The sequence below is a fragment of the Orbicella franksi genome, chromosome 12 (genome assembly GCF_964199315.1).
Source record: "Orbicella franksi chromosome 12, jaOrbFran1.1, whole genome shotgun sequence".
Classification (NCBI taxonomy): domain Eukaryota; kingdom Metazoa; phylum Cnidaria; class Anthozoa; order Scleractinia; family Merulinidae; genus Orbicella; species Orbicella franksi.
Genome location: NC_138156.1, coordinates 15572348 through 15633295, shown reverse-complemented (window position 1 = coordinate 15633295; position 60948 = coordinate 15572348). Strand labels below are relative to the sequence as shown.

General features: G+C 40.9%; 4 protein-coding genes across 4 annotated transcripts; 3 read left to right on the top strand and 1 right to left on the bottom strand.

The window, feature by feature from the left end:
- Positions 1-18442: 18442 nt before the first annotated feature.
- On the top strand, positions 18443-19630 carry LOC145464321 (GDP-fucose protein O-fucosyltransferase 4-like). The gene has a single exon (XM_081448167.1). It carries the CDS (start codon positions 18443-18445, stop codon positions 19628-19630), a length of 1188 nt encoding a protein of 395 aa, XP_081304293.1.
- An 8094-nt stretch (positions 19631-27724) lies between these two features.
- LOC145462251 (uncharacterized) lies at positions 27725-31548 on the top strand. The gene is made up of 5 exons (XM_081445754.1): positions 27725-28009; positions 28164-29039; positions 29184-29556; positions 29981-30827; positions 30987-31548. The coding sequence occupies exons 1-5, from the start codon at positions 27725-27727 to the stop codon at positions 31546-31548; spliced, it is 2943 nt and encodes a 980-aa protein (XP_081301880.1).
- A 14204-nt stretch (positions 31549-45752) lies between these two features.
- On the top strand, positions 45753-46229 carry LOC145464269 (GDP-fucose protein O-fucosyltransferase 4-like). The gene has a single exon (XM_081448100.1). The coding sequence runs from the start codon at positions 45753-45755 to the stop codon at positions 46227-46229; it is 477 nt and encodes a 158-aa protein (XP_081304226.1).
- A 10730-nt stretch (positions 46230-56959) lies between these two features.
- Positions 56960-60195, bottom strand: LOC145462250 (uncharacterized). Its single transcript, XM_081445753.1, has 2 exons — positions 60167-60195; positions 56960-60113 (listed from the first exon to the last, which is right to left on the bottom strand). The coding sequence occupies exons 1-2, from the start codon at positions 60193-60195 to the stop codon at positions 56960-56962; spliced, it is 3183 nt and encodes a 1060-aa protein (XP_081301879.1).
- Between the last annotated feature and the right edge of the window lie 753 nt (positions 60196-60948).

The window sequence follows — 60948 nt, the reverse complement described above, 5'->3', positions numbered from 1 at the left end:
CGGGGCGGGTACAGGGGAGCCTGTAGACTTTGTTTTTGATGTGCCTATCCGCCCTTGGTGATAAGCCTGTAACAAATCAGTCAATGAGGTAATTAGACCCGTCACGAAGCTACATTTTCGGTACTTGCAAACAGTCCTAATCGAGCTAATCAAATAGCCGGATTGGGCATCATAATATAGAGTGCAAGTAAGCAACATGTTCATGGAATATTTCAAACACTTTGTCCCTCCAGAGCCAATACTTAGAGAGCTTAAAACATATTTTGCAATACTGAAATGAGCCTAAGGAAATTATAAGCACATGATAGAGGTGTCAAACTCTGCGAAGCAACAAGCAGATAAACGACGGAAAGTCCGGAAACCGTGCCTTTGACCTCTAAAAACATAGGCACACAAGGCATGCAAGAGTTATTTTTTTGTGAACTATAAGTCTCGGAGATAGGAGCATTCATGGAACTGTTTACAGTAATGATTTGGTTGATTTGACAAGTTTTTTTGGTTACGATGTACAGCAAGAAAGAAACTGGGAGTTTATGATGTACATACGATGTTACATCGGTAATGGTAAGATAACTAAATAGTAAGCCCTAAAATGTTTGACTGAACAAACTACAGTAATCTGACACGTCTCCAGATTAATGTAGATACCATCTTATTTTCTAACAGGCAATTTTATTCGTTATTTGATACAACCCACACTGTGATTTACGGTGGCCCACAACTGTCACATCAAAAACAAATTGCTCACATCAAAAACAAATTGCTCACATCAAAAAAAAATTGCTCACATCAAAAAAAAATTGCTCACATCAAAAAAAAATTGTTCACATCAAAAGCAAATTCCTCACATCAAATTCAAATTGCTCACATCAAAAGCAAATTGTTCACATCAAATTCAAATTGCTCACATCAAATTCCAACCGAACACTAAATTCCACTACAGATAGGTCAGCGGTTGAGCATGCTTGATTGTGTGCAAGTGCAATTCAATATGGCGGGTAACGAAAGTGAGCAAGAACTTCACGCTAGCAGGCTCTTTATACCTGTGGAATTTGTAAAGAAACTGTTACTTGATTACAATTACTGCTCCTTTTGCGGCAAAGGAGGAGCTTGTGCTAAGATATTATTTCAGTCAAGGATACGAATATGATGTTATCATTGTGTTCCTGTCTAAGTTTCATGGTGAGTGATACAAATCACTCGGTGTGCAACGCAGGGGTGCCGATTTTTATGAAACAGAAGTTAGAACGAGAATACAGCTGGAGCTTGATGGCCCTGGTTGTTTATCTAGTTATATAGGCGTTTGGCCATTTCATTTGTATTAAACTACCTTAATATCAAACAGAATAAACCGCTAGATACCAGATACTGAAAGTGAATAAGGACAAGTATATTCAAACTGAAAGACAATTTAATGATGAACAACTAAGAGAGTAAGAAAAATCCTGGTACATTTGCTTTAGATGAACAGATAAAGAGTCTGTTGACAATTCACAAGGCTAAAAATATATCAGTGACAAAGTATCAAATGGCCTTGTTGTCATACTCTGATGGGAAAAGGGGGATCCTCCTTGATAACATTATAGCAATATTTATATTACAAAAGAAAGAAAACAAAAACCCTTTCAATTAAATTTTGCCTGGTAAATAGCTGTCAAATAGCTACAAAACTCAAAACAACGGGACTCGAACAAAAAATGGCGGTCAAGTGAAAAATCGAGTGAAAACTGGGGATAGTCTTTTTAACGTAGCCGCTGACCAGTGAGTAATGATTTTGTTTTTGTTTTTGATTTTGATGTGAGCGATAGTAATTTGTTTTTGATGTGAGCAATTTGAATTTGATGTGAGCAATTTGCTTTTGATGTGAGGAATTTGCTTTTGATGTGAACAATTTGAATTTGATGTGAGCAATTTGTTTTTGATGTCAGGAATTTGAATTTGATGTGAGCAATTTGTTTTTGATGTGAGCAATTTGTTTTTGATGTGACAGTTGTGGGCCACCGTAGTGATTGGTCTGACACGCGCACATGCATAACTCCCTCACTCACCGATCTCGTAGCCCTTCCCCCGGGGAGGGGGGGACTTCCTTATATGGGCTATATAGGTCTGTGCAGCCCCGAAGGGTATGGTTTTTCAGCCATTTTGGTCATAAATAGGGTATCGATTTTAGCTCATTTTGGTCATTTTGGTCATAAATAGGGTACAGTTTTTGCACTCTAGCCTTGATATGGGTATGCTTTAAGAAGAAGCCACTTTTTCATCATTATCGAAAAGAAAATCAACAAAAGCCCTTCACAAATTTATATGTTTACGGTAATTTAACATTGGTTTGAACTAGGGAGCTAACTATAATGCAGGTCTGAAACAGGGTTTTGATTTGAGGGTCAGGTCGTAAATAGGGTTTCGAATTTTTGGTCAGGTCATAAATAGGGTAAGGAATATCGCAGATTTTGGTCATAAATAGGGTAAAGGTTTTGGGAAGCAGGTCGTACACCCCCAACCAATTTTTCTGGGAGTACCCCTCGAGAGCCCTTCCAGCCCCCGAGAGGAATTTTTGCTCAAAAATACTCAACTTAAGAGAACTTTTCGCATTTTATACGAGTTGTAAGTTTACCCTTTTTACACAACACAACGCAACAACACTACTTCACCGAAAATTGAAAGAAAGAGAAAAAACCTCTCTGACACGTTGAAAGTCTGATTTAATTAAATTGCACTTTAACTTGGTGCCACACAGTCTTCAAAGAACATTTGAACAGTTTTCATACTTTTTACCTTTAAAAATATCGGACTGAAAAGAATGTCATAAAATGCCCATCAAATAAAACTATTAAACTGCTACTGCAGAGACTTAAAAACACTCTAGAAATGAAAGCTTCTTTTTTGTTTAATATCCTGGGAACAATAGCCGATAACTTGGAAGCTCTAATTGAATTTACTCCCATATTAAAAACAAAAGTGTCAAGTTACCATTTGTAACTAAAAATAGCAAACATCTCGTGGGAACAAATGGTGATGATTCGTCAGCTCTAATTGAATTTACTACCTTGTGAAAAACAAGAGTGTCAAATTACCCATTGTAACTACAAAATAAAAATATCTCGTTATATTTGTATGCAATAAGAACAAAACAATCGTTACCTGCACTTACTATTGTAAACGTTAGAACTGCTTCAAATCTAAATAGTCTCGTCTCCTCTAAAACATGTCCTAAGAACTAGAACCGACGATTCGTGACCTCTAATTGAATTAACTCCTTGTGAAAAACAAAGTATCAAGTTACCCTTTGCAATTAAAAATAAAAATGTCTCGTGCCATTTGCCTACTACTCATGAACTGCGTCAAAACTCAAGACTCATTTCGTTCATAACTAGCCACCATTACACTGAAAATTATGCACTCTAAAACAACCCGATGTACGTATGTAACTGTCACACTCCCCTCCAAACCCGACTAAAAATCACAAACCGGCAACATACACGTCACTCTTTATTTTTCAATTACCAAAGTCCTTGTGTTTATACATACCTTGTGTTTCTCACGTACCATTTACCTTTACAACAAGAAAATTGATTGGCTGTTCATAGTAGATCCAATCTGATTGGTGTGACATACATACATCTCTCACTCACTCACTCACTCACTCACTCACTTACTCACTCACCTATTGACCCGTCCATAACATACCCGACGCGCCGACTAAGAGGTATTTTTTTTACAAAAAAATAACTCAAAAATTGCTATAGCACAGCTAAACGGCTCCACTCCACTAGCTTCTACTTGAAACTCCTCCTCGTAACAGAGCATTAAGTACCCTTCAGAATCACTTGTGAAATAATGAGAGGTTGAGAGACCGAAACTTAAAAGAGAACGGCAAATGCACTATTGTAACGAGCTGTTGGAGTCATATAATTTTACAAAGATCTGTCAAATATTCATCTAAAAGATGTCAACAATCAGCGATTTAACCAATCATATCATGATACCAGGCGGCATCAATAGAATGTCTACAGGCTCCCTCGCTTCATTCGGGCTCACCGGGAGCCTGTTGCAGGCTAAGAAAACCCCTACTTACAAGTCCTGCGTAACACTGTAGCACTAAACTCATACCTAGGCCTTTTTGTGCTCTGCAAAAAAATTTTTTTTGCTTTACATAACTCTTTACGTAACTCTTTGCCCAAACATTTTGAACACAGTCTGAATATTCGCTTGAATCTCTAAATTTCATTGCTTCCCCAAAACCAAACAAACACATAAGGAAGTCAAAAGATTTTTCTGCAACTTGGCCAAATTTATTTTCGAATACTTTCACGACAGTCAGAGAATTTTAGTGTATTTAGCAAAATTTTTTCTCAAATTGCTTTTCTCAACATGATCGTACCGTTGAACCGATACCAGTGACGTCATCCAGCGCATGCTCAAGCTGTCCTCCATCTCCCACACGTGTTTTTTGACACCACAAATCTCTACAAAATCCTTCCTGTGCTTCTCGTGCTTCACCGCATGACCACATGTTCAAATTAATTCTTCACACTAAAGCGAAATCTTGAGTTTTTGCCGACAACATTTGCAGTCATTTTATCAGTCAAAGGTTTACCAATCGTTCTGAAAGTTGAATTCGACTTCAAAGTAATACTGTACATTACCATTTTTGTTTTCTAAAGTCCAGGAAGCTGCTTTAAATCCGCCATCTGTATTCAAAACTCTCTTGAAAGCGCACCAATCACCATGTTTTTACGGCGGTTGAAGGAAGGAAAAATTCTTCACCAGAAAGGTTTGAGGACTCTGTACACCTTAATCTTCCATTCTGAGGTCACCTAAACATTGATTTATCTTTTTCCTTTCCAATTTAAGTTCCAGAGAAGTAATTTCTCCATTTTAGTAATTTAAACAAGACCCTGGAAGTTTGCAGATCTGGCCCAAAACCCGTCATGATTTCCTGCACTCTTTGAGTGCACGATTTTAAGACAAAAAACTGTCTTTTTAGGACCCCTAAAGTCCTCTAAATATATGCTCAGAAAGTCCATTCTGATTGGTTTATTTGTCCTTAACAACAATAGAACAGTAGGAGAACCAAAAGTCTTCAGGGAGGGTAGGAAAGGCAGTTGTCCTCGTGTACTTTTTTACGGCTGGTTACGGCCGACACAGGAAATTGGGGGTTGGTTTTCGAACAGCCGAAAACGGCTGGCTCAGGAGTCGATGGGTTAAGCCACTGATCTTTTTCTTAAGCTTATAATAAGCAAGGGACATTGATTTAAATGTGTGTGTTGTTTTTTTTCCATCATGGTTTTCATAACAACACAAGTCACATTCTTCATCTTTTTGTTACTTTCTTGATAAGATTGTGCACTAATCTCTTGCATTGTTGAAATGGACAACATATTGCCTTCTTAGTTCAGCACATTGTTCAACCTAAAACAAGCTGTGTGAGTTATATAGCTAAACAAGGTAGAACAAATTTCAGTCGCTTCAGATTGTGGTTTAATTAGTAAATTGAATGTGCTGGCGAGGAGTCGTCGCTTGGTGGCAAGCTCCTTGGTGGTGAGACTCCCTGGTAGCGAGGTAGCGAGGTGACCTGTAATCATGGTGACAAATATCCAGTCAACTCTCGCCTTGCGGGTACCCCACTATATGGACAGAAGCTAAATCCCCAGCCAAAACTACCTGTATACTACAAAGAAGTGACCAGAAATGTGTGGAAACAACTCCTGCTACATTGTATTACGCCCAGCATAGTGAGTGGACCTTTTGGGCGATACGTCAGCCATGTTGAATTCTGTTTTTCCAAATAGTTATTATGGTATGCTCAGGGGGCAAATTAGTATTTCAATTTGAGTTCGGCAATTGAATGAAATCGATAATTGGACAATTGCACTCAATCGCACATTTGATTTCTGAATTCTTGTTTTTTGTAAAACTGGCGTCGAAAATCAATAACAAGTTTTTCGAGGCTCAAGCTACTTCGGTTTGACACGTGTTTTTGAGACCACATAACATGATCTCTGAACGAATTTATTCACCTAACTCAATCAAATGCAATCCAATGGACTACATTCAATCTAGTTTCAGGGCTCGAAAAAAGTGCCATCCCATTGTCCCGGACAAGTAGCTTTTCCTGTTGGACAAGTAACTTTTCGTTATCACTTGCGCGATGGGCAAAGGATCAGGCAAGTTTTCTGCTAACTAAATCATTAAAAGAGCAAACCAAGGCTTGCCCGGGACAAGCAAAATTAGAGAGCTACTAGCCCCAAGGGCAAGCTGGAATTCAATCTTTTTTTCTGAGCCCTGAGTTTGGTCACCAAACTCAGTCAAACAGGATTTAACAAACTGAGTTTGATTGGGTTGATTTGTTCAATTGAGTTCAATATTGATATGGAAACTGAACTCACACAAAGTTTGGTGTTCAATTACATTCCATTGCCAAACAAAATCAAACTCAGTCCACAGATTGAGTTCAACTGTGTTCCATTAAGTTTCTGAATGTCAAATTGACTATGACTCTCTCTAAAAATGTGACCTTTTAGAAATAAAACAAAATCTATGCATAGCTAAAAGTGGATTAAGAGTGAAATGTTCAATCAATGAAGACAATTCTGATAAAGTAGTATGCCTACGAGCCTTTAAATTGTTTCAGGATTAGTCACATGACCATGGGCGTGGCCTGATGATGTCATCATTGGTTTTACTGATCATGAAAAAGTTAAAACACCTGAGAGAAGTCTGAACTAGTTAAATGTGACCAGGTTATGTGACAATAAATTTTCCTTAGCAATGGCTCAAAATGATCAGTTCATGGGCCCTCAACAAAAAGTTGCTCTTCAATGTAAACTGCTTTGGGACTTTTTTGGAAGTTTGTTTGACATCTAAAGACAATCCAGAAGTCATTTGCATATTTCAGAAATCACCAGACACTGATTCACCTCTATGTTAAGAACATGAAGAATCTAAATCATTTGGCAGTGACTTGGTGCTGTGCAGGAAAGAATCAGAAGTGTAAAAGTTTATTGGCAGACTGGTAAATGGGAATTTTATTACCAATTTTGAAGAAATTTAGAGAAGGCAACATACTCACTGATTTACTACACTATTTCAGAAAGAACGTCAAAGGTCTTGCAAGTGTTTTCATTGAAAAGGATAAACTGGATAAAATACCAACATACATGTATAGACCAAAGCCAACCAAACACCAGCATGTATGATCCACTTAGAGATAGAGTGTAGAATCCGGGTCAAAATTGACAGCTGATCCGTAATCTGTAGAAGTTTTGAATATGAGCAATTCTGCTCAATTGACTGATCATTTTTATTACAATGATTGCTATTATTGTTAATTTACATCCATATCCCCAATACAAAGGGAATTACACATTAACCCTCCCCCCCCCCCACCGCCCTTTGAATTTTCTTATTTTGAACACAAAAATTCATGACTTGTACATAGTACCTCCTCCACTGTGAATTTGCTGTAATTTCATCTTACTAGCCCAAATCTCTGAGGAGCTAGCCCTAGATTATTTTCTTTAATAAGGATAATTAAATCAAGTTAATATGCAAAACAATGTTAATTAATAATACAGAGCTTAGAGGAACTAATTCTCTTTGATTTTCCTTTTCAATTAAACCTTAAACAATAGAAGATTTAGAAACACTCAATTTGTGGTTCCAGAAAATATCCATACCCCCCACGGAGGGTTTTTTTCCAGTTTGACCCCCACCCTCCAGGATTTTCCATTCCACAGGGATTCACGGTACTCTCCCAATCCCCTGGAATTTCCATGATTTTTCTACCTGGGTCCCCCTACCCCTTGGAAATTCCACATAAATAAAAAGACTTAAGTCATTTATTTTAATCTCCTAGGTACTGTAATCAAATTTAGCCGCAGCTATTCATGGTTATATTGTAGATGAAGACGCAAGGCGGCATATTTTTTCACAAATAATTGTTACCCTTGATTTGGTCACTCGAGGTTCGTTAATTTATCATACATTATGTATGGGGATATTTACTTGGTCAGGATCAAAGCTGCTGGGTAATGAAAGATTAAAGATATGAGATTTAATTTTCCAAAAAATGACCGTGGAAAATTCTAGACGTAAATTCAAGTTATGTTAAAAGTGAGTTTGAACTAACAACTGACTTAGAAGTGCTTCACTCCCAAATGGCATAGCAGCTGACTTTTTTTCCATTCAAAGAAGTTTTCATACGAGAATCTAAGAAAGTACTGGAAATTTTTAAAGGCTCTTTTTAAGTACCCCAGTCAAAGTTTTAATTTATGCATAGTCAAGACAACATATCTAATTATATTAACACATGCAGTTATAGCGGGGAAGTAAAGCCGTCACGCAACATGTATTTCAAAACACCTGTTTGCCAAATATCTCTTAAATTTTTCTTTCAGGAAAGGAATCTGTCAATAAAATCATACGCTTCGTCTTTGTAGTATGTAAATGATAGTAAATTTATTTTATGCGTTGGTGTTTTTAATTTGTCACACATTTCATGTACATGAAACACATTGTTCAGTCATACTAAAAATAACCAAATGAAATCTTGGCTACCGCTCTAGCACTCCTTGCTATCCACAGTTACATATGCTTCAAGACAATTAGACAAAATTTGTCTAATGGCATTAAATCGACTTTGCAGACTTAAAGTGCACTGAACCCAAAAATTTGTTTTTCGTCAAAACGAATCTACTCGTTATTTGAAATACTTCTGCGAAAAAAATTTTGGATTCTGTTTAATCCTCGATTTTCTGTGCCCCGACGAAATGTCCGAAATAACTCCAAAACACCGCCATTTTGTTTCGCGACCGAGTTTGAGCAGAATGGGACCAGCGGCTCTTGTGACTTCTACCCAGGAAGGTTGAATATCTCATGTCCTCTCATTTCCCTCTTCAGGATGGTGCAATACACATTCGAAAAGTGCGCAGAAACGCCTTCCAGAAGTGCTATCGGCGGTTGCAGCAATATTACAGATTTAAAGAAAGATATACTGTACAATTTACTGGCGATGATCGGTCGATGGTACAATAAAAACGTAAACGATGGTTGATTTTGTCGAACCGAAACAAGCGAACTGAGTCTGTGAGAACCACTGAAGAACTGTCACTGGAATTTGTTCCGCAGACTTTCAAACGCTATTTTCAACATTTTCTGCTTAAAGCCAACCAGCAATTTGTAGAAATACTACCGACAACCTATATCTTCCAATCCCGCAGTATTTATAACATAGCCGGCAAAGTTGTGTGGTCAATCAAGAAGCGTTATGACCGATATACTGATATGTAAATAGGTCGCGACTGTACGCCGCCAACCAACACTTATTTCTCTTTCGATTTAGATAAAAGTCGAAGATTAATCCTTTAGAATAACATGATCACAAAACTGTTAGACTCACAGAGTTTTTCGAAGGTTTGGAAATCAGCAATGCGACAAACATTCTGTGCAATAGTGTCGAAAATATGACCGCATAACATTTTCTGCGGACCGCCAGGGAACACATACTTTTCGCTTATCCGACGAATTTCACTGCAAACTTTGAGAAAAATTTACATTGGTTATTTAGAGTCACGACTTAAAACGTGTGACAATGTGAAATTGGTAATTGTCAGGAGTACCCAACGACACTTTAACCGGAAATTTAATATGTGACTTCCCAAGCACTGATTCTGTGCTCCCACGTCAATTACCATTAATAAGCAACTTTCCTGGGAAAAAAATATCCGCTCTTCACTGCTAGCAAGATCGACTTTATTTCATAAACTCCCAGCCAGACATAATGAAAATTTTGAATACCGAGCTAGAAAAATGGCAATTAGCCAAGTAAAGCAGCAGTAAAGGGTAACATTTTAAATGCCAGCAAGGCAATTATAGGCGAAAAAATGTTCTGGCCAGCGTTTTGACCTAGATTAAAAACAAACGCATTGTTTAGGACCTTTATTCAACAGCCTATTGTCTGTTGACTATTATTAGAGACAAATTAGGAATATGTGGTTATTTTTGCCGCTATGAGCAAAATCTACACTTTGATTATCTTATCCCTTGAAAAACAATACAACTTACCATTTATGTTTAAGCGGATCGGACAAGGTGTCTCCCAGCACGTTGTTTTCCGATACTTCAGATGCCTTCCAGGTTCAGCATACGTGTGACAGTTTGGCACTTTACGTTCTGACATACATACATACATACATACTTATAAAACGATTATAAAACGATTCACACTTATGTTTAAAATAAGATCCCTCTAATCCTTCGAGACATTCAGATCAAACTTGCTTTCACCAAAGAAATGATTGTTGCAAAATTACTTTTATATAATGCTGTAAGGGAAATGAACAAAAAATAATATTGAAGTCCTTTACTACTACATATCGGCCTTACTTCTATATTGCTAGCCCAATAATGATTGTAATTTCAACAACAGCAACACACTTTATATGTTTACCCCGATTTATTAGTTTACAATTACTTCTAATGATTTTTTTTGAAAAATAAAGGGTTATGCCAGCTCCTTAAAACAACCAAAGGGAGCTGGTTTAGTGCTGATTAGTAACACCATGTCTACCTCAAAAGCACTGAAAAACGTGTTTTCCTTTTTCTTTGGACAACTGTCTTCTCTGAGCTTCCCACTCTGGAATTGCGAGATAAAAGTTTATAAACCACATTAGAATCTTTATCATAAAATGAGTAAAAAAAATCTTGATAATACATACCTTGAATGTTGGTGATCCATCTCACTCCATGTCACTGATCCATGCCTTACCCAAGACTGCAAAGCACTGTCAACACAACTTTCACAAAATTAATTTAACTTGAAAGCTAAACAACCAAAGACTCTCACATTCCTAGAGGTAGTTTACCGTAAAAATTTCATAAATACCCATCGAAGGGATGTTTAAAGCCGTTCACCGTAAAAGTTTCACACAGTTAAGTGCAAAGTTTTACAGCAAAGACCCCAGCATTGTTAGGATGTTATAGGCCGTTCACCGTAAAAGTTTCACACGGTTAAGTGCAAAGTTTCGCAGCAAAGACCCCGGCATTGTTGGGATGTTACAGGCCGTTCACCGTAAAAGTTTCACACAGTTAAGTGCAAAGTTTAATTTCGCAGCAAAGACCCCGGCATTGTTGGGATGTTACAGGCCATTCACCGTAAAAGTTTCACACAGTTAAGTGCAAAGTTTCGCAGCAAAGACCCCGGCATTGTTGGGATGTTACAGGCCGTTCACCGTAAAAGTTTCACACAGTCAAGTGCAAACATTCAAAGCAAAGACCCCGGCATTGTTGGGATGTTACAGGCCGTTCACCGTAAAAGTTTCACACAGTCAAGTGCAAAGTTTCGCAGCAAAGACCCCGACATTGTTGGGATGTTACAGGCCGTTCACCGTAAAAGTTTCACACAGTTAAGTGCAAACATTCGCAGCAAAGACCCCGGCATTGTTGGGATGTTACAGGCCGTTCACCGTAAAAGTTTCACACAGTTAAGTGCAAAGTTTCGCAGCAAAGACCCCGGCACTGTTGGGATGTGACAGGCCGTTCACCGTAAAAGTTTCACACAGTAAAGTGCAAAGTTTCGCAGCAAAGACCCCGGCATTGTTGGGATGTTACAGGCCGTTCACCGTAAAAGTTTCACACAGTTAAGTGCAAACATTCGCAGCAAAGACCCCGGCATTGTTGGGATGTTACAGGCCGTTCACCGTAAAAGTTTCACACAGTTAAGTGCAAAGTTTCGCAGCAAAGACCCCGGCATTGTTGGGATGTTATAGGCCGTTCACCGTAAAAGTTTCACACAGTTAAGTGCAAAGTTTCGCAGCAAAGACCCCGGCATTGTTGGGATGTTACAGGTCGTTCACCGTAAAAGTTTCACACAGTTAAGTGCAAACATTCGCAGCAAAGACCCCGGCATTGTTGGGATGTTACAGGCCGTTCACCGTAAAAGTTTCACACAGTTAAGTGCAAAGTTTCGCAGCAAAGACCCCGGCATTGTTGGGATGTTACAGGCCGTTCACCGTAAAAGTTTCACACAGTTAAGTGCAAAGTTTCGCAGCAAAGACCCCGGCACTGTTGGGATGTGACAGGCCGTTCACCGTAAAAGTTTCACACAGTTAAGTGCAAACATTCGCAGCAAAGACCCCGGCACTGTTGGGATGTTACAGGCCGTTCACCGTAAAAGTTTCACACAGTTAAGTGCAAAGTTTCGCAGCAAAGACCCCGGCATTGTTGGGATGTTACAGGCCGTTCACCGTAAAAGTTTCACACAGTTAAGTGCAAACATTCGCAGCAAAGACCCCGGCATTGTTGGGATGTTACAGGCCGTTCACCGTAAAAGTATTGCTATTAACAGTATCAACCCTCGTTAACTCGTTAACAAAATGTATCAATCAGATCAATGTAATGTCATAAATATACACTGGACGATCAGCATAAAAGATTCACAAACTTAATCTCGTGATTTCATCAACAAATTTGCTCATCTTTTCTTGGGTACCTGTCCATGACATCGGGTAACGTTTGAAGCATCTTTAGCTGTGCTTCTTATAGTTCACGCAATTAATTTTACACCTGAAAAATGATATGTTTTAGAAAATGTAACATACTGCACAATCCCTCTTATACCGGCGTCCTCCCCACGTCCACACACACACACACACACGCATCCAAATACGCATACAGCCACGGACACATAATAATATACAAAATTGGTGATACTATCGGGCCCCTCAATGTAAGATCTAGATCAAGAACTATGTTCACAAAAATAGCTCATTCATGAGAGAATTCAATGAAATGTCTTAGATTTTAACTGATGTTACATTGCTGAAAATTACATTCCCTGGGGCAAGTCAAAGAAGCAAGGATTTAACTGTTTAAGAAAAATAATTGTGGAATAATTTTTTACCGCTCATTTCGTCATCAAACTATAACCAGAAGCGTGAATTCAGTGAATGGTGTGAACTGGTGCCACGCCCCTCCCCTATTTTTTCATGTGCCATGTTTCGCGCTTTGCCTTAGCTACATGAACTGAACCGCGCGATAATGTTCCACCACAAAATCACTGTCTGTGCCATCATAAAAAGAAGGACAATAAGGTGAAATGTCTCCATTTCCGGTAACAACGTAGCCATGTAAAATAACTTGTTCTCTAACAGAAACTGAATGTGCGAAAAACACGGGCGTTAACAAATGGGAACGCATAAATTAAATTACACATTATTGTCCTGGCGCTATCGATACCGAAAGAACGAAATCTGGAATGATATGATTGCCTTCTGGTCTTTTCTCACCTTTGACATGGCAAGCCTTTGTATTCCCTTTTTAAATCCCAAAGTACAGTACAATTAGCATTGAACTAGATCAATCAGGTGTGTTGGTCAACAGCTCTTTCAGGGGAAATTTTCGGCGATATCAAAAGGCAGCAATAGGTAATCAGCCTTCAGTTATATAAAGAACACGATCGCACTTCAGTAAAGAAACCGATGGAAACAATACTTTCTTAAACCGGGAAAAAATAATCATTTCAATATCTCGTCAGTTTGTCCAAGACGCGACAAATGTGTTTCAATAGCTCATGTTTTAACGTTCGACGCGTTAAAAAGCGCTCATCATCGACTGCAGCACCGGGATCGGATTTTACTGGTCGTTAAAATTACAGAATTGAAATTACACTTGGAAGTAGGATCACTGTGGATGAATGCACTGACAATTTCGAAAACCCTTCCAAGTTCTGAGACATATTAGGCCTTTGCTTGCTTTCACTGTCTTCACTGAAGCTGCACTTTCCGTTGGGTTTGAAATACACTGATAGAGTGGCGAAAACAGTTTGAAAACCTGCGCCGGCTTTTCCCGCACACATTGCTTAAACATTATCACTGAATATTAAATATATAGGCTGATTCAGCTAGTTCAACTCCAAAGTAGTTCTTACCTGAACCTTTGAATTTATGAGTGGAGTCCTCAGAGTTCTCTGGCTGCCAAACCCTCAAACAACTGGTCGGCAAAATCTGATCGCGCTTGAAACCGACCGTTGGACACAAAATTATACGGGAACAATGTTTTAGTTACAAAATATTACGAGGTTACCGCAGTCTCACCGGGCCTCAGGCAAAAATGTGAAAAGACTGCACGAACCAACAAACGTCATCACCAGATAACCAGTTGTCTCAAGGTAGAACATGAAAGCAGAACAGACGATGATTTTCCGCGACCGGATCAACGGTGGTGAAACATGCAACTGAACGTGGGAAAAAGGAGCGTCAAGGGAAAAGAAAACGATCTAATTTCACACTATAAATGACAGCAGAACAGACTTCTATTGTTTGCTGGTAAATAAAACTTTAATAAACAACTAACATTATATTGTAAGCATGTTTTTAAACAAAAGGTCAAGCAGTCAAAGAGTGTCAAGTGACATACTTCAGTCAGTGGTCGCATCCGGAATGTAATTTCCAGCCAGAACTGATTAGTAAAACCACAATGTAAGCTATTTGAACACCAAAAAAAATTTTCCAGCTAGCTAGCTCTCGATAAGCTAAATTCTCAGCAAGATTCTGTTTAATGTTAAAATTCCCAGCCAGCTCAACTTTAGTCTGCAGAGCGGATATTTTGCGGAGCGGATCCGACGGGTACTCCTGAATTGTATGGAAATGTTTCCTTCCGCCTTGCTTCCCGCAGCTTCAAAATTACAGGTCCAAACAACTCTATGATTTTCAATCGATCGAAGCCAGTGTTTTGGAGGTCATCGAAAACTGCAACGCTTACGTCACTCTTATAAACAGGAAGCATTCCCGAAAGTAGAACACGAACTCGATTTAATAGAACAACCATACTTTGACAAAATACATTCTCGCTAAGGGCAAATGTAAACGGGGTATAAGCACGCGTGGGAATTTTGTGTTCAGGTGACGAAATTACCATCCAAAGCAGTCCTGTAGTTTTCTTTCCTGCTTTTCGTTTGCCTGCTCCTCCACTTCATATCTAGCTGTCCATTCGTAGTATACAAGCAGCTCGTCCGCAAAGAAGTCTTCCCCGTCGTCGTTTGAAATATCGCAAATTGTTCTCAAAGCTCTAAGCACTGAGTTCACAGTAGTCGAACGTGCTCGATCGAAGTTTATTTCGGAGTCTTCCGAATCGAAACATACCTCTGACTCTAGTGACGAAAAAGAAATGATTCTGAAACAAAAATTGGATATTTTAGTCACAAAATATATTGGAAAGATTAGTTTTGTTTTCCATTTTCTCGAGCAAATACAGAGAGCTGACAGAGGCGCCATTGTGTTTGGTTCCTTGGTAGATGTCATCAGCAACCGCCGCCCCAGACTCCCTAAAACACGGTCGCACAACACTTCAAGCGCGACTTTGAAAAGGCATAGAAAATTGAGGATTCAACAAAATTCAAAAATTTTTTCGGCCAAATGCTTCAAATAACAAGAGGATTCGTTTTAGCGAAAAAGAAATTGGGGGTTACATGTAGGTGCACTTTAAAGCAAACTATTAACTACATGGATAACGATGAAAATATGTGATAACCTTGATACAGGAAGTTTTGTCTCGCACCTCCGCCGTGCTGTCGGGAGATGCGGACGGGAAAAAAAGTACATTTGTGACTGACCACTAGTAATGCAGCCTACAAATCTGTCAGGCACTCCATTTGGAAACGAGAGACTGGTGCGAGTTTTTCTCACGCAACAAGATCGTCGATCGACAATTTTATATCGGAAAGAAACACAGACTTTTATATTTTATTTATCTATCGACTAATTCATCAACTTTAAGGCCTCTTCGATGTGGAGCTCGCTGCACAACCCATCCGCTCACTTTTGTGCGTGATCGCTAACACCTGCCTTCTCCTTCCTCCGCGTTTGGTTCGTGCTTGATGATTTACGAACTGGAAAAGTTGTCAGATCAGCGATTTCAAACGAAGCTTTTGTCGTCTCCCCCCTCTGGAAATTCAGGGTTGAACCCACCCCCCCCCCCCCCCCATGCCTTCAGAATTCCAGTCCAAGAAATACCCTTCTCCTTCGGAATTCCCAGATGCCGCCCGTGGTATGGTATGGATATTTTCTGGAATCACCCATTCCATGTACTATAAAAAGATTTCGCTAAAGGATACATGTCTTTCGGAAAATCACAAAGCCACTTAAACAATGAAAAACTCATGTGTGAGTCGCCGTAACTGTAAATCCTTGGTTCTCAAACAGTCTTTTTTAAACGTATAAGTAGGATGCATGCATGACATTTTATCGGTGTGACATACCGGTAATAGTGAATATTAATATGTTGGGAAAAATTGTGTCTTTTGTATGTACACTGTATTATGGACCGAAATCGAAATGTCAGTATACATGTACAAAAAAAAAATTAAAGTTGTACAAGAGGTGGATAAATGCATTGGGTTTAAGGTCCGGTAATACTGGCAGCATTTTTCTTTAACTTGTCTCGCAACATTGTTGCATTGCAAGTTGAAACCCTCTGTTGCGCGTATTACCACGTTTGTGACCAACTTGTCTCGCAGCAAAATACAGTGTTGCAGGTTGAGGCAACATGTTGCGCAAAGTAGACTCGAGTTCTACTTTCTGCAACAAATTTTTGTTTTGCTGCTCGTATTACCACTGAAGCTACAACTTGTCTCGAGACAAATTTGAATTCAACGCTTCTAATTGGCTGTCACGAAGCGCGGGAAATTAAAAAAAAAACATGGCGGACGGTGAAGACGAGCCTGAATTCGAAGTAGACCAGTAACTCTCGGAAAGTCGTAAATTCGCCCTGTACAAAGACCTCGAGAGCTATCATGGTCTTTGGGACACCTCGTTTGTTCCTTCAAAACAAGCAGCAAAAAAGACAAAAGGCTTGGAAGAACTGTCGCAAAAAGACAACTTTCCGCCTAGCTTCATACTGAGAGAACTTCGCTGGCAGTGAAAATTAAGAATAAAATGACGGCCAGAAGTCGAAATGGAAGTTCGTCGAAACGCTAAATTATATGAAAGAAGGAGCCATCTTTATTTACACACGATTGACCAATTATACGTGTAGAATTCCGCAGACTTGCAACAGTGTACTTTGCTGCGAGACAAGTTGGTCACAAACGTGGTAATACGTGCAACAGAGGGTTTCAACTTGCAATGCAACAATGTTGCGAGACAAGTTGAAGAAAAATGTTGCTCGTCTTACCGGACCTTAAACCAATTTTGAGTGCCGGTTTGCAGGTACATTTACATTTATATGGTGGTTTACGATGAAGAAATTATTGCGTGGTTGCTGGTAATCATAAATTTAGCTCACGGTTTTTGGTTTTCTTGGCGGTCATTCATACTAAGTTTATAAGAAGCTCAGAAGAGTGAGCGGTAACTTTTTCTTGCTTGAAGCGTCTCCCTCAACAAAAGATTGCCTTTTAGGGCTAGAAACAAGTAATTCCACTGAAATAAAACTGTCAATAGATTTTTGTTCAAACTTTGTCCACTGAATATTTATCATATGCGAATTTTAGTTCTAAAATAAAAAGGGGGTGCCCATGTTCGTTAAGGAGCGGTGACGCATTGAAAATGTCCCATTTTGGCATTGTTTAATGCTTATTACAAGAACGCATTCCAAGTTATTGTAAAATCTTTGTGAGCCCAGACTCATGAAAACACGCCTCAAACTACAGTCAATACTTGTGTCGGACCCTAATAAACTTTTTAAGTTTGATTTTGACAGACAGCTGAATCCTTGTTAAAATGTTGGAACCAAATTGCTTGCCACGGCTATGAAACTGCAAAATGGAAAAGACTACAGTACAGCTGCTATTTTCCTTATTTCTTCAATTTTCAGCAATAGAAATCAGATCAGTCTTTTCTCACGCAAAGCTAATGATTAGTTGATTAAAACGACTGGGAAAAAAATTGGGGTGCCCGAGCTCGTTAGTGAACTATAGCCATTTTTCAACCGTCAACTCAATATCAAGGCAAATCCGCCATGTTTTCAACGTGCGCGTGCTCGAGCGCGCGCCAGTGACACCATAAATTATGCGTAGTAACGATGCGCAATGCAAATGTGGGGAATCACCTTAAGAGCGTGTGGTCTTTGTAAGGAGAAATACAATTATTGAACTAACATATCATAAAGAACTTGTTTCATACCGTTTTAAAAGATTGGTTGTCATTATAGTAGTTCTACTGGTAGAACGGTTTTGGTTTTTAGGACAAATTGGTCTGCACTTCTGAAAGAACACAATATGGCTGTTTGCCAATTGCGGAACATGTAAGATGTAGACACTCAGGATACCCACAATGAATAATTTATTACCTGGCATTTTTAGACCTTCGAAATGTGAACGATGCATATGGCATTGTCATGGCAAGTTTGTTTTGGACCCCTTCTAACCATTGTCCACATGACTTACAAAAACATATTATTTTTAACAGGTGTTTGACAAGACTTAAAGATACAGTGTACCCATTGCAAAATGGCAGGAAGAGAATTTGCTTTAAAGTTTCTGTTGTTACCCTGCATTACACTTCTGATAGTGTTATTGTGGCAACATGAAATAAATATCTTTTTTCCAGAAAATGCCTTGATTAAGCAACCGGCCACGAGAAGTGCACATCAACGAAATACGGAATTGTCGGTAACATCAAGTGGTGGTGTTGGTAACATCAACAAATCAGAGAGCAACACAAAGACTTGGCTTGTTGTTTACTGGTCGACGTTTTTTGGAAACCGGCTTAATCTACACAAGAAGTGGCTGAAGGGTGAATGCCCAGTACCTTGTGAGTTAACAAGTGACATATCTCGAGCAGAAGAAGCAGATGGCTTTGTTGTCCATGCTAGGGATCCAAGGCCGTTACCTCCTATACAATCTGTACCATGGATTCTACAAATAAGAGAAAACCCGGTGTATACACCACTATTAAAGGATACTGGATATATGTCCCAATTCAACTTACTGAAAAGTTACCGCTTGGATTCTGACTTCCCTGATCCTTCTGTTCTGTTGCCAAATTTAACACCGCCAATTGCTTTTAAGAATAAAACTGGACTTATTATGGCAGCTTTGTCAAATTGTGAGCCTGTGCGAACAGAATACATGCGACAGCTTATGAAATTTGTGCAGGTTGATTCTTATGGAGCTTGTCTTAAAAACAAACAAGGTTTGGTTGGCCGGTATGGTAAGGATAAAGGCACAGATTTCAGAGATGCCAAATCCATTCTGGCCAGACGATACAAGTTTACTTTGGTATTTTTTAACCAAGACTGCGATTATTTTGTCGATGCTCAACTTCACCATGCTTGGGAAGCTGGCTCAGTTCCCATAGTGATGGCTACAGACAAGCTTGATGAGTTCCTGCCTGGTCCATACCTTAATCACTCAGTCATAAAAGTCCGTGATTTCAAGAGCCCACAACTTCTTGCTGATTACATAAAGTATCTTAGCAATAATGAGACTGAGTATAATAAATATCTGGAATGGAAATGGAAAGGTTATGGCGATATCACTGGAACTGCCATTGGAAACTACTGGATGCCAAAGTATCCATTGTATTGTGAAGTCTGTGTTGCACTTTCAGAAGGGCGACAACATAAGGATGGTCTTAAAGCAATACCATGCAATCCAAGGCGTTTTGAAGACTGGGGAATAACAAAGGGAGGCTAGCTTTTCATGTCCATTACAAAGTACTGTCCTTTTTAGTATATATTAATAATTGATATCTGAAAGGGAACTAATAAGGTAGAGTTTGACCCTTCTGCCCAGTGTGCCATCCTCCACAGCCGATCAATCTCTTCTTCTTGAGAGTAAAAATGACTGAAGCATTCCATAATTTTTATCTTTTATCCAGATTGATCATTCTGTTGTCACCTATTCTAGACAGCAAATCTGTTTATGCCGGTCGAGGCTTATGTACGTGTAGAACAAAGTACCCTACTTTGGTACCATTTCAAAAGTTTTAAAACACCTTACATAGCGTAGAAATGTAATAGAAGGAAAGTAAGTTTAACGAGAAGCCTACTGCAAGCTGGGTCTACAGACTTGACCGGACTAGTTGCTACATGATTCTAAATTGAAATGGCTTGCCAGGGATTTTAACGAATAGATTGGATGGAGGTTGTCCAGTGTGATCATAATAATTCAGAATGACTGACCGTTATCTCTTCTAAATTTAATCTTCATTTTGATGTCCAGATTGTTCAGGGGTCATGGTTTTAATTACAATTCTCAGACCACATACAGATCAAAACATAAACTGCCTTTTATGGTCTATCAAAACCATACAGATTGTTTGTTTTTTTTTCGAACTGAAGCAGTTTGTCAATATTTGACAACCCTCCGGAAAGGATGATATGATTTCGCAGGGATCAATTCTGATCTGGCATAGGACCACTGTTTTTTCAAGTGGAATGCTTCAACCATAGTTACTCAGCACTTCACCACTGCTTGGCAAAAAAAACAGAACATTTCACAAATAAGTCGAAGCAGAGGGCATAAGGTTATATTCGTTGAGTAAAGCAATGATTTTTGTTTATCTTTAACTTTCCAGTTTCTTGTTACATACCAGGATCTAAAGTAAGGGTGTTTTGGCATTGAAGGTGTTCAGGAAGGAGAGATGTTACTGATGGTTTATAACTGGGTAAATATCCCAAAACTCTGAAGTGCTTGTTCTTCCTGGTACTTCTGGAGAGGGGAGGGTGGCGCTGTGGGTAACATTGTTGTTTAGGTGCTAAGTGTTTTTGCTATTGTTGTTGCCCGCATAGGGCAGCCTCCTATTTCTGTGTTGATATCTCGACTTGAGGTTATCTGTTTGTTAGCAGTTCCCAGGCCCCACTGCGTAGAAAGTCTGCGAATCTTTGATCGTTCGTACCTTGTACATTCGTCGCGTTCGTTGAGTACTTTGTACATTTGTCATCTCTTATGCGAAAGGAAGCTTTTTACTAAAACGGTAAGTTGCTCAGTAGCTTGTCATGTCAGGTGTAAATTTAAGTATTTGGGGAAGTATTGCTGAGGGTAGCGAACGTTTTGGTGATGAATCGAGGGGAAGACGATATTCTTTCTTGAGTCTCACCGCGCTGGGTCCATGAGTATTGCCCAGCGAGGTATACAGACTGAATTATAATTTGCCCAACGAGGCGAATACAACAAGTGAATTGCCCAACGAGGTGAACAAACTGAATTCTAATTTGCCAAACGAGACGAATAAAATAAGTGAATTGCCCTGCGAGGCGAACAAACTGAATTCTAATTTGCCCAACGAGGCGAATGAGACAAGCAGATTACCTACCGAGGCAAACAAACGGAATAATAACACTTAACATTTGCACCTGACATGACAAGCTACTGAGTAACTTACCGTTTTTGTAAAAACAAAATATCTCTCACGTTTCGTTAGCAGTTTATAATATTCTTTATTATATGGCTTTAGCTTGTGGTCGATATAACGCGCGCTCTGATCGGCTAAGAACGAGATCTGAGCGGTCATTATGCAGCCGTAATGCCCACGGGCCGATTACGGATTATGCAAATTACGAAGAGCCCGGCTCTGAGAATTCAAGCGCATTCAAACGATGAAAGCCGATTGAAAACAGTAAGAGAAAGTAAATTTAATCCGAGTAGCTAAAAGTTTTGAGATTTTTCCTTAAAAAAATTTATATAGAAGTCGTTTTTGAGTTACCAGCCGGAACCTTGGCGGGCGCTGGTGAAAAACAATCAAAGTTTACCGAGTCTGGTAAAGCTAAAATTGCCAAGTGAAAAACACCATCGGCAGATCTGTCATGCATCCTGAGCAGAACACCACGAAGAAACTTATAAGTTATCATCTTAGTCACAACAATCACTGAAACATTGAACTCCGCCACAGTTCTCATCAAATAGATTACCTCGCTTTAACACAAGCAAGTGTAAATCAGCTTCCAGGATCATCAAATATAAACAATCGGGTGGTTTCTGTCGGTAGCAGTGTTTCTGATAACTGCAGATAGTTTTAGACGTTCACAAGGCTTGAAAAGTTCATCCATAAATCCCAGAATGAAGAAGGCGAAGATATGTTGTCCAAAGCGAATGCAGAGCGGATCGAGTTATTCTGAGCAGTACATTCTGAAGCATTAGTATTTTCTTTCACCGAAAGACCGTTGGTTTGGACTATTTTGAAATACTTTCTGTCTTTTCCGTATGCGTTGACGTTTCGCCACAAAAGTCGGAAAAACTCCCCCACCACATTGTGGCACCACGATACTAAAATACCTTTTTGAGGCTGTGACAATCATTTTCCCGTAAAGAAATTTGTGTTTTTCACGGAATACGTAAAGTTCACTGATTGTGTAGTTTTGCCCTGGGTTTGAGACAATGAATGGATCGGTAAACGCGCGCATCCCCGGATGTAAATTGACGACTTCCGCTCGAATAATTTTTTTCTTTTCTTTAATTCATGAGCCATATAATAAACAACTTAATAACCTCGACCGTTCGGTCGTTACGGGAAAATCTCAAACCTCGGCCTACCGTATTGACCTCGCTATCGCTCGGTCAATACGGCAAGGCCTCAGTTTGAGATTTTCCCGTAACGACCTCACTCTCGGTTATTAAGTAGTTAATAATTTTTTGTTATTGAAGATTATTTCGTCAGCATTTATTGCAAGTAGTAGACATCTACAGTGTTATATTTTGTCAATATACAGTTTGTTACTGTTCATGTTACATGATTGTTTGAACTAAAATGTCCATCACGTTTCGATACCAGTTAATCAGAAGGTGAAGAAGAATTATGTTATTGACAATTTTTTTTTATCAGAATTTATTGTAAGTAGTACAAATCTACAAAGAGTAGAAAAAAAAAAATCAAATGTACCAGTAAAAATAAATCGTTCGAGTTAAACATTAGCCTTGTCCGTTTGTCCCACCATCTTTCTACATGGAGCAGCACTTCACTTCCACTATGGAACCACTAGTTTTACTCTTTCTGTCCTAGGTTTGTAAGGCCTTGTCATTGTTCAAATAGGAATTTTGGGTTTTTAGATTTGAGGACCTTGCTTTATATTTAACACACATGACCATAATTGTTATTAATTGTATCCTATAGATAGCTACTTAATGTTTTAGCCGTATGGTTGTTATAAGCAGCTGATACCATATTTGTAAGTTTCAATTAATTGTATCCTTTCCTTTTGTTGGTGTAAATAAATGTTGTTGTTTTTGTAGAACTTGACAGTTCTAAGCAATTTCATTATTTAAGTTGCTATAATTTTTTTGTATAAGTGTGTTACTTTCTAGGAAGTACACATGTATTTTAACTTTCAAAGTTACCCAAGAGTGCACAAGTTCAAAGAATGAAAGAAAAAATTCCTTACGTTAACAGGAGAGCACATTGTCATTACATTTTGGCAGTTTTTCCTCGACACGACAGAAGAATTTGAATTTGTGTCATACTTTTTCTATTTGATATTGTAGCCTTGTGCATACATAACCCAAGGTATAATCCATCAAATATTTCCGTTCGCGCGCGATTCATCTAAACGTGTCACGTGACCAAATATTCCCCAGCTAAAACTGGGAATATCCGAGGATATTCCCCAATTTTCAAAACTGCGCGTGTTACGAAAAATATTTGAAGGATAATAATCACAGTAGCCTCCATTTGGCGCAGAAATATGCTCAGATATATGTCCTTGGACATTATCTGTACCTCAAAGCTCACAGATCTCGAGCTTCGCTCTCGGAAAACTGTTCGCTTCTCGGACAGATAATGTCCGCGGACAAATATCCGTGCATATTTTTACACAAATGGAGGCTATTGTTTATACAACACCCAAATGATAACCTCGTGCACTTGTGTAGTAATTTTGAACGAAATAACACCAGTGTTTTCAATATAAATAAATATTGTTGGTTTTCACGTTACAAGTTGTGCTGGTGAAAGTTTGTGAGAATGCAATAAAGCTGTGGAAACCCATGACTGTAGCTTGTGTGCTCGTTTGATTTTTCGTTCTTCCAAAGTTCTACACGAGTTTCTACACAACTCTATAGGAAAACGCGTTATCTTTTTCTCAAATTAAATTGTGCACAGGCCGTTATCCAATCTTTGGAATGTTTGTTGATAAAACTTGTAATATGTAGTTGTAAATGATGTCAATGTATTTTTCATTTTCTTTATTATGTAATCTCTTTTTAGCTTATGTGTAAGTAATGTGTGGAGACCAGCCTTATTTAACTGTAATATTCTTAAATTAAGTTAAAAAGAGAAAAAAACATAAACGATAGACTGCAGAATCATTTAATTTTTTTCCACGATTTCTTTGAGAAGTTTCTACGCTACTACTCATGTTCAAAGAAAGTTAAAGAAAAGCGAGATTAGGTAGTTACAAAGCCATGCTTTTTAAATCGTAGCAACGAAGAACAGATTTCAGTGATGTATCTTGAGTCTCTTCTTTTCCGTTATTACTCCGAACAGCTGTTTCATACTACCTCATCCTAACATCCACAGATAACCTTGTTCCACTGGTTCGCTTGATAACACCAGCCTACCATCAGGGTATGGCTATGGGGGCAAAACTGGACACAATTATGCCAGTCTTGAATGTGTAAAAAAAGAGCTGATGACCATTGAGGAACAAGCCACTACCCTAACAGAATTCAATATCAGGTTATCGACGCCGTTATTGACGCCTTTTTGAGACACGACAAGATCTCGAGGAGTTGACACACGCCCTTCAATGTATTTTCCATATTTATGAGACGTTACTTCGACTTCTCCATAACCGACGACTGTTCACTATACACCAACGGGTGATACCCACAGCTACCTTGATTATGGGTCCGCCCATCTTTCTCTTTGCAAGAATGCCCAACCCTGGCATTCCATTCCTCCGATAAAATTTTCCAATATGCCGAAGACTACGATCTCAAATTGTTGGAAATGGAGACGATATCCGGACCATGGGACTAGCACCAGCCAGACGCGTGCGAAAGACATCAGCCATGAAAAAACTCCCGCTGGAGAATTCGTCATGAGTGGAAATAATGGAACGACTTGAGAAAGTGCTCCTGGTTTTCATTGACACCCAAAGAACCAGGAAGTTAAGACCATTTTACAATTTCAATCGGTGTTGTAGCCGATGACGCCGTCAAAAAGAACGTCTTAGAGACCCTTTGATATCACTTAGCTAGAGTGATGCAACCTACTCAACAATCGTTCCGGAGGCCACAAACGTGTTGCACCTCGTCAGCATCGGCTATCTACCATGCGTTTCACACCAGAATCACTCTTGAATTGATAACTCTTATCACTGTTGAATTGATAGCGAATTATCTTTTTTTTCTGGCTAAGTTAAGCGATACTGTTGAGAGAACGACCATTGTTGTGAGCAAGTATTCACTTCTCGTACACCATGTACTGTTTACATTACAATAATAACGATCGAAAATATCCCGGATTGACATTTTTACATCCTCCAGCCGGTGAAGACTGTTACGGCTGCGAAATGATTCAAATGTACCTCAGACTAAAACATGCAGAAGACGATGATTCACGAATCACGTTTAATTCAGTTCTGTTCGGGCTAAACGTCTTGTGACCAAACCATCAGTAATCGCCGGAGAGAAGAAACATCTGTCATCTGTACTTGTTTCTAACGGATATCCCTCCTCTTTTGTACAGAAGATCACAAAGGCACGAACAACCCCGAGAAGAGAGCCCGTCGCGGAATTTAAATCCACCGCCGTTTTACCTTATGTCCAAGGAGTTTCGGAGTCTCTCCGCCGCTGCCTAGAACAACAAGGCATTCGCACCGTCTTCAAGGCCGACACGACACTTCGGTCACACTTAGTGCGACCAAAGGACACCGTCAACCCGGCTAAACAAGATGGTGTTGTCTACAGGATTCCCGGTGAGTGCGGCAAAGTCTACATCGGGGAAACAGGGAGATCTATGCAGGAGAGGATCAAAGAACACGACAGGGATATACGACTCGCCCGTACCCAGACCTCTGCCGTTTCTGAACACACCCACGAGACCGGCCACTATCCTATCTGGAATGAGGTGAAGTTTATTAATCGAGATCCTCACTGGTACACACGTAGGGTCAAGGAAGCTATTCACCTAAGACTTCACCCTAATAACATCAACAGGGATAGTGGAATTGAAATTCCTGGAGCATGGATGCCCACGATCAAAAAACACAACAACAGGAGAACGGTACAACAGCGGACCACTGAGGGAACAGCTACTTCCCGGAACAGTGGAATAACAGGAGGATCGAAATGCACCAATCACAGCCGACCTTTGTGATATAAATGATACCGTGCAATCAGTCGACCTTATCGCCTGAAGAAGACTAGCAGTAAGCAGTCGAAACGTCGCGATCTACATCTCAAGTGACTACATCGTGAGACAAACGATAATACACTTTATTAATTCAGTTCTGCCTTAAAATAAAGCTTGTAATCGTGTTTCACAGAGAAATGATAACTTCAATCAATGATGCCTAAAGTTTGGAATGCTACAGAAGTGTTTATTTTTAGATCTAAACCTGATTTCGCGGGAAGGGAATGACGTAACTCACGTTCAGTGGAATTTGGCAATGAAAAGAGAGCTATAAATAGTCCATGAACAAGACCCTTAATTCACAATCGGGCTACAATTTTTTGGATTAATAACACGGCTACAATTTTCGTGATTAATAACACGTACTTTATTTATACCTTTAATATTTCTGATCTACTTACTAATTACGATTTTAAAGAAGGAAAAACCCACTTCGCCGTTCTTGAACCACTTAGTGCTGTTAAATTATAATAACTAGTTGCCTATTAGCAGTGAATACTGACTGCAATGTATGGCGAAAGGGATTGAGAGTTAAACCAGACGATTATTTGTTGTGCATTTGTGTAGCCTCCTTTCCAGCAGTTGTAGCATGTTACGCAATGCTTTGAAACCTATGTTGCGTTCTAGACATCATGAGGGCTGCTGTTACGCAGCAAGTAACCTTTAATTGCATAGGAAAGAGGTTGCCAGGGCTACAAATGTTTCTTCGATCTAGTTTCAAGGGTCTAATTGCTCCAAAGTGGGTTAACTTGACTCTGAACAAAACCATTAACCCTGAGTGCTAAACCCTGCTTTGAGTAACCGGACCAAGAACTCAGTACAAGCAAAACACAGGTTAATTTTCAACAATATATTTTAGTACTGAACTAATTCTAGGTTTAGGCCGGAAGGTATGACGAACCGACAAATGTACCCGAGAGGTGTGGTAGTTGACAATGTCTAACTGAAAAGGAGTCTGAATTGGTTGTATGAGGTGACTGGAGTAAAAGAAATGCATAAAATGTAAATGAACATAATAAGTTAAAGTTCAACAAAACTGAATCAACTTTAATTTAAGACAAACATTTCAGAATCAACATGTGTTCAAACCCTAACAATCCTAACGAAGAAAACGTTACAACTATTCTAAGCCTCCCACGCTTAACTTCCCTCTCTTTGCTCGGGAAGTTAAGCGTGGGAGGCTTATTTTGTCCGTTCTCTTCCAAATTTATCACTGCTGTGTCCAGAACCCTCATCATACATGTGTGTGTGTTACGCAAACAACAGTATAACAATAAAATTGCGCGAGCGGTCCAGCGAAGCTGTAATGTCTGTAATCAATATGCGCGGATGTGCCACAGAAAATATTTTCTTGAAGAAATGCCTGAACTGATTATATACAAAAGTGTGCCAGAATATTTTCCTATTGAAGAAGTATCTGCACAAGTATATACGCCGAGATGGCAGCCGCAAGATATTCGTCCGATGTTCTGCAAATGTTTTACGGCCCAATACCGAATGAGGAAAAAAGAAATCTTCCTGAACCGTTAGAACCAGATTTGACCGTATTATATGATGGGTTTAAAGTATACCAAAACAATTTTCAGGAATGGCTTCGTGTGTGGAGAATGGATGTATCCCAAGAAAATCCAAACAATAAAGATCTTCTAATGTTTGCAAGAGAAAATAAAGAAAAGTTCACTGATTTGGTTGAACGAGAAATCCTAAAGTTAAAAAGCGTAAAAGTAAGTTTTGGGTTACAAGTAAAGTTTTCAGTAGAAAGAAACGGTGAAAACGCAACACATGAGTCATTATTTTGGAAAAGAAAAAGAAACGCACGTTTTCAACAGGCGTGATGAGGACCAGATAAAAGAAAAATTTGATGAATTCATTGAAAAGGCAAAAGGAGAAATAGAAAACTGGTCTGAGAAGGGATCAGGATGGGAAGTTGAAAAGATAGAGATTGCGTACGTGAATGTCGCACGCTATAAGCCACTTCGCGGAGGAACCTATTTACCTCTTCCAGCCAATCTGGCGAAAAAGAAGGCAATAATAAACGTGCAAAACAGAGACAACGAATGCCTGAAGTGGGCGCTCAGAGCTGCTTTATTTCCTCCAAAAGATGGAAAGAACCCGCAAAGACCAAGCAAATATCCGGTTAACGATGGTATTAACTACGAAGGCATTGTCTTCCCAACACCATTTGATCAAATAAAGAAGCTTGAGGCGCAAAACGCAAACCTCGCAATAAATGTATTTGGCTGGGAAGACAATTGTGTGGTTGTGTACAGGAAAAGCAAAAAAGAAGCGAACGTGCGGTGGATAAACCTGATGTTAATTGAGTCAGGGGAAATTCAGCACTATTGTTGTGTAAAACGGTTGAATGCTTTGCTCTTCGATCAGAGCAAAAACAGAAATGCAAAGCACTTTTGCGTGATGTGCTTAACTGGTTTCTCAAGAGCAGGCTTACTCGAGGACCACAAAAAATATTGCAACGGAGTGAACGGCGTGCCGACAAGGATCGTGATGCCAGAGGAGGGGAAAAACACCCTTTCCTTCCAAAATCATCAAAAACAGATGAAGATGCCCTACGTGATATATGCGGACTTTGAGGCTTTAGTCAGAAAGATTCCAGGATGTGAGCGTGGGCCAGAGAACAATCAAAGAAGCTACCCAGAGAAGACCGAAAGGCACGAGGCATGCGGGTATTCTTACATGGTTGTGAGAAGTGACGGTGAAGTTTCAGGGTCAAAGGTTTACATTCTGCAGGAAGAGGTGAAAATAAGAGAGAGTTTGGCCGCACCAAAGCCGATTGTGATGACGGCCGAAGACTGGGAAAAATTCAAAAAAGCAACTGATTGCCACATTTGTAACAAAAGTTTGATAAAAGATGAATTCTTAGATTCTTTACCTGTTTAGAACATTGAAGAAGCCGGTGAAGAAGGCAGTGGAAAATGCAGTTATTGGGGTCAAGGCCACAAAAAATGTTTTTACATAGCACAGAAAGAACAGCAAAGGGGTGTTCAAAGCCTAAAAAGATTGACAGACAAAAAAGACCAGTTGGAAGCAAAATCACAGGAAAATTGTAAGTTCTGTGGAAACTCTTTACTTCAGAAAAACTTCAGAGACGCAGTAAAGGACCATTGCCACATAACGGGCAGGTACCGCGGAGCCGCGCACAGCGAATGCAATAAGAAATTGCGAATAAATCCAAAGACTGACCAAATACCACAACCTGAGGGGCTACGACGCACACCATTTAATGCAAGCGATGTCACAGCTGCAGAAAGAGGTGAAATGCGTCGCCAACAACATGGAGAAATATATCACATTTTCAGTCGGAGGTCTGCGTTTCATCGACAGCTTGAACTTTTTGCAAGGAAGCCTTGATTCACTTGTAAGCGCAACACCAAAGGAGTCATTGAAAATAGCATCAACGATTTCGAAAGGTAGCGACCTACTTTACAAAAAAGGGATCTACCCTAACGAGTACATGGGCTCATGGGAAAGATTTAGCGAGACAAGGCTTCCGGACAAAGAGAAGTTTTACAGCAAGCTGAACGACGAGCACATAATAGACGAAGAGTACGCGCACGCGCAGACTGTCTGGGAGGCTTTCGAATGCAAAACGCTGGGCGATTATCACGATCTTTACGTGAAAACGGATGTCGCGCTGCTGGCGGATGTTTTTGAGAACTTCCGAAACCTGTGCCAAGAGCAGTACGGGTTAGATCCGGCGCATTATTTCACGTCGCCAGGCCTGAGCTGGGACGCTCTCTTGAAAAAGACGGGGGTCGAGCTTGAGTTATTCACAGACCTTGAAATGCATCTCTTCGTGGAAAGGGGAATGCGGGGCGGAATCTCCATGGTAAGCAAGAGATACGCTAAGGCAAGCAACCCGCTAGTACCGGACTATGACCCAAGCAAGCCAAAAAAATACATCATGTATCTCGACGCAAACAACCTTTACGGATGGGCAATGAGCAAGCCCCTCCCGAAAAGATATTTCAAATGGAAACGTGTTATGCCCACAGAGGAGGAGATCCTAAAGAAAAAAGAAAACGCAAAGAATGGTTGGATTCTTGAGGTTGATCTTGAATATCCAGCAGAACTGCATGAGGAGCACAACAGCTATCCCCTGGCGCCGGAGAAAAAGGTCGTGAAAAAAGAATGTATGTCGGAATACCAAAAGAGGTTGGTGAAAAATCTGGATCTGAAACCCCCGGACAGCAAGAAGCTGCTGCTGACACTTGAGGACAAAAGCAACTATGTCGTGCATTACAGAAACTTGCAGTTTTATCTGAAGCAGGGCATGAAACTAAAGCGCGTACACAGAGTGTTAGAGTTCGAACAAGAATGCTGGATGGAGCCGTACACCCGGATGAATACAGAATTCAGGAAAAACGCAAAGAGCGACTTTGAAAAGAACTTTTACAAGCTCATGAATAACTCAGTTTTCGGCAAAACCATGGAAAACCTGCGTAACCGCGTTGACATAAAAATAGTGCGAAGCAATGAGACGGACAAAATAAGGAAATTGATTGCCAGCCCTTTGTACTCAAGGCATGTTATATTTTCAAACGACATGGCAGGAATCGACATACGAAAAAGCAAGCTGCTTCTCAACAAGCCGGTCTACACGGGGATGACGATCCTTGACAACAGCAAGATCCTGATGTACGACTTCTTTTACAACGAGCTGAAAAAACAATACGGCTCAAGGTGCGAGCTCTTGTACACAGACACCGACAGCCTTCTGTTTGAGATCGAAACGGATGACATCTACAAAGACATCGAAACAAACAAAAATCTGTATGATACGAGCGACTTCCCGAAAGAGCATCCACTCCACTCAAACACCAACAAAAAAGTCTTGGGCAAAATGAAAGACGAATGTGCCGGAACCCCCATAGCAGAGTGCGTGTGTCTGAGACCGAAAATGTACTCTATCTTGAAGGCGGACGAAAAAAATATCAAAAAAGCAAAGGGCGTAAAAAAGAGCGTTGTCAAGAAACAAATAATGTATGAACAGTACAAGGAAACGCTTTTTGGTACGAAACAGCCAAGGCATGGAATGAACATTCTTCGAAGCGAGGGACACGAGATCTACGGCATGCATGTAAACAAAATTTCGCTTTCACCGTTTGATTCAAAGCGATGGATAGGTGACGATGGTATACATACAAAAGCTTACGGTTACACCAGCTTTGATATATTGCCAATATTAACGGATGATGAACTTAGAGAGTTGGAAGCCGAAGTTTCAAAGTTGCTCAGTGGGTAACTGTGTGTTTGGAGGGACAACCAGCAGTTCTTCACGCACGAAGCCGCGCTTGGAACCGTCGTGCAAATAGTAGAGAACGGGTTGATTCGGTTTGGTAAAAGATCTTTCAATGCTGTAAACCTTCAAAGACCAGATTGGATCTGTGGCTCTTTTTACACCGCCTTCAAGCTCTCCGGGCTGGTAGAGATAACGAACTTGGACAAGGGAGGGGAGAATTTTTTCGTTTTTTCCAACAGGCCTTGAATAAGGTGTCGATAGCCTTGCATAAACAGCTTTTTCTTTGATGGCAACGGCGGGTTTCTTCCCGATAAGGCTTGTTACCTCGTTGTTCAAAGCCGAAACAACTTCTGGAAGTCTTTTCACCCAGGCAGTGGACCGCTGGCCCTCAGGGAGTCGCATTTCAACGGCGTACTGGTGCCCGAACAAGCGCTCAGCCAGGATGCGGTTGAAACGTTCAACAATAGCCTGGTCACGGTGAATGTCAACGCGCCCGCGCCGGATATATGTTTTGTGTTTTTCCATCTCTTTTGTGACAGCGTCCATGAATTCGCGCCCGGGGTCAACCTGCAGCATTTGAGGCCATTTCAGAGGCGAGCGCTTGTAAATCTTCTGAAAGGCCTGGGCGACCTCATCAGAATTTTTCGAAGTCAAGGGTTCGGCTTCTTTGTAGCGGCTGGCCACGTCGACAACGGTCAGCGCGTATTTGAAAACTTTGCGCCCGCGGGGCAGTTTGTCGTGCGGCAGAAAAAGAAGGTCCGCCTGGTGGACCGAGTTGGGTGTGGGAACGTCGAATTTCGGCCGAGGAATTCGTCTCGGCGCGGGGAGGAATATCTGCCAGAGCGCTTGCTTGATCAGCCACTTTTTTGCGGTTTCTTCAGGTACCTTGGCGGCTTCGGCTAATTTTTTGATCGCGGCGATACCTTTCCAGTAGCCCCCGGGGCCGTAGTATATCTTTGCGAGTTTGGCGTCCATAGCGTTACACTATAAGAAGGAGTAAAAAAGTTTAAAGGAACCGGAAGGCTGCGTGGCCCAGAGCGAGCGCCCCGGCGCCCACGAACATGAGTTCACCATTTTTCTGCTGCTCGCTTGGCTGATAGAAATCTGAGAACTTGGGCTCTTTGGGGGGTATCATTTGTTCGTCAGGATGCGCCTGGTTGTAGAGTTTGAAAGTATAGTCAGTGTTGGTGAAGTTCTGCTTGGCCTCCGCCTTTATTTGCGCGTTGGTCGCAATCCAGTCGAGAAGATGGGTGCGGTCGCGCGTGTATTTGGCGTAAGCCGCTTGGTACGCCTCGAGAGCTTTGTCATGGCGCTTTTCTTCTTCAAGTGCAGCTTTGTCGCCCCCGCCAAGCGCCCTCGCCAGATAATTGCCTCCGATAAAAGCCGTGGCGTTCAACACAGCCCCACCAACCATAATCGCGATGCTCGCCATGGTGTTATATAGCAGAGTCTTTTTTTTTTAAATCATTAATTTCAGACGCTGTAACTCGAGGTTCTTCTTGTCTTCCGCATGTATTCGCGCGTTGGACGCAATCCAGTGGAGAAGTTTTTTGGGTTCGATCTTGTATTTTTCTCGAGCATTTAGATACGCCTCGACTTCTTGATCGTAGCTCTTTTTAAGAGACTCCGCATTTATATGCATGTTTGCCACAGCCCAGTCGAAAACTTCTTTTTTGCGGTCGAGAACTAATTCATCGAAAACCTCTAGAAACTCCTTGACTGCTTCATCGTAGCTCTTTTCGTTTTCTCTCGCGGCTCTCAAAACAGCCTCGTAAACATTATCCCCGATGCTTACAATACTTGCCATGGTGCAATATAAGACTTTTTTTTTTTTTCAAATCAAAAAATTTCAGACGCTGCTGGGAAGGATTTTTTGGTCATCGAGGTACTCCTCTGCGCAATGCTGCCCGCCATCACGGCGGTGAACTTCACGTAATTCATCGCACTGCTGCTGGGATCAGAAGTAAAATTCTCTTTTGTAACCTTTTTTGCGGCCCAGCCGATGCCAGCGGCTAAGCCAGTGATAGTAGCGGCGTCAATGGAGGTCTTGACAAGCTTATTGTTTTTTTCGGACATGGTGCGTTTGATATTAAAAAATAACAAAAGTTTAAAAGAAAATTAATTGATATCTTCCTCTTCTTCCACGTTTTCTGCGGCCTTTTCGCCATGTAATGTTCCACTCAAAAGATCGCGGACTGTATGAAAAACCTTTACGCTGAAGTCGTACCATAGCATCGCGATGCCAAAAATGGCGGAGAAAGAGATAAGAATTTGGGGAACGTCAACTTTCTTCATGTCAATCTATTACATGTGCAAATATTTAATCCATTTGTCTTAAAACTTTTGGCCGTGTCGCGCGAGCAGGTTCTGGCTCAACACGCGCGGGCTCAGGCGTTTTTTTCTCGCCGAATACGGCCTTGAGCTCTTCACGTTTGTAATAAATCCCGACCAGTGAAACGACTAAGCTGCCAACAGCAAGCCATTGGGTGGTGCTGAGGCTGCTATTTTTCTCTCCGCTGCACTTTGGGCTTTCGCCTTCTGTAGTCGGAGCTGGCTCGGGGGCTGCTGTGGTGCTTTCGCCTTGTTGTTTCCAGCTGCGGCTTTTTTCTGTTGTTCCCGGGCCAGCCGCGTTCTTTCAGCAACCATTTTGCCAGCAGCCACACGCTTGGGATTTTTTGCGCGCTGCGTGGTTGCAGTTGGAGTTGTAGCTTGCTGTGTGATATCGACCTGCGAATTCGCCGTGACGGCAGGTGTTGTCTGGGTCTCGCCCTGCGAATGCGCCGTGATGGTAGGTGCGCTCTCGGATTGTTCGGTAGACATTCTGAAACAAAGGGTATGCTAAGCAAATATAGTAATGCTTAGAGCAATCCCTCAGCAGTTGTCTGCTGTGGAATTTCTTCCAATTTTGCTTCGTCCCTTCTCTCCAAATGCGAGTTAAAATCAATATGTTTTGTGGTGATCAGCGCCGCGTTGGCCGCAGCAAGAAACCGGCCGCACTTCAAAGCAAGGTTGCCGGCCAGATTGGAGAGCTCTTTGTTTAAGATGTAGTCGTTTCTGAGTTCTTTTCGATAAGCGTCGATGTCTTTGATTTTAAGTTTAATTCCGACCGCTTTGGTTACAAGAAAAATGAAGCTGTCGATCAAGCTTTCTGTTGTCTTTGAGCCCATGTACGTCTCGTAGCGTTTGGTGTATTTCTCAACATCTTTGTCGCTCAGGCGCTTTACCTGCTCGTGGGTTAACTGCACTCCGATGGCCTCTTTGGCTTTGCCTGTAGACACCAGCATGGCCAGCTGCTCACGAAGAGCAGGAATGTCAGGTCCGGGCGCGGTTGGCACTATACCACCAGCTGGCTCACTCGACAGCTCGGCTTCCAGCTCGGCTTCCATTATTTTTAAAACATCTTCTGTCAAGGCGATCTCTTCTCCAGCCATTGCGCAACAATATATACAACTTTCATTTTTTTATTCAAAATAACTTTACCCCATAGGGGTGGCGAAGCGAGAACACAAGATAAGAGAACTTTCGCTCTTTCAGCTTTGAAATCAGACCTTTGTACTCATCCTGAGAGAGTTCGCCAGCATAATCATCAAAAACGCTTTCGTGGTCTTGGCCGAGGGGGTGTAAAAGAGAACGATCGCCGCCACGTTCTCCCGGAAGGAAGCTGTTATGCCGGTCATCTTCTGGGTCAGCACCCAAACGCTGATGCCCATATGTCGAGCAGAAAAGGCGAGATTCACCAGCTCGCCTGTACGCCCTTTCACATCTTTGGAGGCTGCGCAGTCATCGAGTATTATGAGCGTGTTGGCGCCCTCGAAAAGCCATCTCACTAGCTTCAACCACTTTTCCACGTCGTGCTGCTCGCATACTATCACAAACATTCTTGGATCATTTTCACCAATTCGGTGGTAGGTCTTGTTTTGCGCGAATGTCGGGCAGATGAGCACGATGTAGTCGAACTTGCCGCGGAAAGGGCCGTAGAACTGGTCTACCACAAACCTTGATTTGCCTGAATTCGTCGGCCCCACAATGAGAGCGTTGAAGGGTATCTTGCCGGGGTCCATGTTTATATTCAATACTGCAAATCTACTAGTTGTCTGTCCATAATGTTGAACTGGTAGTCGGAGATGACGAATATATGGCAGTTTACGTCGCCTGAGCCTTTGGCGCTCCTCTCAATTTCCAGCTGGACACCGTCTGTGCTGTTCACAATGCGCGTGCCGCTGCCGTGCATCGACTGATCCGCCATCGAGCGCATATCAATCACAAGCCCGAACTTATCATCGGTGTAAAATTTTGTCAAATTCATGTGCTCGGTTTTATTTTTTTCTTTCACAAAGAAGCTGCGGGCCTCTTCCCACAAGTCCTTGCCTTCGATGCCGTTGTTGTAAAGCATGTTGGGCGAGCCGTTGACCGTGACGCTGACTTTCTTCAGATCCGGGAAGATGTATTTTTCTGAATCTCTGGCGCCCCCATCATACAGCTCAATGAACAGTAGTAGGATGGCTTTTAGTGACCTTCTCTGGGCGTTGACTTTGATGTTGATCCTCGTGTCAGTGTCTTTTTTGAACTCCACCAATTCGGAACGCATCACGTGGTCATAAGTGAACTCTCTGCCGCTGGAGTAAACGCTGCGTGCCTCTTCTGCCAGAGTCTTGCTGCGGATCATTTTGTACTCGAGCTGGATGTTGGTCAGCTTGTATTTCAGCTGGGCTGGTTCAGAACCTCTTACCACCTGTGAAGCTTGTGCAAGTTTTACATCGAACGTGAGGTCGTTGTAAAGGGCCTGGGGGTAGAAAATGCCGTGGTTGGTTATGATCTGATGGTCTAGCCTGATCCGGTACTTTTTTCCGTAAATCTCGTTCAGCTTGTTTTCAGCGTCGACGCCCGAGGTTTTCTTGTCTCCCGCGCCTGAGCGGATCTTGCATAGATTCTCGCTCTGGACCCCTTCGAGAATCATGCCGTCTCGCTTTTCCTGCGAAATGAAAAGGTGTTCGAAAGTTTTGTATATGTCATACCCAACCGTGTCTTGCAGGATAGTGCCTGAAAACTTCACGACCAGCCTGTCAACGAGCGCCCGCGTGACGTTCTGGACAAGGAAGTTGTTGGCGTTCCCTCCAGAAAGATCGATGTCAAAGACAAGCGCTAGCGAGCCCGGCACCAGAACCTCGTTCTCGTTCAGCTTGGGCACTGAAACATACAGCGTATCGCCGGGGTTGGCTTCAGAGCGTTTAAAGCTGATTCGCTTGACCGCGCGCTCGGCCTTCATGGCGTTTAATGTCTTTTCGTTGTAACTTGGGCGAAGGTTCTCTGGCACTGACATTGTATAATCACCGGCGATTATTTTTCTAATTTAAAAATAACAAAATTGAAATATATTGCTATGGCGGAAGGCGGCGGCGAATTTGGTTACGATGAAGGCGATGCTCTCCTGGGCCATACAGATTATCAAGACGACGATGCCGAACAAGAGGCTGAAAGAACCCAGCCTTTTCAGCCAGGCGCGGTATCCACTCCTTACCACGGTGGGGAGACAATTGAAATGCAAACGTGGCAACACGAGCAGACAGGGATGCCTGAAACTTATTATGGGGGAACACAGAGAAAAGTTACAGACGAAGATCTTCGAAGAATGCTGGATTCTTTGAGAGACGAGAAAACGGGATTACTGAATAATTCCGGAATCGCTCTTTTGCCCCCCGATTTACAACAAGAAGAAATCCAAGAAGTCAAAACAAAAATCAAATCTTGGTACCCAAACGCCAAAGTTGACAATCTGGTCATCAGATTCTCCGATAAAAATCAGCTTGTGGTTCTTGGCCCGAAAGGGGGAGAGACCAAAATAGTTTTAGATGATGGCAGCGGTTTACAGAAAGACTTCTTAAAACTGGCATTCGTCAAAAAAATTCTGGGAGATAGTGCTGAAGAAATTATCAGCAAAAACTCTGCTTCAATTCGAAAAAAGCAAAAAGAATTTGAGGAATCAAGAAAGCTAAAGGCAGACGCAGAACAAAGATTGCGTGAACAAAATGAATTGGTAATGTCTCTTAATGAGCGGTTAAATAAAGAGAAAGCCAAGATTGATCAACTCAAAGACTTGCCAGAATATGAAGAAGAAATTGAAAGGAAGAAACAACTGGCAAATAATTTAGAAAAAGATTTAAAAGACGCAAAAAAAGAAAGAAAAGAACGTGAAACAAAATTTAAAAAACTGGACGATCAAGATGAAAAGAACGCCCGCCTTGAAGCAAGTATTGCGGAAGAGATAAAAAACAGAAATGCGATGGAAGAAAGGCTGAACAGCACAAAACCTTTGGATGATCTAAAAGAGCAGGAAAGCGAGCTGCAGCGCCAAAACGAGGAAGACCAGGCGATCATCCAAGATGAGAATGCCTCGCCCTCCGACAAAGAAGCCGCAAGAGAGAGAGTGGAAGAAAGAAACGAGGAGCTCTCGCGTTTGCAAACTCAGATTGCGGAAAGGGAAAGGACGCGGCCTCTCTTGGAAAGGGTCAAAGAGATCTTCAAAAAATATGGCGTGACGGTCACTGCTATTCTTCTCGCCGCGGGGGTCACAATAGGGGTTGTCGTCGGTTCAATCACAAACGCTTTGAAAGCCACCGGAAAAGCTTTGGGGAAAGGCCTAAAAGATATTGGCGCGAAACTTGCTTCTCTGCTGCCCGGGCTGATTGGATCGATTGTGAATTTTCTATTCAAAGCTGCGGGCCAAGTCGTCGGGTTTCTGGCCGAGCACACCTGGCTGCTGATTCTTGCCGCGGTGGCCTTTTTGTTCGAAAAATATTTTAAGAAGCAGCGGTAGCTTACCGCCAAGCCATGAACAGCAAAGCTGATAATCCAACTACACCGACAATTACCGCTGTTTTGTTTCTTTCATGTTGCGGTGTTTTATCTGGAGCCTTGGGCTCTATTTTTTGCGCCGTTGGTTGTGCTTGTTGAGATTCGGTCGAAGCTGATTTTTTTGATTCGGCTGTTGCGGCTTTGTGTATCGGGTTGGAAGGATGGCTGTTGGGCGAGTTAATTTTTGACGGGCCGCCTGCCATTAGTTTGAGCGTAGCTTTTTTTGTCTCCGGGTTTACCGCGTCGTTGACCCCTAGTTTCATCCCGGAGACCGCCTGTTTCAGCTTGTTGTTGTAACCGACCGTGCTTTCGGTGTTGATTATCATTTGCGCGGGCATAAGCCAGGCCATGGGGGCTACAGCAAGATTGAGCCTTACCTTCGCTTGATCCACCGCGAGCTGGTACCTTTGTACGCTCGCGGCCAGGTCGGGCTGTCTGATTGCGTCTTCCACCAGAACAAGAAACTCGCTCTGGGCTTCTTTCGCCCGGCCACCAGAACCGAGAATACTGCTGCGGACGTTGACTTGCGATCCCAGGATGCAGTAAACAAAGGCTTCGATTGACTGATTAATTCTCGACAAGCCCGCCTGCGTCAAACCAGATGCTGTGTTTGGCGCGAACCAGTCCGATTGGGTATCAGAAGGGGCCCCCGGCTCGATGTAATGAATCAGGTTTCCTTGAATGGCTTTCCCACCTTCATCACTGAATTTGTTCCATCCCGGGTATAGGTAGTCAGTTTTCGACGCGCCGCCCGCATAGACGTAAACACTTCCAAGCCCGTGGTTTGCCCCGTGTGTGAAGCGAAAATCGCTCGAGGGGTCTATGCCGAACTCGTTGCATAGCCTTTTGTACGAAGCAACGTCATAATGATTATTGAATTATGTTTCCTTAATTCGTACTCCTGATGCTCTAAAATCCATGGTAGTTTATCAATTTACTTGTGCGGGATGTAATTCCTGTTATATTGGTGAAACCAGTCGCCATTTTTCTACCAGGATTAAAGAACATACAGTAAGCGATAAAAACTCGCATATTTTTAAACATCTTTCTCAATTTTCTTCATGCAGGGGCATGTACACACCTTCTTGTTTTCGCATCTTAGACTCAGCGAATAGCTCTATTGATCTTAAACTTAAAGAAGCCTTTTATATTAGTAAGAACAAACCTGACCTTAACAAACAGTTACATCACTTCAACACCTTTTTAACTCTGTAATTTCCGTTTCCACTGTTTTGTAATGCATATTGTAAATAATTTATTCATATTTTGTAGTATATAACTTGTGTCACGTATCATTAGTCACTCTATTAAACTGAAGATGGCATAAGCATGCTGAAACATGTCTTTAAAAACGATTATTGAATTGGCTGAAAGGCGGATCTCCGGGCAAAGCGCTCATGCTCTGAATTCCTCCTAGTTGGTACAAAATGCGCCTGACGGTGAAATACACGTGGAAGGTGTAAAAAGCCCTTATCTGCGGGCACAGATTTATTCCGTTGTCAAAGATTTCGCGAGAAATTCCACAACCTTGTGTCGCGCAGAAAACCGCGAAGTTGAGCTGTTGCGGCCAATATTTCATGTCAGGCCCTCCTAACCAGTGTTTTGATTCGGCTCCAGAAGTATGCCTGAGTTTGGTTTTTTGAAATATTTCTCTGAATTTTGTCGTGAAATATTAGTCAGGCGTGACGTAGATTTTGAATTCTGCGTTCAATATTTTCTTCAAGCTTGGCGCTTTTCCGTCGAAATGTTCCGCAGGGATGGGTAAGGAAACTTTTGAACCCAGCGGCGACAATTGATAAGGAAAACCTCCGCTGTCTCTCAAACCAAGCGCTTGTTTCATTTCCGCAGTCCAATACCTCCTGTCTGAGCCGAAGACTCTTTGTAACGAGCCTTCGCTTTCTTTGAAAAACACCTCTGCGGTTGCGTTATTTTTCTCGTCGATGCTTTCTTGTGAAACGAACCGGCTTTTTTCCGCTTTTGGAAAGTGGTTTAAAAAATTTGTCCACGCCTTTTCCTTTGCGATTGCCGCTTTTTTCACAAACTCAGGATCTCTCCACATATTCGCCATTGTATTTGAACACTATTTTAATTGTTAAATATAAAATGGTTGTTCTCACTATTGTCACACAAAAGAACGGAGAGACTATCTTTTTTGAATACCCGATACCAAAAGTACATTTCATGAAACTCCTATCTTGTAGTTTATTCAACAGCCTCTTTGGGAGATAAAGACAAAGATAAAGCTTTATCAATCAGTAAATTACCCCCAGGGCATTATAATTTAGAAAGCTTGGGAAAAGAAATAGACGGTCTGTTCGCAAAATATAAATGTGACCTATTAACAGAAACAAATACACCTGCTGGTCAGCTTTTAATCAAAAATTTTGGATTAAAACCGATTGAACTTGATCGTGATTTAGCAAATTTGCTTGGTATTGGGCAAAATTTGAATCCTTTAACTATAACTTTCGTAAAACGGCTTACATCTCTAACGACATATTTTATTCATTGTGATTTGATAGACAAAGAAAAGAATCTGTTCAATAGCAAAAGGTCAGATGTCTTAGGCCTGTTCGATGTGAAAGGGAAGCCTTTTGAAAAGGTAAGCTACCATGGTTCTCCGCAACAGGTTTTGCGAGACTGCTCTACAGACGAGTTTATAAATAGCATCACTATTAGCGTCAAAGATGAGAATGGCGAACTCTTTGATTTCAAGGGCTTCCCGCTTCTTTTTGAATTAGAGTTAAATTAAATTTCTTTATATACACAATGTCTTCAGCAAATGTGTTACCAAGCGCGCCGCCTGCCGGGCCTCTCTATCCAGTACTGGCGGCGCCTTCTGAAAATTTCCGCTTGCAAAAGATCAACGAGATTGCCAACACTTTGGACCATGAGGTCGGCCACTATCGCCTCGTTGCTAAAAAATACAAACGGGCAAGAAAATTCGTTAATTGGAGTGCTGCTGGCGCCAGTGTTCTCTCGGCAGCGTTTTCCAGCGCTAGTTTTGGCTCCGCTCTGTCTGTGGTTGGCCTGCCGGCAACAGTTCCTTTAGGCGGCGCTGGGGGGTGTTTCGCTCTCGTTTCTTCAGGGCTGATAATCGCCAGCAAAAAACTTGATTCGAAAATAAAAAAACATCAAGAGATTACCACGCTCCCCGTTGCCAAGCGGGATACAATCAACAGATTGCTCTCCAAAGCTTTGAACAACAACGAAGTGTCTTCCCACGAGTTTGACACCATCCTTTCCGAGTTTCAACAGTATATATAACTCACTGAAGGAACAAGTCCGAGCAAAGATGCTTCGCCAACCATCAAAGAGAAAGCTTGCTGATGTTGATGTTCAGAAACTGGAGAAAGACATCCGCGGCAGACTTGAAGCTGAACTGATAAAAAAAATAACAGACCAACCCGCTTTGAACTGACTTTTAGAAACAGACGGTTTTATTTCAATATTATGAAAACATGCTCGTCAGTTTCCACTTGATTACGTTTCTCGCCCACGAATATTTCACACCTGAGTGGCAAAAAAATGTTCGTGATATTGCGCGCGAGATCGTTGCTGCTATGCTTGAGGCGAATTCCTTTGATGACGATGAGGTTTTTTACTAGGAAACACCCACATTTTTTCTGCTAACGCTCCCTGCCAAAAAGGAACCACTCATGCCAATCATAACCATCCCAGGAGCATACTTTTGAAAAATTCTTGTACTCATCGCTGTTTTCTATGAGAGGTATTAACTCCATCGGGGGGCTTAGCGATACTTTATGAAGAGTTCCCTCCCTTTCGAAACAAGGGAAACAACAACCCTCGAAATAGCAGTTCGGATATTCAAAGCAAATTATCATTGGTACAATCTGCTGCATGTATTGACAGAAAGGCAGTTTTGAAATATGCTCGTGCACCTTGTCCCAGCCCAAAGCCGCTCGCTGCCTAAGTTTTGTGGCGATGTACTCCTTCAGGATTTTCTCACGAAGCTCTGGAGGGAGGTTTTGAATGGCATCGGAAAGTTGACAGTTGCTTGATTGTTCGGCTGCCATCTCGGCGTATATACTTGTGCAGATACTTCTTCAATAGGAAAATATTCTGGCACACTTTTGTATATAATCAGTTCAGGCATTTCTTCAAGAAAATATTTTCTGTGGCACATCCGCGCATATTGATTACAGACATTACAGCTTCGCTGGACCGCTCGCGCAATTTTATTGTTATACTGTTGTTTGCGTAACACACACACATGTATGATGAGGGTTCTGGACACAGCAGTGATAAATTTGGAAGAGAACGGACAAAATAAGCCTCCCACGCTTAACCTCCCGAGCAAAGAGAGGGAAGTTAAGCGTGGGAGGCTTATTTTGTCCGTTCTCTTCCAACTTTATCACTGCTGTGCCAGAACCCTCATCATACATGTGTGTACAATAAAACCCGTTCTATTCTCACCCCTCCGTATGCTCGAAGATACAGCGCTACGTCTTTTTCAAGCAAACAAAAATTTTGCCTATACGATGATTGTTATCCAACAACATTATGTGAAGGATATAGCGAATGATACACGGTTCAACATTTGTTGAGCAACAAATGTTGCAGCCGCTGTTCAACAAACGTTGAACAGTGTATCGTGATGTTGAACGTTGAAATATGCCGTTCAACATGTTGAAAGTTTTTTTGTTGAACGAAAATAGAGCTTGGCTCTATTCCGTTCAACAGGTTGGCGCTTGTTGAACGGCTTCAACCAATCGTTTTCGAGTTTGGTGTCACGTGGCTTCGTGGAAGTAGCAGCATGGCGGCCGAAGAGTTGGAATCAGCTGAGTTCGAATGGAGTTTTGATAACACCAGTCAACTGATTAATCTGTGCGAGACTTTTCTGTGCATCCATACGCAGGAAATTTCTGTAGCTAAAAATGTCCAAGTTTCTGAGTTCTGCCAACGGGGTGTAGTATGCTCCGAATATGGTTCTATTTCTTAACCATTCGCGCGTCCAAATTTTGCGGTTTTTTCGTCTTTTTTGTCGACGCCTCATAACAACGGCGACAACGCTCGAAGCACAAAGCGACGACAACATTTCCTCGTCCGCCACTTCAACTTCGCACCAAAATATGTAGTTGTTGCTCAACAAAAGTTGAATGAGCATTCAACAAGTTGCAGCAACGTTTCAACAAGTCGCAACAATGTTCAACATTTGTTGATCACTGAACCAACGTTGATCGATGTTGAACCGTGTATCATTCGCTTAAAGGATACTTTATTTGAAGTGGCAATATACTTAGCCATACGGCTAGTTTAAAGCATGTTTTTCTCGATCCATTCGAGATCGAGCAAATGCCATGTTCAAACTTTTCACAGTTGCAGTATGCAGTATGCGCCGTCATAATGATAATGAAGAAAGCATTTTTCCGACACCAAAGAATGAAAATTCCGTGGCGATAATTCCCTTGCCTTGCATTGTTGTAGGAAATATGCATTCGCGGCGGTTGCTATTAATAATTTGAAAACTTCGCCAATTGTGTTCTGAAAAGGAAAGAAATTTGGTCAGAAATCCAACAAACGTGCACCAGAAAAAGAGCCTCTGCTAGCAAGGAAAGCTATGTCTTGCTTGTTTACTCGTACATTCAAATCACGAAATAAAATTTTCTTTTGTGAAACATTCAGGCAAGACTACGCAAAAGCTTTGTCAGAGCCTTTTAAAGCACTGTAGTATGCTTTCATGCCTAAATGGTTAAATTTTAGTCTATAAAACAAACATTCATCAAGCAAAAGCTGAACTTACCTTCAATCCCAGAAGAGAAAAGCACATGGCAAGAAACACAGCGCGCAAGGCATTGTGTTTGAATTTGTTGGTACTGCGCAATGCATTGTGGTAGAAATGTTTGAGGCTCGATTCCCTTGCGGATTATATCTGCTGACTTCGCTCAGTCGCTTCAGGCTCCTTCGCTGCGTCAGCAATAATAACCCTTCAAGTTAAAAGAGTTGCAAGTTTATCTTTTTAGACTCCTTACAAGTGCCACTTAGCAAAACCATTTGTCATAACTTTTCAATAGCCATCTCTCGTTGACAAACCTTTTTCATCCAATTGCAGAAAAAAAATTGTTTTGATTTCCATTATTTGATTGATTGATGGTAATTAAAGATCCTCTGCTGTTTATAGTGATGTAAGAACCATCACACCTGGGCCACCCGGCCCTACCCGCATAGTTTACAGTATGTTAACCACACAACCTACTTATGTGATTTCAACAAGTATAGAGAAATTCATTGCAAATTTGTTGCAAGTTTGCATGTAACGAGTTGCACAGTCACTTTGATTGATGGCAGTATAAGTAAAACGACGGTTTTTGACGGAAAGTCTTATTTATTCAAAGCTATTGAGCGAATTCTTCGCTTGTTTAGAGTACCAAGCGATTCCAAAAATTATTTTGGTTGTCTAGTTGATGAATTTGCCAAACTGGAGCAAACTATACAATCGCCCGCATGTTCTTGACAGTTAGAAAATTTATGGAGAGACTCGCAGTCAGAAATTATTGGTACTGAATTAATTTCGACAGAAAGAGTCATTTACCCCACCCCCATGAGTCTTCTATGTTTAATTACATATAGCAATCGACTCCAGAAAACATTTAGCTATCGACGAATTTTCTGAGCTTGCCGGTCAGGAAATTACAGATTTGCCCACTGACTTACTTTCAGACTTGCCTTGTGTGGTTGTGCTTGTTATTTTCCCATGTGACTAATTCTAATCATATCATATTTAACAGGTACAATAGAGATAGGTAAAGAGAGACATACAGTGTACCCATTGCAAAATGCCAGGGAACGTTTCAAAGTTGCTAGCGTGTGTCATATTCTTGGGAGTGCTTTTCTGGCTACTTGAGATGAAAGTTTCAGTTAGCATTCCCTTTGTGAAGAAATTTGCATCTAGAAGGACACACCAGAACAGCACAAAACCTTGGCTTGTTGTTTACTGGTCGACGTTTTTTGGTAGCCGGCTTAATCTACACAAGAAGTGGCTGAGGGGTGAATGCCCAGTACCTTGTGAGTTAACAAGTGACATATCTCGAGCAGAAGAAGCAGATGGCTTTGTTGTCCATGCTAGGGATCCAAGGCCGTTACCTCTTATACAATCTGTGCCATGGATTTTACAAATACGAGAAAACCCCATTCACACGCCGATATTAAAGAATGCTAAGTTTATGTCCAAATTCAACTTGCTGAAAAGCTATCGCTTGGATTCTGACTTTCCTGATCCTTCTGTTTTGTTGCCAAATTTAACACCACCAATTCCTTTTAAGAATAAAACTGGACTCATTATGGCAGCTTTGTCAAATTGTGAGCCTGTGCGAACAGAATACATGAGACAGCTTATGAAATTTGTGCAGGTTGATTCTTATGGAGCTTGTCTTAAAAACAAACAAGGTTTGGTTGGCAGGTATGGTAAAGATAAAGGCACAGATTTCAGAGATGCCAAATCCATTCTGGCCAGACGATACAAGTTTACTTTGGTATCTTTTAACCAAGACTGCGATTATTTTGTCGATGCTCAACTACACCATGCTTGGGAAGCTGGCTCAGTTCCCATAGTGATGGCTACAGGCAAGCTTGATGAGTTCCTGCCTGGTCCATACCTTAATCACTCAGTCATAAACGTCCGTGATTTCAAGAGCCCACAACTTCTTGCTGATTATATAAACTATCTTAGTAATAATGAGACCGATTACAATAAATATCTGGAATGGAAATGGAAAGGTTATGGCGATATCACTGGAACTGCCATTGGAAACTACTGGATGCCAAAGTATCCATTGTATTGTGAAGTCTGTGTTGCACTTTCAGAAGGGTGACAACATAAGGATGGTCTTAAAGTAATACCGTGCAATCCCAGGCGTTTTGAAGACTGGGGAATAACAAAAGGAGCCTAGCTTTTCGTAAATTAAGGCCTGTTCCAAACGCCGCTCCATTCATGCGCCGAATCCAACTGATGTATTAAGTACGGCAGAAGAGTGGCGTTTGAATCAGTTTGGTTCGGCAGGTTAGGCCCGTTTCAAACGTCGCTCCATGTATGCGCCGAATCTAACTGGTGATTATGTACGGCATATGATTATGTCAAATCAGTTTGGTTCGGCAGGTTAGATTTGGTGCGGCAAACAACATTAAATTCGGCAGTGTTTGTCGCACTATGCGACGTTGGAGCGGCAGCTGATTCATGCGGCATTAAGGAGGCAGCGTGGCCGAAACGTTAGGGCGCCAGACTTGAAATCCGGAGGTCGCGGGTTCAAGTCCCGCTCTGACCACTAAGCTGGAGTTGTTTCTCGGTAGACCCTAGTTCAACTCCTCGGTCACGTTTGTAAATAGCCAACTGGTCTGCCTCTTGCCCGTCGGAAGTTTTAACCGTGTTATGTTCATTTGCATTATTTGTTTCATCATTTATTTCCAATTGGCCCTGAAAAACCCCACAGTGGGAGTGGTCAATTAAGATATTTATTTATTTATTCATTCATTCATTCATTCATTCATTTATTTATTTATTTATTTATTTATTAATACGGCGTTCTCCTCATGTGTCGAACCTAATGCATAAATTATTGTAATGTATTTTTCATATAACGAGACTCGTGATTGGCTCAAAATTGAGTGGCGTGACCAGTCATGCATGAAGCTCGAATTCGTCGCTAAAAATAAAGACAACAAAATGTGTTTTCGATTTATCAGAAACGGGACTGTATAAGCGAGTTTCTTTAGCGCAAATTCGTTTTTTGCTTTTTCTTCGTGATAGTAGCCCAGCTTATGAATTTCCTTTAACAAGTCGAATTAACCGGGAGAAAACCTGTCTAGATACAAACACTGAACCTTGAGTTTGAATTTGCTTCCCTAAATATTACTATAACAGCGAAATTTTTTTCCCCACATTTTTATTTCCATTATTAAATACAAAGTACAGCGCTATTATTAAGTGTCAATAACATAACTACAAAACGTTGATAATAATATAATTATTTGAACTATATAGTATAAAAAATCATACTTGACTATCAATAAATAATTTCCATTTGGCCTGAAATTTCCTTTGCGTGTTGTTTTTTAAGGCTATGTACTTTTCAGTCTTATATTTCATATTAATCATTTCTTTAAAAACAGTAATATTTGGGCTGAGACTTCGTTTGCGACTCGTCCAGATATGCCATTTTGCAACAATTAAAAAGTAATTTAGTAAGTCACTTACTTCATCTAATTTGCCTTTCAAAACATCCTGCAAGGAAAATTCAACCTGTTTACCAGAAAGTGCAAACCAAAAATTTTTGAAATCTTTCCAAAACTGGTTAGTATGAAAACATTCATAAAATAAATGATTAACAGTTTCTGAGCTAACTCTACAAAATGTGCAAGAATCGTCTTGAACATAACCTATTTTGGCTAGACGAGAATTAGTGAAAGTGATATTATTTAAAATCTTGAATTGGAAGCTTCTGATAAACATTTCGGATGAGACAGTCTTCACTTTTATGAACGCTTTAGTAACAGCTGAATCTGCTAAACCAAAGTCTTCTTTCAGTTTAGAAGAGCCCCTTGAGACTCGTGCCTTACCCGAAACAAGCAATTCATGAAAGTGTTTATTTTTACATACAGTAGGATTAAATTTTTTCTCCCCACATTGAAATTCCAGACAGCTCTCTAGTTCACTTTCGGTCACATCCAAATCCTTCAGGTGGGCAGGAACAGCAGAACGAATTCCTGACCAGACTAAAAAATTTGTATCCTTCAAACCTTTACTTTTAGCAGTATTATAAGATTCTATATTATTCTTGTTGAATTGCAAGTGGTTAATAAAGAGGATACCTGCTTTAACATAATTTGAATAATATATTGTTCTATTATCTATCTTAATATCTTTGTTGTTCCAAATTATATTGTAAGATGTAGATGGCTTTGATGAAAAGGCAATTCTAAAGTCAGCCCACCATTGGAGAAGTTCTCTATAAAAAGTGGAATTAATTTTACAGTCTTTGACATCGTAATTACAACTAAATAGAAAAACCCCGCCAAAATCTTCAAGCAAATAAGTAATATAAGCTTTCCATGGGGACGAGCCTTCTGAAAAAATTCTACCAAGCCAAGCTAATCTTGACGACTTAACATACGTTTCAAGATCTATTAAGTTCAAACCTCCGTATTTCAAGTCATTTACAGCTGCCAGTCTAGCTGTTTTATCTGTTCCTTTCCATAAAAAACTATAAATAATAGTGTTTAATTGTTTTATAAATTCTTCTGGAGTTGTTAGAACTGAGAACACATATAGCATTTTGGGAAGCAGAAGTGATTTAATGACGGTAACTTTGCCAAATAGTGAGAGACCTCGGCAATTCCATAACCATATTTGTGTTCGAATGTTTTTTAATTTATCACAAAAATTTTTCTGTAATTGGTCAGTATCATTATAGGTAAATACTATCCCCAGGGCTTTGACACTTTTGCTCCACTTTAGCCCCAGAGGTGTCGCTGTATTTTGTCTGCATGAACCGATCCACATTGCCTCAGTTTTAGTATGATTAACCTTTAAGCCTGAACAAATTGTAAATCGATCAAGCAATTGAAGGATGCGTTTTACACATTCAATATTAGGTACAAACAGAGTAAGGTCATCAGCATATTGTACCAGCTTAAATTCTTCCTGCCCTATCATTAGGCCTTGAATGTCTTCTCTGCTTCGAATAGCGACTGCTAAAATTTCGGCTGCAATAATAAATAAATATGGTGATAACGGGTCTCCTTGTCTTACTCCTCTCTGTAATTCAAAATATGGTGTACCTTGAGTTTGAATTTGCTTCCCTAAATATTACTATAACAGCGAAATCTTAGTCACAGCTTTTCTATTTGAACAGAGTTCTTGAATTCAGAACGCATATTTTCTCGTCGAAAATTGTTACCACCGGCTTCCCGAATTAAGTTGGACGCAAGTACGCCGTCTGAACCAGCCGTCGTTCCAAAGTCGCTCTAAAGTCGAACTTAGGGCCTCTTCATATGAGCCCGGTAACCGGGCTGGCTCGGTTACCGGGACGAATTTTGTTGTCTGTTCGTATGAGATCTACCGGGATGAAATCCAAGAAATACAACCAAAATGGTGGAAGATAAACTTGTATCGTTCGCGGCTGTCGTAGCTTTGTGGACTCTTGTAACTTTACTAATAAAGGTAATTCGCATACTCCTAAAGCGGAAATTCATACAAGACAAAAATTATGCCATTTTGGCCGCTATGTTGCGAAAGCGAAACTATTTTGTCTAAAAAGTTTCGTCCCGGTTACCCGAGCTGGAGTGTTCATATGGGAAAATTTTCATCCCGGTTACCGAGATCTCGGTAACCGGGCCAACCCGGCTTCTCATATGAACCCATCGACATTCTTACGAAGGAAAGAGTGGAGAGGCGAGATCTCGGAACCGAGCCAGCCCGGTTGACCAGGCTCGTGTGAAGAGGCCCTTAATCAAGTTTGGTTCGGCACATGAATGGAGCGGCGTTTGGGTGTGAACTATGTTGTGTCCCGGGGTTATATGTCGCTGCAAAGCATTGTACATGGAGAAGAAAAAGACTAATAACTATATTTAACGAGGGTAAAAACACTTTACAGTTAGCACTGACAAACTAGTGGCCATCATTACACTATACATAAAATCTGATAAATAAAATGAATAATGACTAAATATCAAGTAAAGTTGACCTAAGAAACAGAGAAATGGTCGGGCCCTATGTGTGAATCCTTAAGATAAGTTACATAATTTTGCTTAAAAAGCTTGACATTCTTACTGGATCTAATATTGATATGGAGCTTGTTCCACTCTTTCACTGCCGTGACTGCACATGTGCTTTCTCCCTCTGGTTCTCGCGAGTATTTCGGGCATCTCAGAGTTATGCTTCCATGCCTCGACTGCCTCGTAGAAATATCACTAATCCGTGTCAGTGTATTGGACAGATACTCAGGGCATTGGCCATTAAGGCATTTAGACACTAGGCATAACTTGACTGCATTAATTTCGTCATAAAAAGGTAACCATTCCAAATTCTTAAAAAGCTTAATTGTCCTCTCCCTTTTGCTGAGAATTACCCTTGCGGCTCTTTTTTGCAACCTAAACACCCTTCTTATTGCGTTCGACGAAGTGGAACGCAAACCTAATTTTGACCTGTGGCTTTTCAGAGTTGGTTTTCCTGTGCACGGTTCTAGGCCGAAAAATACCACATTCCTGTAAGGACACCAAAATGGCCATCCCGCTTGATTTTTGCAGGGGCATGTCACGGCCAGCAAACTGGTACCGTTTAATGCTAAGACATGTGATAAGACATGTGGCGAACATGTGAGTATGTGATCAGGCCACGTGAGCTCGTCTTTCCTATGGATCTTTTTTTGACTTCTTTCCATTCAGTCGCCGTACGCGTCGCTATTATGTGCTCTCAGCGTTAGATTTTGGCGAATTTAAACGCTTCGACGGCAGCATTTATCGCAATCTGAGGGAATTGTCCTTGTTTATTAACACGACTTGGCTTTGGGATGATAAACCGTGGGAAACAGCTACATTTTGATTGCATTTGTTGATTAGTTGCAGTCGCGACAGATAGCTCAGTCTTTATCCGGTCGAAATTTATTGTTTTGAATCGGTGGAAAAGTACTCTGAAGGCAAGATCCATAAGACTACTCTATTCATCAGGGGAAATACTCGAATTAGTCGCGAAACGAGCACGCGACTGCAAATGCTAGCTTAGAATAATGTACGTAATTTAAATATACTATGAAACTTGAGAGACTACAGAAACTGGCAGCGTCACGCAACGTATCAACAAATCGTGACCTCTTCACTAGCATGGACTTTCACACTATGCATATCTGACTGTAAAACCTCGGTTGCTGCTGAAAAATGTTGATTTTAGCAATAGACAAAGGTTGAAAGTCAGCTAGTAAAATCATTTATTTACGATATATAATTATATATTAAAGTTAGAGCGTCGAACGCACTCTCATAATCTCTGATTACTACTAGTATTATTAGTGGACGTCGACCCTCAGATTAAGCTACCGTATACCATCGCTGGTTTGATTATAGCGTTGTAAAAAATACATGAATGGGACACCTGTGGTTGACTATGACGACTGAAGTGAGTAAGAGAAAGTGTGTTTCCCTTCTTCTTGCGTGTTCTCCATTTAGAACAGAGCAGTTAACAGTTCCTATCAAAAAAAAAAAAAACGATAAACAAAAGTGTGCGCCCCGGCTATGGAACGAAGGAATTAATTAGTTATTGAAAAATGGGTTACGTAATGTTTCGAAAACTTGCACTCTCTCAGTCAGATGGTAAAGCCTATTTTCTTAAAGGAGATGCTTAGGTACGGAAGAAATCTTCATTTTGAAAATATGAAGAAATCTGTCAAGCCGCGACATGCCGCCGGTTGTTCAAAGGGTAGATCACGCTATCCACCGGAGAAATCACAATCCATTGGATACATGTTAACAAAACTCACTACACTATTCAGTTTCTAGTAAGCAGCATAATCCAGCCTGGTTCACGGGGTTGTCTGAGATAGAACATTTTGAAGCATGAAATATTAACAGTTAAGTCTCTTTTTTGTAAAAATAACTTTACATAGGGCTAACTCGAAAACCTTACGGTTCTTTTAGCCTCTAGGATCTTTTTTTTTATATAATAATCACTTTCTCTATATATTATTAACCAACTTCTAGGTAAATGTTTGTAATATCTTCCATGTAATTTTTTTTCCGAGCTGGTAAAGATTATTATTATTGTTGTTATTTTTATGTTTTTTTTTGTATTGAAGCTAACTCGGAAACCTTACGGTTCTTTTTTTTTTTTGTAATAATTACGTTTTCTCATTATTAATCAACTTCTATGTAAATTTTTTAATCTCTTCCATGTAATTTAAGCTGGCTCGTCTTGCGCCGATTCTTGGTACTGGCCAAAATCATCGTGGTCTCTGGGAACGAGATTTAGGAAAATTTTGTTCGTCTTTCAGAGTTGTCGGAGAGCGAGTCGCATTTCCACGAGACCAAAATACGAACTCGGTTATCGAGAAATATCATAGGTGTCAGTGTCTCGCAGATGTTTTAGTTTCCTCGACCTTTGGCTTCGGCCAAGTGAGGATAAATGGTAAGAGAGTTAATCCCCCCATATGGTCCTTATTCCCAAGGTGATCCTTCTAAGGATATTTTTGCGCATGGTTCCAACCCTATAATAATAAGGGGACTTAAGATTTGAGTACGAGTACGAGATCGAGTACGAGATCGAGTACGAGAACGACTTTTCAATTCTGGTTAGCAGGCTTCACATTATCACATCACATACCCATTTCATCCCATGAGTTACCCTCTCTGCCCAAAACCAGCATGAACAGCGATAGTCCTGCTGTTAAAAACACACCATGTTTCAAACATTTTTTCGTGGCTAAGAGTTAACTCCAAACCATGGAAAAGTATACATTCTTAAAAAGCTCAAAGAGCAAAGATTATGAAAAAAATATCTGTGTACCCTATAACTGTATTGTAACCTGACACCGGCTGATTAAATCTGCCACCTGCTGGGGAATGCCAGGGCTTACTTGAGAAAAGATAACTCCTACTAGAACTGATCAAAAGGAATAATTTTAACATTTTAGAAAAGAAGACAAACAGCTTGCTGGGATAAGCAAAGAGATTTTTGAAAAGTTAAAAGCACGTGAAATGATGACCAGTTAAATCTGATACAGAAAATCTAGCATACGTATCAATGCATAACTTTGACAGAATGCACTGGATGGAAAAGTTCTATGTTTATCCCACAGAACGTACTAAAAATATCAAATCCTGAAAATTTTAGCTCAATTGAATAAATCCTTCTCAAGATATCTTTTCTAGAAGGCGAAAATAACTCGTTTTGAGAACACGAGCTTTAAACTTACAGTAACAGTACTTGTCAAAATAAAACTTCAATACCTTAAGATTCGAGTTCCGTAAAAAAACAAAACTTCGAATTTCTTTCAGAATTTTAGGTTAAGTCCCGCCTTAAGAGCCAAAAATAACCAGAATTGTTCATTTTGTGATAAAAGCATGAAACTTCCCAGGATGACTAACCTCTATAAGGTAAACATTTTCTGAAATGGAGCCATCCCGTCTGTTTTTCTTCAATTCAAGCAAAAGATCCTTAAATATGAGGCCTTTCCACAGTGTAAATATATATAGTGTATAAATGATATAGAATTGTAATTGTATTTCATTTTATTTTATTTTATCTATTTACTTTTTCTTTCTAATATTTATTTCTCTCGAAGATATTAGCTAACAAGCTACTCTGTAAATTCGAGGTTAAATAAAGTATATGTATGTATGTTTGTATGTATCCCAAATTTACACCCAGAACCACGCTACGCGCATGTCAAAAAAATGACATATTAGGCCCCTATATGGGAACGAGGCTGAGTTAAAATGCTTATTTCTAAGCCTTCTCCGGAGTACTTTGCCTAGATTTCTTGCTTTTTAATATAATAGCAACTTATAAAGTATCTGGGATTCGAAAAATCTGTCACGTAATTAATCACGTGACCATCATTTTCAATAAACAATAAAATAATACCGAATAATGCATTAATATGATTAATAATTTTTTTCTCCTCTTCTTTCTCGTTTTTCCTCGCAAATAAAAAGAAGTAATTATTTTGAACATTACAATATAGAGTAATAAGATATTCAAACTTAGAAACTTGTGTTTCGGCATGCACAATGTCATATTGGGACTTTGCATCAAATCGAGGCCGAGACAAAGGATGGATCTATGTTGGCTATTGAGGTGATTTGCACGGGATATAACTAATTTCAGTGCAGAATTCAAGGGAAAACTCTTGATTGGTTTAAATCGTATTTGACTAATCGCACACAATGGTGCTCTGTTAATGGCTGTCTCTCTGACTTCACCAATCTTAAATGTGGTGTGCCACAGGGAGCGATCCTTGTTCCTCTTTTATTTCTAATTTATATTAACGATTTGCCTAACTGTCGATCATTTAGCATACCTAGAATGTATGCTGATGACACCCATATTACTTATGCTGGTTCTGATTGGCATCCGATGCAGTCTAGTCTATCTCACGACCTATCTCAGACTAAGAAAATGGCTTGTGTCCAACAGACTTACCTTGAACGCTACAAAAACGGAATTGTTATTGATCGGCTCCAGGCAAAGATTAAGTACTCTATCTGATACACTCGAACTCTCCATTAATAATATTCCGATTGAACAAGTTTCCTCTGCGAAATCACTTCGAGTAAATGTGTAAAAGATCGCTTCTGCAATTGGAGCCATAAATTGAGTTAGGGTAATTCCCTTGAAATTGTTCTACATGTACTATCAAACTTTTTTTGCAACTTGGCATAATTAACATTCATGATATGAACATTAAAAAAATGCAATTAAAAAGTGGGGTCACCGTGCTTGTCAACGCATCAGCAGGCTCTTAAAATGGGTTGTTTTTACTGGTTGCGCGTTAAAAATTCGAATCACCTTCATACAGAATTGAATTAGGTAGCTGCAGGTTTCGCCCCATGGCGAGTTCGCCCCTACATCGACTCAACTTGATCGAGTTCGCCCCCAACCAGATCGAGTAGCATATAGAGATTATTCCTCGTTCTTTTATCTACTGCCTTATTAGATTACTGGTGACGAGGAAACTTTGCTTGGTGGCTAGGTGACTTCGCTTGGTGCGAGTTGACTTCGCTTGGTGGCGACCGGGAGTTCGTTGGTGGCAAGACTCCCTGATGGCGAGATGACATAAACATAGAGTGAAGAATGATCATCGCAGTTAATTTTCCAATTTAAGCAATTGGAAAGAAGAAGCCTGAAAAAATCAGGGCTTCAACGGGATTCGAACCCATTGTCCGGGGGTTTTAGGCTGTCTGCGAGGCAGGCTAGCTTAAATAAGCTCGTAATTCAGACATTGTTTTCTCTTCCAGATAGACGGTGCTGTTTAATTTTGATTTCATTGAATTCGCTTACTGTTTCAAGATGGTTTATATCTCTGTAAAGCTGTTGGTTGTTTGCATTTTAACATGCGAAGTGCACTATGTGAACCCTCCCTTTTTGTGGATGCCGTATCCTAGATACCGGCATCCTCTTTGCGGTCATGTTGTAATGTAACAGTAGAAGCTTCGGGAGCCAATCAGATCACGAAAAACGCAATCGATTTACCGTCAATTACATCTCGATGTAACACGAGTTGTTTTCGGTAGTCGGCCTATTCTACGACTTTGGACGGGTCTCTACGATCGTCAACGATTACGATACGGATAAATCCGATCTTCCAAATATGGTCTGCGATAAATATCCTCAAACCATAGTTAAATTTCTGGGGGGCATGCCCACAGACCCCCCTAGCAGTTCATGCCTTTGGCAATCACAGAACTTCCCCTCCACTAACTATGCTCAAACGCTCGGAAATGCTTTGGCTGTCATACCGATGGAAAGACGACAAACAAGTGAAACAAGCCACGTATTTTGCTGAGCTCAGGTCAGAAGCGAAGTAGCGAGTGACGGCGAATTTTGTTAAGTTGATAATGTTTTCTTTCTATTTTACCCACGTAATCAGGCACAGCTTTCGAGAAATGCGTAAATCGTATGTTTGTAAAGAACTATTCGATGTTTCACGCACTGTTCGAGATTTTGGAAGAGAGACGGTGGATGAACGGAGGTCTTTGTTTGACAACTATCGAGTGACGCATTTGAAAAATGTTGTCAAGAGTTCGGCAATCCGCAATGCTTTTAACTGGCCTTTAAGCACAATAAATCACCAGTAAAAATCACAGGAGTGAAGCAAACAGCATCAAAAAGATTTCACAAACAAGAACAAGAATTCACAATTGCAAAACAGGCAAAGGTAACTCCAACTTCACTGCCCTATACCTTTAATGAACACTTCAGCAACCAGTTATGCACCATTACCGAAGCACTGGAAAAAGATGTATATGAAACATTAGACGTGAAAGCAAAAGTCCTAAAAAACAGGAAAATAAGCAAGTTATTGTAAAAGACGGCGAAAAAGCAAAATACTAAACTGATTGTCTAATAGCAGATGAAACTAACTCAGTTAAACTAGTCCTCTGGGAAAGCATAATTGATAAAATTCAAACAGAGAAAACATATCTTTTCAAGAATTTGAAAGTTGGTATCTTTGATGACATAAAGTACTTAAATACAAATGAACTCACTGACCAACATTAAAAAGCAACATTAAAAAAAAAAATACAATTTCAATGCCATCTGTAGAAAACGTATTCAAACGATACTTTCGTAGATAAAGACTCTATTCAAAGACAAAAAAACTCCAGAATACAATTCAAGAACAACGACTTCGCATTAGTTTTGCATTCGTTCCCTTTCAGTTCAGTGTTCGAGGGGGGTCAAATCGTGTAAGTCACGTGACAAGCTCGGTCCCAGTTTTCAACACACTCCCCCGCGTTGATTGACGTCATCAATCAAAGTTCAAAGTTCATTTAAAGTTGAAACAATCTTACGAGCATAAACTCTATATAACAGAATGAACTCAATACATCTATCTTAGTCAGAATTCACGACGACAACTGGGACATCCTCGTCCCTCACTACTGTAACAGGAACATTTGCCACTCGGAGCACAGGGTTGGCAGTTCCATTATCCAACCTCACTTCCAGGGGATAGAGCCTCTGCAATGGGCGTCTCCATTCCGCGGTTGGCGAATTACCAGACTTGACTCTCACCACTGCACTTCGAACATGACCATCTCGACCAGGAAGTAATCGTTCGATCTTCCCAAGCCGCCACTGCTGTCTCGGGGTTTTGTTCTCATGTAGACACACAATATCTCCCACTTGCACTTTACGGACAGAATTTGCTCTCTTTGAGTAGCGATGGTACTCTCTAAGTTGTGTGAGATACTCAGACTTCCATCGGTTCCAAAAATGATCCAGTGTTCGCTGTAAGAATTTGGCTCTTCTTGTAAGTGTTCCCTCAGTTTGATCAACTTCGTTCGATGAGTTCTTTGATGGTACTGACAAAATTCTGCGGCCCACAATCAGGTGTGAAGGTGTTAATGGTTCCTCCATTTCATCGAAGACATATGTCAAGGGTCGTGAATTCAAGGCTGCTTCCACTTCTACAAGGACAGTAGACAGCTCGTCATAGTTTAACCGGGCATTTCGTATGACCTTCTTCAAACTCAACTTGACTGATTTTACTAGACGTTCAAAGAAACCACCCCACCAAGGGGCCGCTTCGACATTGAACCTCCACTGTGTACCGTCGCACTGACAATATGCCTGCACTCTTGAATCCTTAAATGTTTTCCCATTGTCACTGACAATCAAGACAGGAATTCCTCGTCTCCCTTTAAAGCGAGTAAGGGCTCTGATAAAACTTTCCGCACTCAGATTTGGGACAAGTTCCAGATGAACAGCTCGGGTTGCAGCGCACGTGAACAAAGCTATATAGACCTTGTTCAAATCTCCATTCTTTGAGAATACATCCTTGACATACATGGGCCCAGCGAAGTCCACTCCTACTCGAGTAAAAGCAAAGTCATCGCTCAATCGAAATTCAGGAAGAGGTGGGGGAGGAGGAACTGCATAGCTTCTGCCCTCTAACTTCTTACAAACAGAACATTTTCCTATCGCAGTTTTCACAGTCTGCCTTCCTTTTGTTACCCAGAATCTTGACCTTAGCTCTGTGAGAGTGTCCCTCACACCATTGTGAAGAACCTTGAGATGACAATCATTTATCACTAGGTAAGTTAGTCGTGAACATCTTGGAAGGAATATTGGAAAACGAGCATCATACGGAATCGGGGCATTTTTAAGACGACCACCACACCTCAGAATTCCCTTGTCATCTGTAAACAGTGATAATGGGATCTTGACCTGGTCAAAGTTCTTGTTGTTGTATACAGATTTCTGAACCTCCTTGATCCAAAGCTCTCTTGCACAATCCACCTCTTCATGCCTTATTACTCCATCCACTAACCTCTTCTTCATTTTACTTTGCTTGAGATTAGAAACAAATCGCACAACATATGCAGTGACTCGCACAAGTCTTTGAAGACTACTGAACCTTTCCAAGGGAATGATGCAATCAAGATTTAGTGACTTTTCTGACGTCACCTCTCCAGAGGCAATGTTTGCAAGAACTGTACCATCATGCTGCTTTGTGTGGCTGTTACAGCTTCCCTTCTTCAGTTCTAGGCAAGGATCTGAATCGTCACTTGTGACTTCAGCAGAGTTCATTGCAAGACTTGGCCACCACTGCTTTTCCTTTCTAAGGAACTCAGGACCACTCCACCACAATTGGTTGGTGATCAGTTTCGAGGTCATCGTACCACGTGAGCAGATGTCAGCGGGATTGGATTCTGTGGGGCAATAATTCCACTGAGTTGGCTTTGTAAGTCGACGGATCTCAACCACTCTGTTTTGAATGAATTGCTTGAATTCTCTGTTTACACCCCAAATCCACCACAGAACAATTTGCGAATCTGACCAGAAGAACACAGCATCAACTTCCAATGCTCCGTCAAATGCTGTCAACACAGTATTGACCAGTCGGGCCAGAACAAGAGCACCTAGTAACTCCAGTCGAGGTATGGTTTCTCCATTTATCGGAGCAACTCTGGTTTTTGACGATAAAAGCTGGGTGAAGACAGTTCCAGTAGTTGTTTCAAGGCGTAAATACACAACTGCTCCATAGGCTTTCTCACTTGCATCCGCAAAACCATGGAGTTGAATGCTTTGTAAATCTCCTGATGACAAGCCAAGGTGGTAGTGTCTCCTCACTTCCACCACCCCCACCTTCTTAGCATCTTGAACAAGCTTTAACCACTGTTCATGGATGAATGAATCCACGGGGTCATCCCAACCCACTCTTGTCTTGCAAATAGATTGAAAGATGATCTTCAGTAGAATGATGACTGGACTAATTAGTCCCAGGGGATCATACAACTTGCTTGTTGTACCAAGAATTGCTCTCTTCGTAACTGGACAAGTATTGCTAGTTTCTAGTGGAGAGGCCAGATCCAAGAGTAACAAATCATTTCGTCTATCCCATCCAACTCCCAGTACTTTCAGTTTTGCTGTGCTGGGGTTCTTTGACGTCTCAAACAGGGAACTCGAGAAGGTTTGATCTTCCTCTTGAACAGGGTGCTCCTTGACAGACTTGCTTGTAACTTGAGAAGACTGGCTTTCAGATTGTTCAATTCTTTCCTGAAGGGCTTCAGAGTTGGAGACCCATTTTCTCATATTGAAGCCTCCGCTCTTGAAGGATGACTTCAGATTCTCATACATCTCGAAAACGGAATTGTCAGAATCATCTCCACCAACAAAGTCATCCACATACAGACTTTTCAGAACTCTCTCTGCAAATTCTTTGGGGATGTCAGCAGAAGTCAAGTGATGACGAATTGTTGCATTCAATAGGAACGGACTTGCGGAGACGCCAAATGCAACTCTTGCAAATCGATAAACTTGTAGGTTCGGGTGGCTGCTTGTGACATCATCAACCCACAGGAAACGAAGATAGTCACGATCTTTGGGGTGAACTGAAACATTTAGAAAAGCTTTCTCAATGTCTCCTATGAGGGCTGTCTTGTGAGCCCGGAACCTCAGGAGGATGTCATAGATGAGGGGAGATAGTGGTGGACCAGCATACAAACAGTCATTGAGACTTGATGTGTTCTTTCCTGATCGTGCACTGGCATCATAAACAATACGAAGTTTTGTGGTGTCCTTGTCCACGCGAATCACTTCATGATGAGGAATGTAACGGTGACCATCGCGAAATTTTTTCAAATTCCTCAATTTCGGCGGCATAATTGGTCGCCCACGTGCTTTCAGCTAGTGCAGCTTTGACTTCACAACAGCTTCCTTTGAGACGTTCTTCACAACGCTAGAATCCCAGTTTCAATTCCCGGGTCTCGGCACCAAATGTAGAAAACGTATTCAAACGACACTTTCGTAGATAAAGACTCTATTCAAAGACAAAAAAACTCCAGAATACAATTCAAGAACAACGACTTCGCATTAGTTTTGCATTCGTTCCCTTTCAGTTCAGTGTTCGAGGGGGGTCAAATCGTGTAAGTCACGTGACAAGCTCGGTCCCAGTTTTCAACACCATCCTTACATTAATGTTTTGAATACCAGGTCAGTTACAACATAGTTAAAGGATACCTTGCAAATTAACAGAGGTTACTTCACTGTTTCACTTTGTGCATTTTAAATATTGTATAGTGTTGAGTTACTTTTAAACAACTTATAAGAACTCACCCACTGATTTTTTTACCTGTTAATTCTAAGAACAATAATTATTACAATCCACTCTATTTGAGTTCATCAATAAAAATGTTGTTTCCTTGGCACATGGTAGTCTTATTCTTCTTTTACGACTCTTTGAATACCAGTCTTTACGCCCCTAGACAAACGGCCCCCGACATGACCCCCTTGGACTTTTACATGCAGAAAATTTACTTGTATTCTAAAACCTTTCCTATCTCTTCTATATGCTGTTGGGGAGGAGGATGGGGGGGGGG

Excerpts from the sequence above, each read along its gene's own strand:
- LOC145464321 (XM_081448167.1), top strand. The coding sequence starts at position 18,443 with ATGGCAGGAAGAGAATTTGCTTTAAAGTTTCTGTTGTTACCCTGCATT.
- LOC145462251 (XM_081445754.1), top strand. The coding sequence starts at position 27,725 with ATGGCAGCCGCAAGATATTCGTCCGATGTTCTGCAAATGTTTTACGGC. Across the intron at positions 28,010-28,163 it reads TAAAGTTAAAAAGCGTAAAA|GCAAAAGGAGAAATAGAAAA; the intron begins GTAAGTTTTGGG and ends TTCATTGAAAAG. Across the intron at positions 29,557-29,980 it reads TGTCACAGCTGCAGAAAGAG|AGCAGTACGGGTTAGATCCG; the intron begins GTGAAATGCGTC and ends ACCTGTGCCAAG.
- LOC145464269 (XM_081448100.1), top strand. The coding sequence starts at position 45,753 with ATGAAATTTGTGCAGGTTGATTCTTATGGAGCTTGTCTTAAAAACAAA.
- LOC145462250 (XM_081445753.1), bottom strand. The coding sequence starts at position 60,195 with ATGGTCACCGTTACATTCCTCATCATGAA. Across the intron at positions 60,114-60,166 it reads GTTACATTCCTCATCATGAA|TGCACGATCAGGAAAGAACA; the intron begins GTGATTCGCGTG and ends TTATGATGCCAG.